The following is a 70,886-nucleotide window of genomic DNA, read 5'->3' as shown; positions in this document are numbered from 1 at the left end:
TTTGGACTGTAATTAGACCATCTTTTCACTTGCTAAGTTGAGTAGGCTAAGTTAGTTTTAATTGACGTGAATGAACGAATACTTCCACACCGGTGATTTCAAAGTAGCAAGAGGGGCTTTGATTTTGGTAGGTTGATGTGTAGGCCTATATTTTAACTGGCTGCAGCCTAAAATTAGAGGAGTGTTGACGCTGCAGTTCAGCACGTGCATGTGTGTTTGTGCGTCTTGGCATACATGCTGGACGTGACATTGGGGGTATGGCTGCATCGTCGATTCTACTTTTAAGTTCGAAGTTCGAGATTGAGATGTAATTTTGATCGATTTCAAAATAAAATCGAAATCGGGACAACGCGTCGACGTAATCGATGACGTCGACGCAAAAAATACGTTGACGCAAAATATGAGCGTCGATTCGTCAAGCATAACGTGTGCTGCTAAATATTTTTAATTTTACACCTTCAGTGTTTTCCATACGTTGACTAATCTGTGGCTGGCCACCACGAAATCAAAACCGGCCACCACACATTGATGTTCTATGTTGTAGGCCTACTATTTAAATTAAAGATAAGATAAAATAATTTAATTGAGCTGCACTTTTTACTCGCCCCGCCCGCTCTCTCTCGTAACGAGCCCGCTGCTCCTCCTCTGCATGTGCATTTAACAAAATATTCACGATTGTTGAAGGATTGTTGTTGCCACATAGAAGCACTGCACACAGTGGGCTACATTGCTATTAAATCCGCTTAGCATCGTGACCATGCAGCGCAAATTTGCAGCATTAAAACTGCTGCATTAAAGTTAAAGTAAACTCTGCTAAGGTCTTATCACAACATAGTACATTGAGGAGACTAAACTAAGTTAAGTTACAGTATGCAATCAAGCAGTATCTCAAAGCTAACTTAGAATACTGTTTGGGTGTCAAGTTTAGCATGCTTACTTGCAGCTGCTTATTCGTTACTCATGCAGGGCTCATTTTATTGACTCTGAATGTTTGCAAAATCCCGATGTAAATGGAAAAGTGTTTTCCAAGACTTAAAAGTGCTTGTCCAAAGGAGAAGTACGAACCGTTATTTGAACTAACTACGTTATGAATTGCATCCACACATCAGCAGCCTTTTAACTGTGTTATTGTTAATTGCAAGGATTCCCACACGAACGTCTTAAAATGACAGGCACTCAATTAGACATATACTAGCCTACTGAACTTTGCATCTTTGCACTAGTATAGTCTTTTATTTTGGAATCTTAAGAGCAATAAACATATTGCAATGTTAAAGAATTCATGTTTTTTTCATTCAGATGTGTAAATAAACATTTATAAGTTGCTATTAGTGAATTAATGGGGAGATAATCGATAATCAAATCGGACTGAAAAAATGAATCGTTAGATTAATCGATGCATCGAAAAAATAATCGCTAGATTAATCGTTTAAAAAATAATCGTTTATCCCAGCCCTACCTTAGTGCCTACACAGTTTAGACACACACATATGCACACACACACACAAATCTACACACACACAAACACGCACACAGGCACGCACACACTCACATACACACGCATGCACGCACACAGGAACACACCAGGGTTTCCGTTGTCTGGTAAATACTGGACATTGGCCGGAAAAAAAATTAAATGTCCGACAAAATTAAATCTCTCCGGTCAAATTGTCCGATTGAAATTGGCTAATAATCCCGTCCCCTAACGCAATCTGAATTTGAGAATAAGCCTTAATATGTAGGCCTAAGCCTATATTATACATCCTCTGGCTATGTTTTTAAATAAACAGGCTCTACCGTTTGAAAGTTATTAAACAACACGCATAACTTATGCTGCATTTCAAATAGGAAGCGCACGCTTAAAACGTCCATGTTAAACAACGAACAAATGAGAGGCGGTTCAAACATGGCCAGGCCCAGGCAGACTAGCCTTAAACGTTTTTTCAGAGGCCAGACATGATGGATGATGATAAATTGGTAACGTCTGAAGCCTCAGATGTCCGGTCAACTCCACCACCACCAGATAAAAAGCAGAAGTGTCGGGCGTATCTGTCGGAATCAGTGACATTGGAAGTGGAGTTGCGGGGGGTGCGGCCACTCCAAGACACTGTCATTCTCCGTGTACATTGGACATGCAAAGTGTTCTTTACCCAAAGCATACAGTAGGTTTCTCTGTCTATGATCTGCAGGGTTAGGGCCTCCTCGACGAGGCGATTACTGGTCCGCGGATAATTTCTGGCACAATTAAACGATATCATTGAACTGCGGCCGAAAGAAATAGGAAACATTTCTTAATTTATTGTTATCAAATAAAGAGGCATAGCATTAGGGGGTAGTGGTGTGAGCGCTCATTCTTGTGTGCATCTGTGCAAGTTAAACAGTCACCACTGAGATAACGTGGGTAGCAGCAACAAACAACGTAGCCTTTTTAAAACAACGAACGAAGCGGACTCTTGTCCATGAAAAGATACTGGCTAGATCTTGTTAGGCACGTTTAAGTTAGGCTAATGAACATGTTGCATTCTATACAGATTATGTAATTATTTAAGCTACATAGCCTGTCTCCAGTTTTCCTCAGTTTGACTAATTAAGAAGGGATAATAGGATATTTGACCGGCATATCATCAAAATGTCCGGAAAACGAAACCTCTGCCGGTCACTTTGACCGGCACCATTTTTTTCTAGCGGAAACTCTGGAACACACGTACGCACGCACACACTCACAGTTTCAAGAGTGAGGGATGGAGTAGGAGATGGAGACAAAGTGTGATTTATTTTTGTGGAATGGATGTACAGGACTGAGCGGCGGCCATATTTTGTACCGCTATGCGGTACATCTAGTTATATTATAGTCCATCGGCCCTAAAGTGCATTTGCCTATGCTAAGAAGCCCTGTATGCCAGATTGCTATGGAGTCAAAACAACGGCATAAAGATTTTGTGCCCGTGAAAAGATATTCACATGTATAATAGTTTTGTCTTCGAGGATATGATTTGCACAAGTGTAGAACCGTTTTGTAACTGTGGAATTAATTTGTCTGTGTGCAAAAAAAATGCGTACCTGCAGAAATATTTTGTGCACTTGTGAAAAACATTTGTTCACAGGGATTTAGTTTGAATGTGTGTGGAACAGCTTTATAGCTACAGGCATGGGAGAAGTGCGACATCTATCTTTCGTGTGCAAACTGGATCTTCGAAGCTACAAAACTTTTTTACAGACAAAAATTTTGGCAGTGTTTTATCGTCATTTCTGAAGAGCCAATCAGCGAATTTTGGCACGGTCTTGACTCATTCAACACATTGCATCGCCTACTACTATCTAGGTACGCATTTTTTTGCACACAGACAAATTAATTCCACAGTTACAAAACAGTTCTACACTTGTGCAAATCATATTCTCGAAGACAAAACTCTATTACACATGTGAATATCTTTTCACGGGCACACAATCTTTATGCCGTTGTTCTGACTCATAGATTGCCAGTCCATCCCTGTCTGGGGGTATGCAGGCGTTTGATGAACTTTCATAAATGTCACCATGGCTTTACATATGATAATGTTACCGGTAGCTAAGTTAACTGTGAAGGTTATATATGGTTATATATCCCTTGTCAACTCCACATGCTAGGACATAATAATCTTTAGCTAATTTAGGCCTTCTTGTCATAATGTTTTGCTTAAATGAACATTTATGTTTGCAGTTCGAGCTTATTTATGTAGATGGAGCACAATTTCTTGAATGGATGTCTCCATATTGTTCTATACAGGATAACAGGTGAGTGAAGAAAGTTTATTGGCTATAATGTTGATGATTAGGGGCTGTATTCACAAAGAACCTTAAGGCTAAAAGTAGTTCCTAACTGGTGTAAACTCCTAAAAATAATGGGCTTGTCTCTTGTAACTTTAGGACTCCTCAATTTTTTGACTAAGAGTAATTCACGAAGCATTTTAGCCCTAAAAGTAGCACCTAAGTGCTTAGAAGTAGTCAAGAGGACTCCTAATTCACTAAGACCTATTCACAAATAGGGTTGGGTATTATTTGGGTTTTATCCGATACCGGTACTTTGTTAGGGTACTTTGTTAGGGAAGCAATGAAACTACAGATATTGATAATAAATTGAATATATAGTTCAATTTCATGTTCAAATTTGTCTTATCAATCAATAAACAATTCATGCTTTCAACCATTGGTTTTGGGCATTTTATTGTACAAAGTATATGGTTGGGTATCGTTTGGGTTTTATCCGATACCGGTGCTAAATCACTTTAAAATGGTGTTGGTGCCAAAACGGTGCCTAAACCGGTACTTTGTTTTTACAATAAAATGGTCTAAAGCCTGAATTGCTTTTTTGATTGATTAGACAAATTTGAACATAAAATTGAACTGTTATATTCAATTTACTATCAATATGCACACACAATGGTAAGCTCTGCTTTCAAGTTTATTAAGTGTAGGCGGCTTGCCATAAGGTATGTTAAAACGGCTTGCCATGGAACTGCCAGGTCATGGACAAGGCATTTGCAAGTAACTTAATCTAATGTCGGGACTCAAGTTCATTCAGTCTGTTCCCAAATGCTTCAAGAAATTTGATGTCTTCCCCCATAACACACAATAGCTTTAAACATGTTACATATGCCCAGTGTTGTGCCTGAACGCGTTCATTGAACGAAAGTGTGCATGAAACTTCACGCCAATAAATCATCAGAAATATTGCTGACAAGCACCCTCTTTGTGTTTGTCCTAATGGCTGTTAGTTGTCTGTGGATTAGTCTATATTTGGCATTGAAAATGGAAATGTTTTTAGAAATGGAAAATCGATTTTACAATTGATTAAATGAACACTTTTTTTTCACAAAAGTGACAGCCCTAACACATAAACACACACACACACGGCACACTGTACACTTATGCATGCACATACACAGGTACGCACACACACTCACGCACGCACGCACACACAGATAAACACACATGCACTCACACACATGCACACACACACAGGCACGCACACGCACGCACGCATACGCACACACACGCACACACACTTAAAAACATGCAGGCACATGCGCACACATACACACACACACCATTACCCAAACAAAGTCAAAAGCGAACACACATACACACAACACATACAAAAGCACACATACACACAAAAACAAACACACGCCAAAATGTTTTAAAGGGTTTATAAAAATGCTACAAATTTTTTGGCTAGTGCTACAAATCTATTCACCTTCGCAGCGCCAGTAGGCTACTTGCTGTGCACACACACACAGGCATGCCAAACAAGCATACACAAAAGTTTCAAGAGTGGGGGTGGAGTAGAAGATGGATACAAATTGATTAGTGTGATTTATGTTCGCGGAACGGATGTACAGGACTGAGCGGCGGTCATATTTTGTACCGCTATGCGGTACATCTAGTTTTTAGGAGTTTCTCCTAAATTCGCCTGTTAGGAAATACTTTTAGCCTTAAGATTCTTTGTGAATATGGCCCCTGGGCTGTCTCCACAATATCCAACACCAACACTGTTTGGATTGTTGTTTCATTTAAATATGTCAGACGCTTTTATGTAGAGCAGCGGTTCCCAAACTTTTTTCCCCGCGGACCACCTTCTACATCCTGACTCGGCTCGCGTACCCCCACCATCCAACACATAAAAAAGTAACTCATTCTATTGACGCATTCCAGGCATCGTTGTTTAATTAGCCGCCCTACATGATAACATAATCAAAATGTGCAACTGGTCTATGAGCTCTCACGTTACAAAAAACAGTGGAGAACCACATTAGTATGGTTAGCTAGCAACTCACTGCAGACCACGCACTGTGGCTTTGGGCAGTCTGTCTCCCAATCCATCATACTTTCGCTTTCTTCGCGCAGTCTTTTCTGTCTCGTTCTTTTATCCCCTGCGCTCCATCTCCACCTTCATTAGTCTGCCCCCCATCCCATTCCATCGTTACCTGTGTCCTGCTCTGTTTCTCTCGCTTCTCCTCTTCGATCGCTTTAATTAGGCCTTTTGGACAGTGTCCCTGTTTTTAGCCAGTTTTCCATGTTTACGCAGCCTTCTACCTAGCCTATACTTCAACGAAACTAACGCGCCAGATATTCTGGCTGCCCGCAGGAAATCACGTGTAGCCTATTGTGTGTAGCTTATTTTTTAAATGAAAACATACCCTATTATAGAGTTTACAAATGATTTCCTTTAATTTCACGTTTCCATATCATTATAACCCGATTCGAAATTATGTATTATGTATTATTTATGAATTAATTAGAGTAAGAATTAATTAATCATTTTTAACTCCTTTCCGCCATTGCCCTTTTCATCTCGCGTACCCCCTAGTGGCAGCTCGCGTACCACAGTTTGGGAATCCCTGATGTAGAGCAACTTACATTATGTTAATTATATTACAAGGGCCATTGGCCTTGGTGCAACTCGGGGTTAAGTGCCTTGCTCAAGGGCACAATGGTGGAAGCCAGGAATTGAACCCACAACTTTTCTGGCTACTGCATGCCGTCCTTAACCACAACTTAGTTGGTTGGCAATGGGAAATTGCATTGCAACCAACAAAGTTGCTAACTTAGCAACTATGGTTTTGGGAAACGCGCCCTTGTTGTGTTACTTCAGTAGAGCTCATTGTCTTTCCTTTTGCTAGGGCCCCTAAGACTCTTATGGTATGCTACGCAGAAGGCTACCACTCTGTGCTGCCAGTCATCAATGTAAGTAGACATTCTGTTTTTATAGTGTTTTTTTTTTTTTAATTTTAAAAAAATAAATAAAATTTTTTTATTGGTATCCAGAGCATTACAGAAAATATTCATCATTAAAGACACCTTGCATCTTGCCCAAAGACTGTACACTCATAAGCATGAAAAACAAAAAAAAAGCAAATCCAGGACATAAGACTTAGATAAGCAATATCACTCACATTAGTACAATCAAAAAACATTTGGCCAATCTCCAGGTTATTACCCGTCACATTTCTCATGTGATTCACATACAAAAAAAGCAAACATATAGTACAAGCAAATAAAGAAGACACTTGACTGTCTTTTGATAACTTGTCCATGGCCTTCAATAAGAGGTCTGTCTGGTACCATAAACAGAACTATATACATTTTAGAACTGGGAGGAATGTGTGTGCTTGAATTAAGTATATACAGTATACGTTATATAAAATCTACTCTTCTGGGAGCAATATAAAAGGTCCACTTAACCCATATGCTGTCAAAATCTTCTTGCCGGAGTTGGAGATAATATGTCAATCTTTCCATTTTATATATATCATAAACTATGTCTATCCAGTCATCAATCAAAGGAGCCTGTTGCTTTAGCCATTTACGAGTTATGGCCTTTCTACATGCAGCTAGTAAGATGGACATAAGTTTCTTGTCCTTAGCATGTATCTCTTTTGGAAAGTTACTCAAGTATAGAATGTCAAATCTAAAGGGAATAGTAACTCGGAAAACCTCTTGTAAAACCTGATGGACACTTATTCAGTAAGGGACTAGCACTGGGCAGGACCAAAATATGTGATAGTGATTTGCATTATCTGTTTGACATAGTCTCCAACAGTCTGAGTCAGTAGTGTAGTGTCGCTTTTGTTGGGGGGTTATGAAGAAACGTTCAAGATTCTTCCAACAGAATTCCCTCCAGCATAGAGAACTAGTGGTTTTCCATTATGTTTGGCAAATAATGTACCAATCCTCCTGAGAGATGACATCATTAATTTCACTATCCCATTTTTCCTTAATATACAGTGACTCTTGTGATTTCATCTGTGAGAAACAGCTGTATATCTTGGATATGATTTTAGAATTAGATTCACAGTTATAAGCAGATATGAAGATTTTCATCAATCCTTTCTCTAAATTTGCCATATCTACGTCTTTCTTAAGTGTATCAAAACAATGTCTCATCTGGAGGAATCTGTAAAAATCTTGCTGTTCAAGACCATAATCTTCCTTCATAATTTGGAAGGTCTTTAATGACCCCTTCTGTATAAGAGTACAGTAAGCAGTAACACCATTCTTTGCCCATGTCTTAAATCTTTCATCACTTAAGTTAGGGGGGAAATCACTATCAAAAGCGCACCATTTTAACAGTTTAGCTATTTTTTGTATTTTGCACCTTTTTTTAGTTTGTTCCCAAATTTGAAGAGATAAACCAATAAATGGATTTGCCTTGTCCAGGAGGTGTTTGGTTAATTTCCCATCAGAGATAATTGCCTGAAGGGGGACCTCTGACATTGCCACTTCAAGGTCCTTCCACCTGGCAGAGTATCCAGGATTGCACCAACATATAAGAGGCCTAATTTGAGCTGCAAAATAGTATTCTAACAAGTACGGAAGCCCCATTCCTCCATATTCCTTCCTAAGCTGCAGAGTTTTGTACTTTATCCTCGTTTTTTTGACATTCCATATGTACCTAGATATGAGTCTGTCCCATTCTGTAAATTGCTGACTTTTCACCTCCACAGGTAATGTTTGAAAGAGGTAAAGCAATCTTGATAAGATATTCATTTTAACTGATTCCACTCTTGAACTTAAATTCAGAAATGGAATAACTTGCCATCTTCTTACATCTGTCTTGTTTTTATAGTGTTAATGTATGTGTTTTCCTGATGTTATTTGAGAGACTGAAATACATTAGCCTGGATATTCCAGAACCAAATCCGAAAGATTAAGGGTCTGGCCAAAAATAATGTAATGGCCCAACTCGAGGAGCGGCACCAAGCATGCATTTGAAAATTTCACTGCACGCAATTGGATAACACTATACGACCAATGTTTACTGAGTGATTCCGGGACATCGAGGATAACACTACGACTGTCATCTGTTTAGCTCGCCTCTGGCCCGCCTATATCAGATACACCGATGTGATTGGTGCCCCACAATACAAGGGACATATTAAGTACTCATTGCCAGTGTCTCTCACTGGCTCGCTGACTCGCTGAGAAAATTCAAATGTGCTCCCGCGAGAACTCTAGATTTCCAGGGTACATAAACATACATATAGGCCTAAATCTTTGTTAAAATATATTTGTGCTCCACAGGCATCTTGGAGTGAAGAGGCAAGATATATTTATATTTCGAAATCTCCTATGACTTTTGTTTGGTATGCTGTCATTCCAGATGAGAGGTAAGCAGGCCATGAAGGTCTACATGTAAAAACATACAGATTAATGCTTTATATCAGTGATCAGTGCATGCAGGTCAACTTCCCCATAGTCCACATAGTCAAGCTCATGGCTGCTCTGAACTATGGACTGTACAATAGGATGCAATTAAAAGGACTGAATTAGAGTTTTTGTGTGTGTAACTTTTAATCTACATCAGTTGTCTCAAACTCCCGGCCCGACCTAATGTCAAAATAATAATGTAATTCGGCCCTTGAGGGTATTTTTAATTGTGACAAACAACAACACTGGTTAAAATAGACGATAGATCCAAGTACGGTGACAAATCCCATTTGTACTCTCCTCTACTAGTTGCTAGACATCCAGAGCTTCGATTCAAGCCCAAATTCGCTGCACAAAGTTGTCAGGAAATACTACGCGAGAAACACGAAGATGTGCATTTGTTTGTAATGAAGCGGAAGCGATGCAGGCCATAATATTGCACAAATTGAAGCAGAAAAAGGCCGACACCAAATGTTGAAAAAACGTTCACGTGTGATGAAGTCTTGGGTAGGCTATGTTATTCACATATTCTGATTCTGAAGGAATATCTGCCTTTTATGATCGACTATTGACAGTGATAGTCACGGTGCGTCTGTGAATGGAGGTTCGTCTTTGCGTGTGTACGACGGTGTCCACTAAGCATGCCATGCTTATTTCGACCCTCTGCCCAACATAGCTGGAGGTGGCAGTGGTAATCGTGATGATAGTGTCCGTAATGGACATGGTACAGACAGCAGGGGTAGTAAAAATAAGGCTCTGAAGAACTACAAAGTCACCCACGATAGGAACTGATTTGACCAGGCTACTTTATTGTAGGCCTATAATAACGGTTTGTGGTTATAGGCTAGTAATAGTTTACTATTGTTGGTTTACATCTTAGGCCTACTGTTTTCCTGTTAATTTGTTATATGGGTAATATGACAAAAAAGAAAGTAAACCTGCTCAAATATGTTCAACATCCAGTATTTACTGAAAGGTGCATAATTTGAGGTGCTTGCCATCCAGTGGCAAATTAGATGGGTAAATTTACCACCTTCATAAACTTTTGTTTATACTCAAAGATTTTTATATTTACAGTAGGACTTTATCTCTGACCACTTTCAAACCTTTTGAAATTTTAAAGTCAAAATGCAATGGTGTTTTCTTAACCCTGGCACCTAAAGTTTGCCAGGTTTAAATAAGTTATGAGGAGAAAATATTTTTATTTGGTGTGAAACACACACATACCTGTTTTATGCTTTTTGTTTGTTTTCATAATTTGTATTAATATTTATTTTATCATTATTTTATTTTTAAGCTAAGGTTGCTAGCCCAGGTGTCTAAAAATAGATGAAAAGACTTGCACTTTCTGTTTGCAGTTTTGTGTAGTATTTGGAAAAAAAACCCATTGCATTTTCAGAAATAGCCGTTCTTTTTTTGTATTATTCTTTAACACTGACGTGGCCCTCCAATCAGATGGCGTTGGCAGAAGTGGCCCCCAGCTCATTTGAGTTTGAGACCCCTGATCTACATAGAACTATGGACCTAATGATACCAAATGTCTTAACTGTAGATCCACCTTTGACCATTGTTCCAAGGCTAATTAGTTTGAACTATTTAAGCAATATGACACAAGTGGGAGTGGGGTTGGTAAAGGATATCGCCACGGCTGTAATTCGGCAGTAGGTACAAGGCCGAGTGCCGAAAGCAATTACAGCCGTGGCGATATCCTTTACCAACCCCACTCCCACTCGTGTCATATTGCTTTTATACAACAGTTCCATTCCCAACTAATTTAGTTTAGAGACACCAGAGTATGTTTTAGAGTATGTTTTAGAGTGTCTGCGCCACAAAAAACAGTTCCAGCTAAAGCTGACAGCCTTTAGTTGCCAGGCAATGAACATTTCACATTGTAGCGGAGTGTGGCTAGGCTACTTGTAGACGTTGATTTGCACATCGATATTTAGATTTCGTTCCCTAAGCCAGGCTTGAAAACAGTTAACGGCCCACAAAGTCTGCTTTGTAGTATTTAGTTTGTGCCTGCTTTTCTCGATACTGTCCAGATCATCGGGACTTAAAGAGACACACCTGGAGATAGGCCTAGATGGACTCTGCTGCCTCTTCTCTGTCTCCCTTTCCTCATCATCGGACTCATAAATCAAATCAAATCAAATGTTATGAATGCCGCCGTCTACCATATTGCTTAATTTAATTAGCTAGTTCGTTAATTTCTCTCGCTGACTCTTTTTATAAATTAATGGAATGTTGGTGTAGTTTTAACGGTTACAATGTATCATTCGTGGAGTGATTACTAGCAGTAAAAAGTCTTGAGTGGCGTTGTGCTGGGATATCGCCACTCGTGATGACTCATAGAATGCCTCTCGTCAAAAAATAATAAATTGCTCGACCGGACCTAACTGTTGTATAAAAGAAGATATGGCATGTACACAAATGATCTCAGTTGTTGATCTAATGATATGATTGATACCAAATATGCCTAAGCAGTATGCCTTTACAGGAATTCTGAGAAGACAAAGGTGAGTAGATCTTATTATTATTATTATTTTATTTTAATATGTCTATACCTTATGCTGCTCACTGTATTGATCACTAACTTGCTTGTTGTTGTTTTTCCTGACATACTACCTGTGAGTTTTAAGCTTGAGTGGGTATGGACTGGGTTAGCTGCAAATGAATTGCCATTCTTGGACTGTATGGTGCATCTTATCTAAATCTTAGCTGATGAATTTACTGTACTTTTCTTATTTACTACAGCATGCATATTGTATAATAGCAGAAAGTGGGTAGTTTCATTAAACATTTGACATTTCCAGCATGTCTATGTATGTACCTCCAAATACAAGATTGAGTTTGATTATTATGTATTACTAATGAATATAATTAACAGCACCAGGGAAAATGGGGGGAGAAAGTAGAAAACTAACATGTCAGCACAAGATACATTTTCACATCATCATCTTCAATTTGATGTTTCATTTTTACACACACCAAGACATATTTAGAATAAAGTTACTTTATTTATGTTTGTTTAAAAATCCTATGTTTTAATAATTGTCCCAATATCAACATTTATTGAATGGGGTCCCTCACACAGGGGTCAACCTATCCTGGGGGACCCTTATACGGCACACATTGGGCACGCTTCTGATGGCCTCGCGGCAGCCATCCCACTTCTGACACCATATGTAGGGAAGGGAGAGACCAGTGACCCGACCCAGTCCACCCAATATTAATAATGTCAATAAGGTTTCTTTTTGAGCCTGAAACAGATTGCTTACTGTGAGAAACTACCCAAGAAGTTTGCTCAGCTCCATTTAGCTCTGTTTTTGCAACCCTGTCTTTTGTGCATGTAAACTAGACAATAAGAATATGGATAATTGATCCTTTTGAGGCCGATTATTTAGAAATATACAAGATGGCTGCAATTCCCTCACCGGTGAGTATGGATGTTGTGGAACACCCCCCACCCCAACCACACACACACACACTATAAAGTGCTTTAGGTATCTAGAAAAACACTACATAAATGTAATGTGTTGTTATTGTGAAGTCAATTACACTTACAAGTTAGGACAAGTTTAATAGACGTGTAAAGTAAACAAGCTTAAACTTCTCTTGGTTTAGCAATCTTACTACCTCAGCAGAAATTTCTACAACCTGGGTCAGTTCCCTAGAGTCACACTGCCATCTTCCACCAAAAAGATTGATGGGCAGTTCACAGAAAATGGGTAGGTTCTATGCTGCACTATCACACTATAACACCCAAAGTCATCTAGAAATTGTTTTGTTTTTGAGTCAGCGACAAAGTGCATCTAATACTTGCAGACCCTCTTATTCTTCAGGACATGTACATAAATGTTATGTTAGATAGTCACTCACAACACTCTGAACAAGCTTGTGTAGCCCAAGCAAATTGGTGCAAAGTGAGCATGAGGGCATATGTTTAAGTTAAACAAACTGCTTACACATGACGTTTATTTTTTGTTTCATTATTGATATGATATTGTATTGACATTATTGTTATTATTAGCATGCTTCATTATGCCATTATTGTTATTATTATTATTTTGCTTAATGTTGGCTTACCAACTTTTGTTTGTACTTACTGTTACTGTTTGTACTTACTGTTACTCTTACTGTTTACTGTTAATTGTAACTATTGTAAAGTCCATATTCTGTAAGTTGCTTTAGACAGAAGTGTCTGCTAAATACAATACCCATAACCATAATATACCACAACGCCAAACAATGGTGCCATTGGACGCTGACCTCAAGTCAGCACTTCAGATGCTTTTGTTTTGTCTTTACAGCTACTGGGAGGTGGTAATGGAGTGGAACCAAACATATCTCACAGTAGAAATAGATGGCCAGTCCATCAGTTTCCAGCATCGATTCGTCTTAGATGGTTTCTTCAACTTTTACTGGGAGCCCATCCATAACTTGTACTATGATACAGCAATTCTCATAAAGTTGGAGGACAATATGGTGCCCATGCTGTCCATTAACCCCTGTGCCACTCATCGGTCTATCTTAATGACTCAGCGGGCCATGCTACAAACCTCAGATGGTTTCCGCCATTACAGCACATTATTTGTGTACACTAGCGACCTCATCCCATGGGGTTTTATTTCGATTCGCAATGCCATCCTGCTAGAAGATGGCATCATCTTACACATTTCAGATGGTCTATATTGGAGGTCACACGAGACAAAGGAATTAGAGACACTCTCAGAACTTTTCCTGCACGATGTGCAGGGGATTGCACAGAGGACCACATGTTTGGACAACAACCTGCAAGTAAGGGCTTCCTAAGAAGCGGAGGAGGAGAACTCTGTCTTCATCAAGTAAAGGCTTCTGTACATACAGTAGGTGCCAACATGAGTGTGGCACATTCCTCTTTCGATGTCCGATTACATTAGATTCCATTGTTTCAATTGTTTGGAAATGTGCATGGCAGGTGACAGTGCACTCATGTTGGCACCTATAGACCTCTGGAGTTTGCTTATAAAGAAGTTGCCGTCTTTGTCCATATAAGAACGGGTCCATGTGATTTTTTTTCCTATATGGGAATTTTTTAATAATCATGCATGTCAAACTCTCCTGGTGACAAAGAAGTCTGAAATGCAGATGTTTGCCCTACACACTTTCGTCATCTGACTTGAGTGCTTTTTGTAAACAGTTTCATATTTAAAATACCCTTGTTCATATTTAAAATACCCTTTCCTTACATGGGCAAAGATTGCAGCTTTTTTGAAGGCGAACTGCAGAGGTCGGCCATTTAAAAGTGCAGGTTGTACCTAGGGGTGGGCGATATACCAAAATATACTTTTTTTTTTTGTATCAATTTATTTGGGCTTTTTATGCCTTCAATGATTGACAGGAAGCGAATGGGGGAGAGAGTGACAGGAAGCGAATGGGAGAGAGAGCAGGGGTGGCATCCGGAAAGGACCATGGGGCGGGAATCGAATCCGGGTCGCCGGCGTACGGTGCAGGTGCCCCAGCCAGTTGCGCCACAGCTGGGGCCATACCGAATATACTTGATACATCTCTATTTGCTCTATGTGAGATACAGTAAAGTGTTATATCGCAAACATCAAGTATTTAACTGACATCTTTTTTTTAAGCGGCAACACTTGCTATGGCGTTTCGTGACCCTATCTCCACTTGCCCTCCCTCTCTCCTTCCCTTTCAGTAACAATGTGAAAAAAACTCCAGTCACATACTCACCGACCAATCTAGAACAGACTTCTCAAAAGAGGGTGTGATGTCTAGGTGTGGAACTAGACCAGAATGAATAAACTTTTGATTCAAAACCGGCAAAGCCCCTGTAGCGTAGGCTAGTCCTGTTTGGAAAATAGTGAGCTAGTTTAATAAAAGATGGAAGTGGTTCCGAAAAGAAGAAGCAAGGGATCACCTGGCAGTTTGGATTTCGCCAGGTGGACGTCGAACAAGCGGCGGCCATCTGCAAAGTATGCAACCTGTTGATATGCCACCCACCACAAAACAAAGTAGGCTAAAATGTCCGAATGTCCACCAACACCTAACAAAACGCTGAAACAATCATTCCAAATGCAAATGACATTGCATCGTTCTACAAAGCCATACGACAAAAAAAATCCCAAATATAAGGAACTCACAGCCTCAATAACTAATTATATCTAATTAAGACACTTGATCCAAAATACAAATTTCCTGCAGTTGCTTTATTGGAATAAATAAGAGTTTTTCTGTGGTTTTCCAGGTAATTTCAGTGGAACTGTAATTGAGTTATTGTTAATTTTATCTTAATATTGAATTTATGAAGTCATTTGGAGGAAATTTCAATATATATAGTGTATAGTGAAATACAGTAAAAATATCGCAATATTATTTCTCAGCCATTTTGCCCAGCCCTAGTTCTACCTAACATTGGTGATTTAACTAATTAGCTGATATACCTAGTTGAGCAGTTGTGATAAGTAGAATCAGCTGGTTTACTCTAAGTAGACCCTGTGCAATTTTGGAATGATTTTAGTCCAGATTCAATTTTTGATTCGCCCGAACAGCTCTGGTTCGGGCATAGTTTCTCCACGACGAAACCCTGTTGTGGGTGGGGCTAAGTTCAGCTGGCTTCCAGGCTACGGTTTTAGTGAATGGCTGTAATATGTGGTAGTTGGAGTGGAGTGGAGTATTCAACCTCTGCTGAGAAGCCGTTTGCATTGATATGCTTTTTTGCAAGCTAAAATGTACTCCTTCTTTATACCTTCTTTCCATACAATGTTACTTTGATATAGAAAAAAACAGTCACAATAAAAGTCAACAAAATAACATTCACAAATGGTCAGGGGACATTTACACAGAAATCCCACAATAATTTTCAAGACCCAGCATTACACCTTGCCTGGGTGAACCCAGACAAATTTGACTGCTCTGCAGGTCCGTCTGGCGATCGTCCCAAAGAAGCCGAGTTCCAAATCACCAAAACCCCAGCAACTAACTGCCTTAAATGATGCCAGAAGAGTACAGTTAGCAGCGCTGTTCAACACGACCAATATCTTCGCTGATGATGTCAGTGCTAAATGATATAGACTTATATTTTCTTTGGAATTCAGTAAACACCTGCATTTAAAAACTGTGTCTCAGTAGGTGTACTTCCATCAGAACACTTAAATGCAGTGCACTCTGTGCTTACTCGTTAACGGCGATCGAAAATGACGATTACCGTAAAACTTCAAATAATAGCCGAGTCCCAAATTGACGCCTGTCTCTTTTAAACACCTGGTGTGGCTACAGGTTTGGGTTAAAGGCCGTGCTCCAATAGAGGCCTGGTCTGTTTTTTAGCTTCGGGTTGTATTTAATCGTCTAAAAAAAAAAAGCCCAATTCACACCAAAGATTTGCAATGACACGAAACCGTTGCAGAAAGGAGTTGAAGCGGTGTGAATTAGATGTTGCACATCGTTGCAAGCCATCGCAAAGCATTCACCATGTCTGGTCACAGTTGCAAGGTTTTAGAATGCATCAAGTTGCTGGTTAATAGAATGTTGCAGCTCATCTCGTCGCAAATCTTTGGTGTGATTTGGGCTTAAAGAAGCCCTATGCAAGTCTGGTTATTAGATTTTGGCTCGCATTTTTCACGACATAGCTCCCCCTGCAGCTTCGGTAGCAAGTGACTGCTACGCTAAACCCCCACTAGCTAGCGAGCTAGCCATCAAGAAACCAAGCTAAACACAGAGCTCACAATAAAACGGTCAAGCAAACACATTGTTCAAGAGACTATCAAACCACATTACAAAAACGAAGTTCACCCAAGGGTAGGCTACTTACAATTTCAGCAGCAACAAAGCCAAGTCGGAGTCTGTTTTGCAGTCTTCTTAGAAACTACAATCTGACTACAATTTTGAGGCCTTCCGCCAAGTCACATCCGGATTTCTTCGGTCCGGGACCAGAAAGTTGCATATTCGTTTTTTCCGCGGAGAAGCACTAGGGGGAGACGAAGCACCCACCAAATGACCCAAAAAGTGTTGTAGAACCATCAGAACGACTCTCAACCTGCATAATAAAGGTCATTTTTGCTAAAATTGTTGCATAAGGCTTCTTTAAGCATGGTGCAGTCTGTGCACGTTATGAGATGCCATTAAAAGACTGCGTTGGGGAAAAGCTAGAGTTCCAAATTGTATAACTTTTTTCAATATGAACTATGCCCATATGTCCGACTTCGTCATCGTTCAATTCATCCCTTGTGTTTAAAATTTGCGGATAGGCCGATGGTAGCCTAAGCTTGTTTTTATGCTGGCAACAAAACAAAAGGGTTCGCGAACATTATTCTTTATTCTAAATGCGTACTGCCATGGCAATAACACGAAAGAAGTCAGAAAAGGAATTTACCTTAGGTTAATGATGTAAAGTCAAGTGCGCTTCTGTGTGTGCGAGCGCAGTTTTTATTGATGAGTCGGAGTGGCAAGTACTGCGTAGTTGCAGTGGAATGTAGCTGCCCAGGGCATTATAAAACTTCTCACTCTTAGGCCTACTCATACACGGCGCTGAAATTGCGTATTTAGCTGTCTAAATTCGAATCATATGCTGGGGGAGAAATCGTCGGACATCCATGATTTTGTTATTCAGCACCCCTGGTCAAAAATATGTTCCCGATTTGGGAAAATAAAAGCCTGGGCTATTATTTGGAGTTTTACGGTAGTCTGAACGAGTTATGGTTGAAGGGGGCAGTAAATAGAGCGAAAGCATGATCACAAACTGTTCAACCTCCTTCCCTCTGGTAGACGATACAGGACACTGTTTGCCAAAACCAGCCGTCAAAAAGACAGCTTCTTCCCCCAAGCAGTCACTCTATTGAACACTCACATTGCACTGAACTGCCTAGCACTATATTTATATGTGACCAACAGGGTGCTTTATGCTCACTAAACCAGATAATCTACACCTTACCAATCTGTATGCAGGCTGCCCAATGAAGGAACAGTCTTGGAGCTGATGTTACAAGAAAATATTGAATCTTGAATTTCCCCTTGGGAATAAATAAAGTATCTATCTATCTATCTATAAATAAAGTATCTATCTATCTATCAATCTATCTATCTATCAAATATACTTTTATTGACAAATGGCAAACAGACACACATTAAACAAATAACAAATGCTGGCACCAGGGCAACAAACTATGTTCCGCATAAATTACAGTAAATAAACCTCAATAAATGAGTGGATACACAACAACACATCACACTATATGGAGGTTACACTAGGTTACACTAGATTTCAGGCACCACACTCAAATAGACACTGCAAACAAATCACTGCTTCTATAGGGAATATTGCACACTGCCAAGCCAAGACACTACTAAGCCAAGACAACATGAGAACAAATGCTGACAGACAGACAGATATTACAAAGATAAAACTACGACTGGCTGGCCTCCACTGATGGCACAGCACAAAACAATCGTGACGCAGACAGGTTAGATTCCGTCACATACACAGGGCGCACAAACAATGAAATATAATTTCAAGCACAGGAAAAACAGTGGCTGGCTGAACAGACGAAGGCAATCAAAAGCATCAATACAATGTAATGCTTTGACAGGTTAAATAGTGACGTGAGCTATAGATATTCACTCTAAAATTGAGGCATACCTCACTTTAGATGGAATGCTGCAGTCAGCTGGTTACACTTGAGCTGCAGATGCTCTACTCGCTAACTATGAGCACAATGGCAGGAGGAAAGTCAGATGTCCGATTTTAAAAACAACAATTTGTATTGCTACGAAAACAGCAAAATACGAGCTGTATGCACTCGTTTTAGTTTCAATGTGATTTAAACCAGTGTGGATGGCAAAAAGCTGTATACACTCTCCGATAGCTTCTGTCTGGACAATGACAAACAGGAAAGAGTCAGACCTATAAGTACTAGGATTCGTATCAACCAGGGAAAAGGGAGCTAGTGACTAACATTCTTAAAACCAGTGTGGATGTACTAGTCGCTGTATACGCACTGTCGTAGCGAAGTTTCTGTGCAGCATGCACCATTTGAGATTCGTAGTCACGCGCCCCAGGCTGAGCTACAAAACAGTTGGCCAAGTCAAGCACTAACACATGAATACAAGAGTTAAGCATATAGGAGCTGAACAGTCTAAAATAAACTTACAATCTCCGCTATGCACCACCGACGCACCAACTTTCTGATTCACTGTTTCAAACAGACCGCTCTCTTGTTCTCTAGTCAGCTGGCTGTACCACCTAGTCTAATCAATTAGCACCTGAAAGCAGGGCACCAAGCTGCATTCCCCGTTTCCCCCATCGTACCCGCTACATATATTTAATCTTAAACCTCAGTCTATACTGATATTGCACTATTCCTACCCTTTTTCAACTGTATATTGCATCTTTCCTGTGCCTGTTGAGGTGTCCATGACTTGGCAACCTTGACAGGGACAACAAGGAGGTGGACATCCCCAGCCGCCCATGTCTCCCACTGGTAAGAGGATCTTTATCAAACTTGGTATACTTACTCATTATAAGGGCTTGATGAACTGATTAGGTATTCCTGGTATTGAGGTCAAGGTCACATGAGGTCGAAATATAGTGTTGCCGTGATATCTCTAAACCAGATTGAAGGATCATCATGAAACCGAATACATTTAATAAAGCCTACATGCTAGGGCTGGGCGATATACGGAATATACTCAATATATCACAGTTTGCTGTATGTGAGATACATTAAGGTGTTATATCGCAAATATCGAGTATTTCACCAGCATAATTTTTTTAAGCGGCAACACTTACTTTGCCGTTTCGTGTCCCTATCTCTTTTCCCCTCCCTCAGTAACAACGTGAACAACGCACATCACACACTCACCAACCAACTATTCAGAGGAGGGTGTGACGTCTAGGTGTAGATGCGAAAAGCTATGCTTTTTACAAATATGTTTCTGATGGAAAAATGGTGTTTAATTAATGCAGCAACAGACCACGAATGTTCGCCTCTGTTCAAGGCAAACTGAAACATGTTTCAAATCGATTGCAAACGTTCGCCTATGTTTGCAAACTGACAAACTGTTTTATGCGTTCACTGAACAAAGATTATGGAAATTAAACACCACTTTTCCATGAGAGACATGCTGCTTGTTAACACTTACAACTTTTAACAAATATGCTTGTAAGTAACTTAAAAGGCTGCTTATTAACACTTACAAGCTGCATGTTAACAGTTAGTTAATGTTATTAAAGGATAACAACAGTTAACTAACTGTTAGTAATGAATTGTTAACTGCTTATTATGCACTGTTAATACCTAATAAGCACATGTTATTCTAAAGCGTTACCGAATTTTCTAATCTGTAAGATTATTTTCAATCTCAACAGGTTTAACCTTTCACTCCAAGGCCCTCTTTTAAACCAGGGTAAATTACAACAATTGTATTAGTCCATGAGCCAGAGGTACCCTGGAAATCCAGAGTTCTCGCGAAAGCACAATTTGAATTGTGTCTGCAAGAGAATCTGGCAATGAGTAATGATGCGCGTTACTTTTGCCCCTTGCATTGCGGGGAACCAATCACATCGGTGTATCTGAAATAGGCGGTCCAGAGGCGAGCTAAACAGATGACGACAGCGCTGCAACGTTGGAGGTCAGTAAACATTGTGTGCGTCGAAGTCCGGAATCATTCAGAGTAAACATTGATCTAGTGTTATCCAATTGCGTGCAGTGTGATTTTCAAATGCATGCTTGGTGCCACCCCTCGTATTGGGCCATTACATTGTTTGTGGCCAGACCATTAATCTTTCTAGATTACCAGGGTCTGGATTTTCCAGGCTAAACCAGAGGCCCATTTTGGGTCAATTGGTGCCAACTGAGGGCACCAAACTTTATTCTTATTTTCTGATAGAGATATGTGTCTATAACACAAAAATGCACCATGGACATCTGGAACTACAGCTAAAGCTTAGTAGAGCACTCAATATACAGGTAGCCATACACCCAATTTACCTATACCCAATGTATTATGCATGGGCAGCAAAGTCATGAGGAGGGTGGGAAATGTCAAACCCCATGTTAGTTCACATGTTGAGGGTATAGTATAGTATAGTATATATATAGTTTAGGGGGTTGAATCAGTTTTCCTTAAATAGGACAGCCCAAAATGTATTAGCCATACATCCAATTTACCAATGTGTTATGCATGGGCAGCAAAATAAAAGGGAGGGTGGGGCATGTCAAAATCCATGTTAGAGGATGGGACATGTATCATGTCATGGTAGATCACATCCTGAGGGTGGTGGCTTTCAGAAAATATGGTTTATATCATTGGTTCCCAAAGACTGGGTCGCGACCCACGGGTGGGTCGCAGGAGATTTTATTTGGGTCGCCAGCACAATTTATGTTGTGTAATAGGCCTAGCTTATACCATTTAACCAGGAAAGCTATCAGTTTTCTATTGGGATATAGTTTGTTTACCAAAGTGACGGCCCTAGAATAGCTCTGAAACTGGGAGCGAACGCGTCGCACAGGGGGCAGCGTGCATCTCACTCGCAAAAGGAAACATTTCTGTGGGGCGCCTGCTATGGACCTCGCAGTTGCAAAATGCAAGGGACATGAATCGGCATGAACATTAACGGACAGGTGCTTCCGTTGACCGATTAAAATCTAGTTACCATGCTGTCAACTAAAGCAGACATCCGTATACTGGGCATGGCTATTCAATTTGCGTCATAGGCTGATAGTTTCGATTGTAGATGCACTCTTTAAAGTTAATAGCAGCCTCCTCACATTCCTTATTATTTCGGATTTAAAATGCACACCAATGCATTATATAAGGCTACAATTTAAATGGACATTTTAAAAGCTATTATTTCCTCTTGTTTTCCACCTCGCAAACTCTATTATCGTTTGGCTATTGCGCAAAAGCCTCTTGTTCTGATATTTATTCATTTCACATTCTTACAACAACATAGCTTGTCACAACATCAATACACAGCCTTAGTGTAAGGCCTACACTGTAAGAAGAACGCCTTCAGAAATTATATATATATATATATATAGCCTCGGAAACATAGAGACGTCGAGCTATATCATCACTTAAAGGAGCTTGTTGTGGACAAGTAGGGTGAAGAGTTAAATGGCGATGATGTTATTACATACTCGTTAATCTGACTCCATTTTGATTAATAATTTGTATCACCAATCCATTACCAAGTAACTAGTTTATCAGCTATGGAGGAGAATGGCATGGCACACTACGAGAATTGAAGTTATCCGATTGGTAGGCAAATGAACAATTTAATAGGCATTAAGTCTTAAAGGTAAATGTAACCAATATCACTTCAGTTGAATGTACAAGTAAACTCACATGGTCTACTGTAACAAAGTAGCAAATGGTAATAAAGGAAACTTAACCAATTCACAGAGGTAAACTTGACAAGTTAGAGATAACTGATACACCAGATAAAACAATACAAACCCAGAGATAGAGAGAGGGGGAGAGAGAAAGAGAGAGAGAGAAAGACAAAGGGAGACAGAGAGAGAGGGGAAGAGGGGGAGAGAGAGGGAGATGAAGAGGGAGAGAGAGGAAGAGCCCCAAGATGGGAAAGAAGACAGAAGAGCAGAGCAGAGCAGAGAGAGCCGAGAGGAAGAGAAGAGAAAACTGGAGGACCAGAGCCTCCACTTTTATCATTCACTTGGGCCACCCCCGACTCATCAGAGCCTTTGTTGTCTGAGGTGGATGGGTGTGGCCCAGGTGGATATCATAACTTTATGCTACAGCTTAATTCTTAATCTACAATTATGAACAGATACATTCAATTGTACCAAAACCATAATCAGACTGTTGCCCACATTACAAGTATTAATTCAAGACCAAACATGAATGTATTATTCACAACACATATTTACAGAGCAATACTGTATGATAATGAGGTTGGCCTATCTCACCACAAGACATCAAGTAGGCCCAGGACTGAGTTATCTCTCAGTAGAGGGGCCAGAACAAGGACCAAATGGTCACTTTAGGCATGAGCGGGTGTTGGGGATCTTTGGCCATGGCCAGCTAAGACAATACAGATCAAACGCAGGCATCCACACATGTAAATTGACTGCAAAAGGCATTCTTTAGAAATGCATAAGGTTTGGGCAAAAGACGGGCCTTACACTACAAACAAGCAAACGTTTAACTTGCGGATTCAATGCGGATTCAACTTTCCAAAGAAACCTCCAGAATAGGCTACAATATAACGACTTGAGTTATTTGCTATGTTTCCGTCGGAATTAACGCTGTTATGGATCCATTTGTCTGCAACGCAACGTAGCCTACAACATCTCTCTTTAGATATACAGGAACAGCTTACTGTGTTGAAGAGTGACGATTGCATAGAATGCAAGAATATCCCCAAACTCTCGGATGCACATTAAAACGTTATCTTTTAGGTAACTTTCCACGCTGATGGTGCTCAAAATGCAACACAACTGTGTTCAAAGCAGGATGAGGAAAACCTGAGGTTGTGTGTTTGTACAAAACTGACCGAGAATTTTATAGCTTTGAAAATATTTAACATTGTTTCATGTGTAATTGAGATTGCAGAGTTGTGGGAAACTGAGTCAGTGCATCACCAATCCCTGTAATAGTAGTGGTAGTAGGCCAGACCTAGGCGCTATTATGTATACATATGGCAGTGTAGAATGATTAGGGGGGGCATATAAAAGTTTGAGAACCTGTGGCCTAAAACAATATTGGTGGTTGCATGTTAGATCTGAAGTGAAATTGAAATAAAAAGGAGAACTTCTGGGTAAGTCTCAGGTTTAAAAATAATATATTTAATAATAATATTTATAAAGGACATTTGTAGGAGTTATAAAGTGTCATAATTACAATCTGCATCTATTACATCAATAAAAACCTAAAACAACAACATTGCACTTCAGTAACATAAGCTTATTCACTAATGAAATTGGACTTGACGTGTAGATTGTCAGCCATAACCTTGTATGACAGGGAAGGAATTAGACCTTAACCTTTGATCATTAGTACCTATCAGTTCATCTAAACTTTATAATGAATAACTGTGGTAGGTTTATTTGTGTGACCCCATGCGACCTTGACCTTTCACCCCAAGACTTTGAGTACCCAATCAGTTCATTGAGCCCTTATAGTGAGTAAGTATAGCAGGTTTGATTTGGATCTTTCCACCGGCATGGAAGATATTAGCTTATATCCAGATGCTAGCATAGGATTTTGGGCAGTAATCATTGTACCATGGTCCCTTCGAAATTCTGTATTTTTTCCCTGTAAGGATTGGTGTTGTAGGCATCTAAAATGATTCACTGCGACCATTCACCCTTTTGTGCGTTAATTCACTTAGACTAGATCACAACATAAAATAATAAATATATAATAAATATAACTTTATTAGTGTCCTCTATTGACAGTGACATGGTCATACTGTGTCAAAACATGAACAGTTTATGTTAAAACTTGATTATACATCTGTAAGGTGTATTTTACACTGCTGCTGCTCCAGATTTCTCAACCGCGATTATCAATCGCGAAGTTTCAAAATGTTCCCTCCACTTCCGCTATGTAGCCAAGATGGCGTCTGTTGAGGCTGAAAAGTGTCCACTGTTACACACTCAACTCTTTCATTGAGTGCACCTTCCGGGCTGTCTTTAAATGCAGTTTCAATACATGCTTGTACACAAGTGGCCCTCCTTACATCGTACAAAGCCTGCGCCATACTTGCGATTGTGTGATTAGTTCCTGTGATTTTGGAAATCATTTTCAATGGGAGTGTTCAGACTCGCCATGCTCTAAGATTTGTCTGGTTACCAAGTTACTTTTTTCACATTCAGTTAATATATCCTCACAATCTCCTAGCTGTCCATTCTGTGTATCTACTGGGGGGGGGGGGCAGTGTTCATACACCTTTGTAAATGGGAAACAAACACAGGGATCCATCCACAAATAAACTACTAATTCCAAACAGGTGATGTTAATGCTGGTGTAAAGGGCGATGGGAAGGGCTGTGAGAGGGCAGAACTATAGAATTGTTTAAATATCAACAATCTTTATCCAGTATTGCTAACCCCACCTGTACTTCAAATGTTATTTTACTTTGTCAGAAAGAAAGATACATTTTTATATTTCTGCTTTCTTTACTTTGTTCAGGAAGGAGTGGATTTTGGACATGTCCTGTTTTGGAAATTGGACACTCTGTATTTGGGGGGTAGTCGGATCACATCCCATCGTGCAGGAGGGACTTACTCAAAAAAGCTATTTACAATACCTGCTGTCAACTTTATGACTGTGGCTTTTGGCTCAGACCCAGCTTTGGTTGCTGTAGTCACTATGGACATATACGGCGATCTCCAACTACTTATGTACAATCTGATGACGAAACGGGGAACCATTAGCACCTTTCTAACAAAATTCCCTTACCCTCAAGACATCCCCTCAGGTGTCTTACACATGCGCTTCTTTCAATCAGCCAAGGAGTCGCTGTTGCTGTGGAATGGCACTGCGCTTTGGTACAGTTTCTATGATGACAACCGATGGGGAACACTGAAGTTGCCCAATTTTGGTGACCGCACAGCTGCTTCAGGTAGCTGGATACAGGAAATAGTGCTTGGTGAGTCTCCAGGTTTTGTCTGATTATGGTCTCCTGAATCTGCTGCCGTTATGTGTTTTCATACAATATGTATAAATCAATTTATGGATAAGATAGATACTATATATTTTATGGAGATAATATTAAGTTATTAATATTTTGAACCAGATAAGTAATTCTTTACCAAAGTCAAAAGGTTGTTAATACAGTATATTTATTGATTCACAATAAATATTCGCAGTTAAGACAAAATATTTTTTTGCAGAATAAAAGTCATCCAACCTTTTTAAGGTAATAAACAAACTTTCCTATATCTAGATCAAAAGTGGAACCTTGTGGTAAAGATGGCAAACAACCAGATGTTCTTCTGCAAGTTCGGTGTGTCTAAGCTGATCTCTCTGCCACACTGGGTTCCGTACTATCAAGAAGGCACTCTCTATGTGAACCAGAATAATGAGCACATATATGTGAATTTGGTCTCAAATGGCATAGAGTTACTTCGTTACCCTTTGCAGATGGAGGTTCTAAGCGCCATGAAGGGCGTGACCCTTCACGATTGTCCCTATGTCACATTTGAACACAGCATGAACAAACAGAGCTACTACATGGACAAAGGGCAGGAGGAGGTCTTCTGGGCACAGGTGGTCTATCCTGAAGGGAAAGGCGTGAATGTGAAAGTGCTGAAGAGCAATGTGGGACTGCTGGACTTCCACTTCTCTAATGACTTTGACTTTGTCCACACCATTTTCACAGTTAACGTGGTGAGAGCATAAACGAAACCATTGAAATTATACAAATAGAGGGCTTGAATATATACATTCTTGTATTTGAAATGTATGTAGTTGGCTGTGGAATTAACAAAAGTTGAAATGGGATGAGTAGGTTAATGGACCTTTCCGACCTGTCAATCATGTAATACTAATAATCATATTTTGGCCCATAAACAATTGAAGTTGCTATGCTATTAGTAGTGGCTCTGGTGGTACATAGATATCAGTCACAGATGGGCTATAGGTCAGGGATAACGGCCGCTGAGGTGTCCTGTTATACGGAATTAATGGACGAGGGCGAGGGGCAAAAACTCCCCGACGCGCAGCGGAGGGCCTCCGCCCAAGTCCATTAATTAAAGTTGTACAACTTTAGCATGGACAGTTAGCTTGTTTACAGTTGATTCCATTGTTGGGAAGCCTGCAACCAAAAGATTCTAGAGCGCTGCAACCGTCGTCCTACTATGGTTGTTATAGTTACCATTCATAAGCATTGATATGGAACGGTGTCCTGTTATTCAGAATTAAAGGCCACCCGCCAGCCAATCAGAAAAGAGTATTTCTTCTCTCCGGGTGATAATTATAGATAACAACCTACAGCAGAATAAGTTAAGTCGTTAAGAAGTTTATTTATATAGCGCATTTCATACACAGGTCATTCAATGTGCTTTACATAAACAAAAGCAAACAGTAATAGTAAATAAAAGCATACAAGGGCAATAGTAAAAGAATAGTTTAAAAAGTAAATATCATAATAATAAAGAAAACATAAAAGGTAAAATTATTTAAAAATAAAGAATAATTTAAAAGACGCAAGGTAGAATAATGAAAAGACATATTCAGAATTTGTAACTCAATGCAGTTAGCAGAAGGCATCTGAGAACAGTTTTGCTGCCCTTTTCCTGACCATGGACCGGTACAGGTCCTGGATGGAGGGAAGGTCAGCTCCAATGATCCTCTCTGCAGCCCTAATTGTTCGTAGAAAGTGGTCAGCAGCTCCTTAGGCAGATTAAGGGCTAGTCCACACGTACCAAACCGATCTTTTTTTCCTCTGTCTTCCCTGGAACCGTATCAAGAATATTTGCATCCAAACGGATCCATCTCAACACGACTCAACACGTTACTTCATATCCCAGGCCTATAGGTGGCACTGTTTGTTAAAGAAATTGACCAAAGCTTGCGCGCTGTAGGCTATACAAACAGACAGAGTAGGCTACGACATAAATGGCTAGTGCAAGGAAACCAGAATTGTTTGTGTGGACTGATGGTGAACTGTCAACTGTAAAACTAATAAACTTCATTTTTACGGTTTGTGAAGGGTGCAGTCCCTTCCTTTATTTGGCTAACGCAGGTACAAATAATCTCCTTTAGTTTCCTTGGTTGTAGGATAGTCCGCGATTCACATAAGTTTTGGCTATCACCACAAGTGCATAGGCTACTAAACGCTAGGCCTACCCAAGTTCTAGACTATTCCGTCGCCACATTATAATAATATTGCTATAATACCTTCGTTACAAGTCGATAACAGTCGATACTTTTGCCTGCATCAAATCGCGCATTCACATTTAGTGCGCATCTACCATAGGCTTAACATGAGTTCTTTGTATGCTCATATCTGACTTCACTAGACTATGAATGCATTTATTTATGTTGTAAGACATGTAAAATAAATGAATGACACCGGCACTACGCACAAATTAATTTAAACTTACACCGCACTTCCCTAATAACTTCTGACTAGTTCTCTCGAGTCAATGACAGTAGCTAGAATGCATCAAAAAAACACTGTTCAGTCCACCAGTCATAAGCTATTGGCGCTGCGCAGCACCAGTTGTGATAATTATCCTACTGAGTGTAATCGTAGGTAATGTCATGTATGAAAACTATTGTTAGGCAATAAAAAGTGTCAAGTCCAGGGCAGCTGAGGTGTGGCGATGACATCATCAATACGCAAGTATGCGGTTTCGCCGTCCAAATGAACTCACAAGGGCTAAGGGCCCTGGGACCAGGTTTCAAAAAAGTGCGGTTTCGGGTGGTGCGTTTACAGGATTCGTTTGGACGATCGGCCAAGACGAAGCAAAACCGGTGCGTTTAACCCAAAAAGCGTCTCCGTGTGGACGGGGCCTAAACTTCCTTAGCTGTCTCAGGAAGTATAACCTCTTCTGGGCCTTTTTCTGGATAGCGTCAATGTGGAGAGACCATTTTAGGTCCTGTGAAATGGTTGATCCCAGGAACCTAAAGGAATTCACACTGTGTTGTTGTGAATGGCAAGGGGGGGAGTGGGGGGGGGGACTTCTCCTAAAGTCCACTGTCATCTCCACAGTCTTCTTGGGGTTGAGCTCTAGGTGGTTCTGACTGTACCACTGGACCAGCTGTTCCACCTCCTGCCTATAAGCAGACTCATCACCATCCTGGATCATGGTGGTGTTAACTGCACAGTATACCTTTAAGTTTAACCTTACCACTGCAAAAGCTTGTGGGACCTTAGCAACAGCAACCAAAGGGGCTGAGTTGGAAAGGTGTATTTGGCTGTTGAACTCAAGCATCCACAGCCTTTAGCCAGAATCACAGATTTCAGCCAGTCAACTGTAATCATAATAAGTAATTCCTCAGTCACATATCCTTTTTGTGTTTTCCCCATTTAGACCTTCAAAGTGAAGCAAGCGAAGGACTACACATACAACTATTTGAAACAAATGTGAGTGCATCCTTGCCTTTGATAATTGATAGTTGTAGCATTGAGGTACGGAACTGTTGTAATATTGAAAGTATAGGCTTTGTTTGGATATGTTGCTGATCATATGGTGTTATTTATAAGTATTGAATTTTGTTTACAAAGTCTTATTTTAGGTCTTATTTTTTCCTTTGGTAGAATTAATGGATACCATAACGTCAATTAATTTTCGTACAGACCATGATATTTTAGAGCCCAAGAGGAAAATATGTGTCTCTTCAGAAAATAAACAAACTATCCCTTTTATTTTGAAACTTGTGGTCACGGTTCATCCCTCAGTCATTCACGCCATTCTAAAGTGAAAGTGGGTGTAAGCGCAGACATCTGAAATGTCAGCTGGAAAGATAGGGAAAGATTGAAAATTAAATATTCAAAACTAGTAAATTCAAAGTAAATTCAACGGAAGCCACAATAGCATCACGTCTGCCAATGGCAGACCGAGTCAGGATAACACCGCCCACCCTATATAATCCCGCACCTGACTCGTATCCAACATTGTTGTTCTCTTTCCGTGAACAACGCAAAGCTCAACTGCGCAGCTCACGGCACCAATAGGCTACTACACCAGCTTCTGGGCTGCATCGACTCTTGTTCACAGCGAACCGCGAGGCCCTCGCGCTGAATGTTGAACAGTGCCGGAATTCTGAGGGGACAGTGCTACAAGCTGAGTGCGGTATCACTTCCAAGTTGATTGACTTGTGGTTATCACATTGTCAATAGAAGGTCCAGTTGATTCGCTCACGCGAACAAACTGGATATATCTCCACTTCTACCGAAGTTTCGGCTTACGCGTAAAGGCGAGCTCTTTCCCACTTCAGCGGTCACTTGCGAAGCGGGTTTATTCCTTCCGATGGAAAAGCCATCTACCTTATCCTCGTGCGGTTTCATGATATCGGCAAGAGATTCTCACTCTTTCTACATATTGTGCCTGGGCGTACAGCACGCGCTGGAGGGATTGAACTCTCCGGAGGGCTGTGGACATTGCACGAAGCAGAGTGGACCCTCCGAAGGCGCCTACGCGTCGCCGCGTCGTCCGACCTAGACCCGAAGCTTAGTGACTCACATGGACGTTGCCCCCACGCAGAGGAGTCTCAGAATACAGACGGGGCGACTAGGGACATCTATGACGGTAAACGTCTACCTCCCCATCAGGCTCCCACTAATCCCAGGCCTTGGCCGAAGCAGTCTTGCACCGCGGTAGCAGAGCCGATAGCCTAGAGCCGTTTATTGGGCGCTACGAATGTCTATCAAATGCGTCTGTACGTAGCTCATAGCCACTTCAGTGTGTCGCATAGGCGTCGTCATCGTCTTGCTGTCCCCCCTCCGTTCTGTGATTGGTTCCTTCGTTGAGGTGAAAATCGCAGAAGGCAGCATGGGGAAACCCAGGCTAGAGAACCATGGCCTGGACTGCTTATTTTACTGATGTGGTGTGTATCATATAGGCTAAAAAACACCATATGAAGGGGCTTAAAGTTCTCTGGCACTGTGCTTGATTGCAGATGTGGGCCAGGCTGTTAAAAACAATTATGCATAGTGGCTTCAAAAATGTCTGATAATAGTAATAATAATTTATAGTATTGAAAGCATTGGACCCAGAGTGCCTAGACTCTTTTATTCACCACACAGGATCAACTCAGTGGGGATGATGAGAGTGGAGATTGTCCCCAACCTGATCGAAAACAGATGCAACCTGCCAAAGGAGAGGGTGAGTGTATTTCTCAGTGAACACAAGATAATCTGTGTTAAATTCTAAATTCACATTTTAAATAATATAATTATATCAGTGTTGCTAGTGCGAGCAAATAGTTAGTGATTAGAGTTCTCTGACGGGCATCAACACAGGGCATCAATATTAATGCTTCTTGCTGACTATAAATGGATTATGTAGGTTTAGGCAAGGGTTAGGGTTAGGGTTAAGGTTACTTTCCTAGTATCAGGGAGGCTTGGCGAGATAGCTGAAGTTTGTCTCTTTAGGGGCAGCCGTGGCCTACTGGTTAGCGCTTTAGACTTGTAACCGGAGGGTTGCCGGTTCGAACCCCGACTGGTAGGCCACGGCTGAAGTGCCCTTGAGCAAGGCACCTAACCCCCTCACTGCTCCCCGAGCGCCGCTGTTGTTGCAGGCAGCTCACTGCGCCGGGATTAGTGTGTGCTTCACCTCGCTGTGTATTCACTGTGTGCAGTGTTTCACTAATTCACGGATTGGGATAAATTCAGAGACCAAATTTCCCTCATGGGATCAAAAGAGTATATATACTTATACTATACTTATACTTATAAAATATATGATATTTTACATTGCATTTTTATATTTTAATGCACTGATAATTCCTTGGAATTACATTTCTAGTTAAATTTAGTTCCCATCCTTTGTTTCTTCACTCTTTTCAAACTTGCATTGCTTTAAATGTAAATGAAAATCAGGTTTATAGGCCAAGTATACTTCCATACAAGGAATTTGTGTTCTGCATTTTACCCATCCAGGAGTAGTGTACAACACACACCCACACACAGTGTACACCCATTCAAACACACACACACACACACACACTCTTAGAGCAGTGAGCACATTAGGAGCACACATACACATCCGGAGCAGTGGGCAGCCTTAATCCGGGAGCAGTTTGGGGTTAGGTGCCTTGCTCAAGGGCACCTCACCCGTGGATGTGGGAGAGCACTGTTCAATCACTCCCCCCACCCACATTTTTCCTACCAGTCAGGGATCGAACCTGCCATCCTTCGGACACAAGTCAGATTTCCTAACCAGTTGGCCAAGGATGCCCACAATAGCTTTACTCTATTACATACCAATGTACATGGAAGAAATTAAGCATTCTTTCAATAATCTGGGAGGGTACCAACAAATGTTGCTGAAGACCTGTATACAGTATATCATTCAGCATTACTTGTGTCTTTCCCGATGTGTAAACTGGCATGCCGTTGTTTATCCAACCTGGTTTTAACTTTTCTGCCCTTTGATTGGTTTAGAGGCTATCACGTGACTCATGGGAGCCATGTTGTAACCTAACCTACATCCATGTCCAGTATCCATAACATGAAAGTGCTGGCTAGCTTCATCAATTAGTAATTTATTTGTATTTAATTTAACTTTTAATCTGTTTAATCTTGGTTCTCTGAATGAGAACAAAAGAACACTTAATGTCTGATTCTGTTTTTTTACAGGTGTCTTATTTTAGAGTTGGCTGCCCACCAAATCGACACATTCGTGTTGCCAGGTAAGAACTTGAGTAATGCGTTGCCTATGGCTGTGATGCTCAGTTGTTGCTGTTGTTGTTAATAGTAGTAGTTGTAGTTGTAGTCCCAGGTTTGCAGTCACATCTCAGGTTTTGCTTTCATCATCTCTGTTTTGTGTTGCAGGCCATGGGATATGGAGTGCGAAATGAACACATTCCATAACTACACCATCCCTTGGTAATGTGCCACTGTCACAAAAACAGAATTTAATTAAATAAAGCATGTAGAAATGCAATCTCCCTTCATGTTGCATGTGATATGACAAGTAGTTTAAAGGCTCATTCATGCTCAATGTTGAATATGGATATTGACCATCCATTTTCTCTGTATTTTTGCATAAATCAGGTTTTAGGTCAACTTTATGTACCATGTAAAATTTGATTTGTTCATGTTATTAACCTTTTGGGGGATTGATGCAGGTCTGTGTTAAGGACTCCACAAGCTGATGATGTGGTGAGTTGTGTGGAAGAGTAACAACATATAAATATATTTATGAAAAAGAAAAAAATGGAGATGTTTAGGCTTAAACAAAAAATAGAGGATAAACTAAACAATGACCTCATATTCAAAAGTAAGTATGAAAAGCACTAAAAAGCTGAGTAGTCAATTCTAGTTTTCCTGTTAAATTATGAAGAATAAATATAAAATTAAATGTCTGCATTAGAAATTTCATAGAGCGGTGGAGTTGAGAATTGGTGTCCATCAATCAAATTGTGTTATATACACTGTTTGGCCAAAGGAATTTATTGAAGTGGTATTTCGGAACTATTGAAAACTAATTTGTCCCTAATAAATTTCAATGTCATATCAGAAACAATAATACAACTTAAACAGCTTAATTGCAATATAATTTATCGTAAACCTGCTAAATACCAACCATTTCGTTCGAAAATTCTAAAACAACAATGTTTTTTAATACTTCAAAATAACATTTGCTAAATTAACCTTACATATTTCAGTAGCCATAGGTGTGTAGATTTGAACAAAATCTAGTTTGGTTCTTACCGGGGCTTTTACTGCCTGAAATATCCAATTTTGTTTACCACGCTCGGAGTTTAGTGCTGGGCTGGTGGGTGCTTATTCCCAACCATTCTCACAGCACATCAACGGTTAGTCCGAGAATTCTCGTCAGCAATTCAAAATTCCACTGGAGCTCCAAGCGGATTTGTACACGCAGCCTTACAACACTGTTTACAGATCTTCGAATCACGATAAAATGTAATTTTTGGTACATAGCTAATTTAGATAAACGCATGGTGTGGGTGTTTGCGTTTCTTTAGGAATCCACCGTCTTGGTTTGTATAGAAATGAATATTAAGTGACATACACGTAAGAGGTTGGACATACGTGACGGTTGGTAATATGTCACGTTCCTATACTTAATAACAACATTATTTACTTACAATTTGTCTCCCTGTGATAGGTTGTGGAATATGACTGGAATAATTATGGCTGTGTGTTCAAAATGCACTACCAGTCTGTGTTCAAACCTGTTTTGGAGCTGTAAGTTGATGGCATTAATAAATCAAGTATCAATTTTGGGACTTACTGTATGGCGTCAATTTAATGTCTAATGTATTGAGAATCGAAACTCAGAATCTGAGAATGTAAACTCAGAATCTGTAACTAAGACATAACATTCTATAAACTTGGTTTTGATCCTCAATACATTAGACATGAAATTGACACCATATTACTGTATATGTTTTGAAGTATTGACAATATGACATGAGAACAAATGAAGAGTTTGGTTCCAAAACGCTATATCCAGCATTTTAATGAATTTTCATAAATGTTTTTTTTTTTTCACATTTTGTTTTCCAAGTCATTTTAGTAAAACTGTAATTGGGTATTGTTATTTGATTTATCTTTACTCAATCAAAACAATATGTAATTGTGTATTTCAGGCAATATCAATCAAATTAAGTATAAGTATAAGTATTTATACTCTTTTGATCCCGTGAGGGAAATTTGGTCTCTGCATTTATCCCAATCCGTGAATTAGTGAAACACACTCAGCACACAGTGAACACACAGTGAGGTGAAGCACACACTAATCTCGGTGCAGTGAGCTGCCTGCAACAACAGCGGCGCTCGGGGAGCAGTGAGGGGTTAGGTACCTTGCTCAAGGGCACTTCAGCCGTGCCTACTGGTCGAACCGGCAACCCTCCGGTTACAAGTCCGAAGCGCTAACCAGTAGGCCACGGCTGCCCCTACTGCCCAGTTGTGCAATTTGATTGATATTGCCTGAAATACATAATTAAACTATTTAATGTTTTTAAAAACGGAGATATAGCATTTTGGACGCAACCTTCCAAATATAAATGGAGTTTGTTGTCTTTTTCTCTAAAGGTATGATGGAGACACATTTGTCAAAACCGTCGATGCTAACTTCATTGTCTGGGAGACATTTGGTCGTAACGACTATTCTTATAATACCACCATGCGTCAGGTTAAGAACATTTTGTGTGTACTTGTTTGAAAAAACGGAGTATACTGTAATGGATACAATAGTATACTTGCAGTACACAATATTTTGATCTCCTTTATATCTATATGTGAATATATCTATGTGTTTTGTTTTTTGCACTGTGTGTATGTGTCAGTGGTGCTTGCTGCTCTTTGGAATAGGGGAAGCTCTGATAAAAATTATTGTAATTGTAATGTAATGTAGCCAGGCTACACAGTTATAGCGAGCTATCTGGCTACAACTTAGCCTAAATACAAAACAAACAAAAGCAAGTCACAAACTCTGTAATTCCACATTACGGTTTTATTTACAGTAGGATATGTACAAAGACAAATAGAAACCAACTATATTGTTCACAAATGGGGCGTGCCACGGCAAAATGAGTCCTATGTCACTAAAATGAATTCGGAGATATAGCAATTTGAAAGGAGAGAGGGTCAAAACAATCCTAAAATATTATTTTTGTATTATAATTTGACTACAAATACATTCCTTAACCTCTAATGCATCTCTCAGCGAAATATTACACTGACTGAAAAACAACCTCGAAATATGACTTTAAAGGCAAAATAAATGCTTAGATGAAACTTTTGTCACAAAGTCTGCCGTGGTTCGGTCCTACATAGCCTACAGACACTCGGTTTAATTTCCTAACCAAAGCTACTGGGCCCTATCATGACAGTCAAAAGCGTATCGTCACTCGTCAAAAGCTTATTCAAATTTAGTAGGATGTCTAGTCCAACATTTATCCTGCAGAGGAGTTGCTTATATCTCGTGACAGTGCGTCTTCAGCTGTGCTCCATACGTGTCTCTCGCCTCTCTAATTGCAAATGATGGTGAATAACTACTCATCATGAGATGTACAGTATTTCGTAATATCTTTATTCTAATTATGTTTCCCATTGTAATCGTGCAATTTGTAATGTTTTGCCTGGACGTGCGCTGGTGTGTGTTCATGGATGATAGAAGGATGGTGCGTTGTGCACCCGCCAATATGACTGTTGACAATGCGCTCTTAAAATAACATATAAACAACTCGCATAGACTTCTGACCAGGTGTACAATAGCGATTTTTAGACAATGCGCCAGGCCACTCCCTAGGTTGTTAATTACCACACCCCTGGGCGCATTGTTTAAAAAATAAACGTGCAAAATACCGAGTTTTACGCCAAGCGCCAGAGTGCAAAATACAGCCCACTATCTTCCTTGGTTTGACTCATTTCTAGTAGGCTATAGCTATAACCTCTTCAAGAGCTAGACTAGTCTTGGATATTCACTCCAAATAGCCTATAAAATGTGTCACGACACTCGTCGAAGGTTGATTTTACGGTTCACGGATTATTTTCAATCAATTTTGACAGGCAGTGGTGCTAAAGTCGTCAGAGTTAAAAACAGCCGGTTATCCCAGATATGACAGATAATGAGGTTGTCACTTTCATTTATCTATTAATGCAAAGATTGATGGTGATTTATTTACACAATATATCAGAAGGCGATGCATCTACTCATTATGTAGCCTACAACAAACAGCTGATTTTTTTTATGTGTACTGTAAGTGTAAGCCACATGCATAGTTTAGTTACGCTATAGTTTAAACGGAAAACCATATGTGTGAGGGTATTAGCTGCATAGATTAAATGCAGATACATGAATCTAGCTAGTTGTATGTTTGCGAGACTGAATTAAGCGTCACACGTAGGCTTCATGAAAGCGTAGAGGCAGTTTCTTGAGAGCAGCAGCTAAGCTACTATGATTTAGGGGAAACTGTGTAATTAAGTAGTATTGGTGGGTGGTATCGGGGAATTTTAACGGGTACATGAGCCCAGTATTGGCCAGGTGCCAGTATCGGTATCGGGCCATCCCTAGTGTGTACTGTATGCTAAATTGTGGTAGCTGATGTGATTTGATTTGTTTGGCTCTACAGGCTGGTTGTCTTCGAGAGGCACTGACCTGGGATGCGGTTATGCAGCTATACCCAAATAAACCGATAGGCGACCTCCGGGGGCCTGAGGTAGGTAACACAATTTCTTTCTTTTTTTTACATTTCTTTTTTTTGGGGGGGGAGGGGGGGGTTATGCCTTTAATGCGACAGGACAGTGAAGAGAGTGACAGAAAGCAAGGGAGGGAGAGATGAGGTGGGATCGGGAAATGTCCTGGGTCAGTCTCAAACCTGGGTCCCCGTGAGCACATAGTCCCAAATGTGGTATGGGCGCTGTAGCCAGTTGCACTACAGCGACAGCGTAAACCAATTTCAAACGTTGGGAGAGAAAACTCCCCATGATGATAGTATGCTACTGGTAATGAAGATTATAGTGATTATAACTAGATGTACCACATAGCGGTACGAAATATGACCGCCGCTCAGTCCTGCACTGCAAAAACTGCTTATCTAACAAAATCTAACCAAGTGTTATTAATCTTATATCAAGATAAAAAAAACTAGTTGGTATTGATTTCAGTATAAAGAGACTTACCTAGCGCTTTCTTGTCAAATCATTTGACTTAATTAAAAAAAAAAATTGACTTATTTTAAGACATCTCATCTTGAAAACAAGCAAATTTGTCTGCCAGTGCACTACCACTACTATGATACAATGTTACCATTCTTCCATAATGCTTTACAAAGTCCATATTTTCACATTTGTTTGTTTTTCTTTGCCGGTAAGTCTGTGAAATAGGCCGTGAAATAGGTATTAAGTTTTTATATAAATGGTCTTAAAAAGACTTGAATTTGACTTGAAGAAACCTGTAGGAACCCTGTATATATTGTCCTGTCCTGAATCTGGCAATATCATTGCCATGGTGGAAGGATTCTCTGGGGCTGAGCAAAAGTGAAAAATATGTGGTGTGTGCCTTACGGAAATAAACGCAATTTTTTATTTAGCCCTATGAGCCCTACTCTATTTTTGGCCATTCTCACTACCTTTATAAGTTATAAACATTTATCCATTGTAAGTGCCATTTACACATGCTATATTTTTTCAGCACAGTCTAGGCTACCCAGATCTGTCACCATTTCATATATTAGTACTTGCATTGATTTGACTTTGAAATAATACAAAGACAAAAGGCGTATTATACAATTCTTACATTTTAAAATGTATTTCACCACAGCAAGCTGCCAGCTGGACATGACTTTCATGTATGTTTAGGCCAGACTGTCCTGAATCTGGAAATATAACAACCATGGTGGAGGACTTTGGGGCTGAGCAATTTACAGACGTGGTGTACACCTTACAGAAATCATTTTTTTATTTAGTGATGAAAAATGACCTTTCTGTGCTCCATATCTGTGACACGAACTGATCTTACCTGACTTGGCCTGAGTGTTAGCCTGTGTGTGCACTCATGATGATTCTCTACTACATCGCCATGAACAAAGTAAAGGCAAAAAAGTGTTTCTGTGTCAAACAAATTGGGATACAATGTGTGCCTTGAATTGAATGCCATGCAGGAATGGGCATTTGGAGGCTGTGTTCTTTCCATGCATCAATGTAGACAATTTCTTACTATCGCGAACTCTTGTCAGGGGAGGTCATTCATTTTGGGTGTCACCTATGACTTGAACAAATAGCCTGCTATGCCACCCGATGTACTATTATTGTTACAGTTTTTAATCAATGCAACTAACATTATGTGTAAAGTGACGCAATATAAACCGTAGCCTATGCCTCCCGTCTGTTATGACATGTACAACAATGTTTTTCCCAATTTCCGACGGAAGGTTTTGACTGAGCGTGTTCAGTTCAGAGCGTGAACAGTTCGCGACATTATTATTTTATGTTAAGCAAGGGGGTCAGTCGTGTTTATGACGTACAGACAGCCTTATAGCCCATTTTGCTTAGGCCTCACTTTTAACGACAGTAGGTTGTGAGCGTATGTTGACAAAAAATAACCATGCAATTAAAATAGTCAACTTAAAACTTTGCTATTATTAATGTATAGCACAAAACCATAACCAGTAGGCCTACCAGAACCTCGCATATTAGCGTCATGATTTGTGTACGTTTATCTATGGCTGACCGTTTTTGCGCTACGCATGTTCTTTCATAGCGCAACACGACCTGTCCCTCACCATATCGCAACCTCTTGTCAACCTTATACAATCTGTTGCTGAAGACAAAAGCGCCCTCTCCAGATTGTCGTTATCAGATGCGCAAACCTCCTGCATGAGCACACACAGTATTGCTGCTCATTGGAAAACTGAGTTGTCTGTAAAACTCAAAATTACCATGTTTTCATTAAATGCGGATGAGGCAACAAATGGAAATATGAACAGTATCTAGACTGTTCTGATTCATTACTTTGATGAGGAAATGTGAAGTCTTGCAAACTTGATTTTATAGATTTTACTTGGTGTTGAATTGCATATTAAGAAAAAAAATCTCCCCTTTAAATACTTTTGGCCTGACGTAATTAAATAAGAGTGTAAGTTAAAGCCTTGCTACAATATTGCTGCAGTAGAAAAGAACAGCAATGGCTAATCAGCAATGGTCAGGGATGGTATTGAAATATTGTTTTGTTCATCAGGAAAACTCAATCTCAATCAAGAACACTCTTAATTCGCCTTATTCACATGGCTGCCAATGGCGGCTAAAACGAGGCTACAGGGTACACAAACCATAGGATTGTTATGTTCTATGCCTTCACCTGTAGGTGGCATTAATTATATAGTAACTTAAGAGTACCCTGTAGCCTCGTTTTGGTGTTTATTTGGTGCTTTACTTTGCTGTTTGCATCTTTTTGTACATTAAAAACCAATAGGTCGTGACTGCAAAAGGGGTGCTATCTCTATAGGTTGATATGAACAACTTACAGTATGGCCTGAAAAAAGTTTTTTTTTTCACTTTAATCCCTGAAATCAACTAGGTTCTATTCTGTGTAAATTTGTCCATGAAGCAGGACATTCCGTCACGTTACTACCACGACAAATCTTTGCGTTGCCACTGCACTGCTGTCATGTTCATCTTGGCATGTTCAAACACTTGTAAATAGTAATTATTTGAGGTTTAATCTTACCTTTAATATTATTTATTCTATCCGAATGGGTGCGATGTAGGTATTAAATTTCATCTGAAGTGGTATTAAAAAGGTCTTAAAAAGTCTTAAATTTAGGTCTGACAATTCTGGGGGTACCCTGTATATGAAGTGATTATTTTGCTGTCACTTCATCTGTTTTATAACCCAGAAGGATGTAAATGATATCAAATGATAGCTCCGTGTCCTCTTTCATCTGACATGTGTGGCATATCTATCAGATCACGATTTCATGAGCTATATGAAGTGATTATTTTGCTGTCACTTCATCTGTTTTATAACCCAGAAGGATGTAAATGATATCAAATGATAGCTCCGTGTCCTCTTTCATCTGACATGTGTGGCATATCTATCAGATCACGATTTCATGAGTAATTCAAACGAGCATTGTTGGTTGTTCAACATGACGTAATTATTTTGCAGTCACTTCGTCTGTTTTTATAACCCAGAAGGATCGATATACTAGCAATCATGGCTCCAAACGGGAGAGAGGAGTAGGCTACAACGAATATGTTGAGCAGTAGGGAAAATGAAGGTAGGCCTAGAGACAATGAGCCCAGCACTAGTACTAGTGATTTTGGTAGTAACATTAATATCAGTGGCGACGTAAGCAGTGCTTACGTTAGTGCAGCTGCCCCTGTCAGCAATAAATGTCGCAAAACTGTAAGAAAATATGACTCTAATTACCTCAAATATGGATTCTTTTGGAGTGGAACAGAGGATGAGCCCAGGCCGTAATGTGTGGTGTACGGTGATGTTCTTAGTAATGAATGTATGAAACCAACACATCTCAAACGGCATCTTACAACCAAGCACATAGTGCTAAAAGACAAACCAGTTGATTATTTTTTCCTGAGAAAACACGAGGAACTAAAGCAGTCTAAAATCAAAATTACAGTTCTGTGCTACACCCATAGTCAAAGCACAAGAACCTTCATATCGTGAATGGCGCTATAATCTACAAGCTAAACACAGTTTACACTCCACTTTCACACGATTTCAACTGAACGAGTAAACTGAACATAGTTAATGGATATGGACTAGGCTATTTGTTTGTTTTGCACTTAATTGAAATGTGCTGTAGGCCTAGGCTACATTTTCACATGCACTTGTGCATATTTCTCAATGTAAAAAGTTACTTATTTCCAACTGAACTGCTATATGGAGTATTTTTTGTTTGTTAAAGTTAAAACATTTAGGAGCACTGCAGCCAACAGTTAAACATGACAGTGCATTAATTGCAAAGATTAATCTGAATGACTGACAAAATTTACAGAAAACAAGATTTTAAAGAATATCAGTGCCTACTTTATTTTCAGCCCGTTCTATCCACCTCCACACTGTCATGACCCCAACCCTAATCCTAACCCTAACCCAACCCTAACTTATGACAAAAAACGAATGACGCTTAATAACAGAAGTGTTATGTCATGAACGTGTCATAAACAAGTCATAAACGTTTATGACATAACACTTCTGTTATTAAGCGTCATTCGTTTTTTGTGTCATGTCACTCTTATTCTGCCGATACTGTCAAGTAAAGTGTAACCATAGCTACTTACAGGAATTCGGTGCTCTCTTTCTGCAGACTGCGGCCGTTGCATTCCCTCTATACTGTATCACAGTTGTGTTTATAGTTTGCTGCAAAAACACACACTTGGTTAATTTATTATTGAGCTTCTCAACTGTAGGGGGACCCTAAGAGCAAATCTTCTTTAGTGCTGCTTTAAGTTACTTGTGTACACATGTCATGTCTTTTCCCCTACAGTTCTACCAGTCCTGTTTTATATTGGAGGAGGGCCGTATAGGAAATTTGACACAGCCATACGATATCTTAAACCAAAGCTCTAGCAACCACATAACCTTCTCTCAGGACGACAGTGCTGTTTATGTCTTTAAAGCCAGGATTGTGGACCCAAATTACAGGTGATAACAGACGACACACTTGAATTCTTACTTAAATCTACATTGGGCAAAGCACACACATTAAGCCAACACTATACCAACATACCTTTTCCATCTATATTTGCATTTTATAGTTATATAAATCCTGGAGGCCTAGTAACTGATGTGATTATAGAACATAGTTTAAACAAACACATACCTCTCTGATATCCTCTGGTGATATTGATAATGACTAGATGGAAGCAAATTCATACCGTCTGTTTCCTTTCATGATTTTCCTTACTCAGCTTCTGCGATCTGACAACCACCTTTGCTGCCCAGACCTATGGAATCACTAAAACGTAAGAGACACGATTTAACCATTGTCATGATGACACATGAAATACTGTTTGGTTTCCCTCAAACTGATCCAATTGAAATTTAACAACATGCTTGTTTTCCATCTCACTGTATTTGTTTTTGTGTATGTCTTCACAGGAAGTATGAATATCTCATCCCTTATGTCACACTCATCTTTACATTCATAACACTTTGTATCTTAGCTTACAGTTACTACAGATATGTTTACATATTCCGTGAATTACAAATGAGGAAAAAATGCTATTGAAAACACTTGAAAATAGACATTCTGTCGTACAGTGGTTCTTTTGAACCCAAATGTTGGTATGTAGCCTACATATGCTGTTGTGTGTTAGATGAGTGGCATTGCAATAAGTATAGTATGTAGATCAGTATGTTGCATAACTAGAGGATGTATTTCTTTAACGTTTCTTAGTCAATGGAAGTATATACATTTTATCTAACTTTGTAGAAATATGTATTATTGGCATATAGGTTAATGCTGTTGCTGTTGCATTAGCAGTCATTTACTGTAAATTACATATTGTTAATGTAAACAATGTTTAATTATTTCTAATCCTGTACCTTTACTGAAGAGCTTTAAGAATAATTTTAACATTTAAGTTATGTTGGTTTTCTGAGACACTGGTATAAACTGTGCTTTCTGTATTTTTAATGAACAAAGGTTTCCCCTAATAAAATGTCTTGCAAATGTATTGGCAGTCAGTGTAGAAACTTATATTTTTTTTACTAAATAACATCTGTAAGAAGAAGGGCCCTATCGTGCACCCGATGTAAGACTTGCATAACCCCTTGTCAGTCAATACTGAAAGTAAATCATTTATATCTGTTTTGTCATTGCCTATAAGACCTGTGAAGTTAGTTTCAGTTCAGTTTGCCTATGAGTTCAACTAATAGGCAAGTGCAGAATGCATGTAGGATATACTCTGCTAATCACACACAGGTTTTAATAAAGCAAGTACTAATGGAATTGTGCAAGCAGATCCCTTCAGATGAGTTGACTGTCAAAATACCGATGGGCTGTTTGGTGTTGCACTGATGCCTCTTAAAGGGAATGACAGAAAACATACAGTTATGTGCAGAATAACAGCAGTGTGTTTTTAAAAAAATAATAACGCTCAGAATCCTTAGAATAACTGTTAATTCCATAATATTAATGCATTGGGAACACTGCACATTCAATTTCAAATCAAAACATGACCAAAATTGATCAAGTTTGTTATACCTTTACAGAAAGTGAAGAAAAAGGAATGTTAGGCCGTTCAAAAAAATAGCAGTGTTTGCATTTTTCTTTACAAACTCAGACATTTAAACTGAAAAATGTCTCAAGATTTTGGTTTACTTTGAATCACTGCACTAATATCTAGTTGCATTACCATTATTTCTGAGAATTGCTTCACATCTGTGTTGCATGGAGTCGACCAAACTACTGGCACCTGTGAACAGGTATTCCAGCCCAGGACGATTGAACTACATTCCACAATTCCTCTGCATTTCTGGGTTTTGCCTCAGAAACAGCATTTTTGAAGTCACCCCACAGGTTTTCTATAGTATTGAGGTCTGGGGAAAGAAGAACAACTTTCATGTACTGTACACTGCATTAGCCATGTGGAACAGGAAGTGAGGTACAGTGTTAAGCATAAGTGAATACACCCATGCTAAAGTTGACTAAAAAGAGGAAATCGATATTAATGCCTTAATTAAAAAAAATGGAAAAATTCAACCTGTGAATGAATGATGTGTCGCAAATAAATAGATGTTCTTCCTTAAAATACAGGGGGCATATGCAAATACCCCTATGTTAAATTCCCATAGAGGCAGGCAGATTTTTTTTTAAAGGCCAGTTCTTTCATGGATCCAGGATACTATGCATCCTGATAAAGTTACCTTGGCCTTTCGATTTAAAATTTATTTTCATGGCCTATGCTTTATTAGGTAGCCCTACATTTCCCGCGAAACGCGTTTTTGCCGCAGGCTTGTCAGTATAGTCTACCATACTGTATAAGTAAGGGTCTGTATAAGTAAGTAGGCCTACATTCAGGATTTTCTTTATGTCGAATAGATCTTTCGCCTTTTACGAAAGATTTCCTTTGAGGACCAACAAGTGAATTGTTACAAACTTGTGTGCTTCAATGTGGGCTCCTCTGTTGAATGTAAAAGTGGGTGAATTAGTGCTGTTTAGTTTCAACCCACGTGCGTCAACTAGGCTACGTCGATTCCACGAGAATTTGATGCATAACCATTATCGACATTGCATTCTTCTTAACTAGGCGTTTGGTAACTTAAATGCAAATGTAGGCTACTATTTCGTGAAATCTTTGCACAGGACACGTGAGCAAAGCATGGCACATCTTCCGTGTACCGTTTTCGAAGAAAAGAAGGGGGCATTCCTAGCCTGGCGGGCCATCCTAGGGCATTCCATTAGACTCGAGCGCCTCCCCGTGAGCACACAATGCAATGTCTTGAGTCTTATGATTATCATAAGTATTTCAAGGGAACAGTTTTCTGTTGAAAGCACCTTTGCATGAAACTGATTTGCATGAATCTTATTATTGTGTCTTCCAACATTGTGTAATACGTGTGTGTATTGTGTCAAATTGTCGCTAGTGCATTCTAGCCCAACAAGTCTGCTTGTCTGTTCGTTCGTACCCTGAGTTCGATTTTTCAAGATGGCTGCGCCCATAAACAATACATGTGGACCTATGTATAGTGATGGCGAGATGAAGCTTCTTGAAACCTTGAAGCTTTCCAGCCAAATGTGTTGAAAAGTGGTTCATTTCTAGAGGCTTCGAATGCACCCTAGGACACCTACTGGTCAATAAAAATACAACACATAAAAATTCCACACACAAGAGCAATACAAAAAGCGTAATTTGGTCTGCAAATGCTTGATACATTCGTAAGTACAGGCATTGGGGAATACAAGCGATTCCCATGTTGAAATATTTCCTCTCTTTGTAGCCTAACAGTATATAGGCGATCTGTGAAAATCGTGAAAATTCATGAATAACCTAACGCCTTGCCCAGTGTCCCAAAGAGAAACTTCCTTGCAGTGAAATATTTTCTCTCTTTGTAACAAATGAAGTAGAAGGTGATCCGCGAAAATATATTATCTCGAGGAGGTCGCACGATTTCTAGTCCAACTAGACTAGTATCATATCCTACAATCAGCCTTCTTTCAGAGAAAAAAAAAACTATATTAAATTGTAGGCTGACGTTGGGTAAAATGACACAGAAGAGAGCAAAGTGCTTTTGTAACTGAGTATGAACAGAGGGCAGTGAAAGTGCTTTGGTTACTGGGTAGTATAAATGAACAGAGAGCAGTGAAATATATGCCTACAACCAACCAACGACTGACAACTAACCGCGAGTAGGCTACGTATCCGAGTATGGGGCATCTTAATAGTCGAAGCGTCCTGCCTAAAGTGAACCACAACTCGAAGCAGTGGAGCCAAACGTCACGTCTGACGTCAAATTACCAATACAACTCAAGCCTCGATACGGGGCTTTGACGTTCTCGACACACGCTTCGGAGCCTCGGTATCAACCGTAACATCACTAAATGTGTACACACTGTTTATTTGCATTTTGTCATATTTGTGTCATCAAATCAGTCTTAGAAACAATAGTGTCCAACCTCCATCTAGCTATGTTACTACAAAGTGTATTTGTGTAAAATACGGTGTAATGTTTCGTTGCGAATTGGTATTGCTACATAACTGGTAACTATCGCTAACAGACATTTAATAACAAGCGGTAGCATTTTCATTTTGTTCCTAGGCCTACTTGTTCATCGGGATGTGACCAATTCGATTTCTCGCGCGGACGGCATCAATGCAGCGAATTGCACCCACCAGTCGACGAATCCAGACTACCTTAGCGCCCTCGATGACAAAAATCAATCTTGAATTTGTTTTTGACAATATGAGGGAGCCCTGTCAATGACAGGGCATCAAAAAATTATTTAAAACTCATAATGGTCCTCTCCACGGAAATCTTTAGTAAAAGGCGAAAGATTTATACGATCTGAAGAGAACCCAGAGTGTACTGATTGTTAAAATGAGCCTGTTCCGGTATTAGTGAATGGAGCCTACAACTCACAGTCAGGGTTGCAACATGATTGAAATTAATTTGAGCATATATAATACACATTCATATATTGTGTTCAGTCTTTTTAGTATAAACATGCTAAGAGTATAAATATTTTGCAAACATAACATTTAAACGTTGCAGTGGGAGAAATCCGCAGTGCATGCTGGGAATCATCTACCCCGCCCTCAAGTTTCTGTGCGACATGTGAGTACACTGAAAGTAGCTTGTGTTTTTCTTCCAGATCTGTATTCTCCGTAATACCCTACCTTTGATTTATGAGTGGTTTGTGGGACTTTCATTTAGTAGGCCTACTGCTTTTTGTAAAGGAGGTGAGTCCTCCACTCATTTTCAACAAACATATAAAAGATATAGCCCACTGTAGATAGGCTCACAAGTGTTCCAGCAATGTTAAAATAGTCCATGATCAATATTCCTAATTTCTGGAAAACTATGTCCATATTCCTGAATGTCTTTATTGGCTGAAATGAGTTATGGCTTAGTCCAAGCTAGTATGTCCGTTTCCCACACACCCATGACTATATAGCTCTATTAGTTGTTCCTTTGTCTTTATACCAATAGCCTACTAATTTGGCATACAAAACACACTGCATTGGATCAACTAATTGAAGATCCATTAATTAAAACTGTGGCCACCCCTCACCCCCCAATCTTCCCCTCCCTTGCCATGATCAACCACTAACACCTCTGGACAATATGCATTCTGTGCTCTTATGCACTATGGCACTTTTCTTGCTATTAGGCTGCGGCTATTTTACTCATGTGTGCTGGAGGGTGTTCTGTCTGGGAGGGTTTGGAGGGTATTTCTGTGTGTAAATGTTGTGCTGCGTTTGGGGCTGGGGGGATGAGAGTGTGTGTGAGAGTAAGAGAGAGGGCGGAGCGTATAGGGCAGGGATGTCAAACTCAGGCCCCGCGGGCTGCTTATTTGTGGCCCGCGAGGTCATTACTCAATCTGTATTAGAAGTGGCCCGCCGCGTAGTTTATACAGCGCATCCATATCTGAGCTGGCCCGACAGTGGCCAGCACGCTATTCTATTCAGCGCATGAGCGCAGCCCAGGGCAACGCAGCCCATCAAGTTGCTACATACTGTACAGTGTATCATACACCGATAACACTTCAAATCCCAAAATGCGTTGCATCGTTAATGCCGCCTTTTCTGTTCATAAACAAAACATGTATCCATGCAACCAGACAAACTATCAACGTAAAAATGGCGAAGCGAAAGATTGATAATCGGAGCTTTCAAGATAGGTGGGAAAACGATTATATGTTCATATTATTCAAGGACAAACCCGTTTGCTTGGTATGTGGATTCACCGTAGCTGTCACTAAAGAGTACAACATAAAACGGCACTACGTTGAACGTGAACTGTCATGAGTTGTTAATAGTTACAATTACAATTTTGATAGTTGTTAAATGTTATTTACAATTTTTATAGTTCACCTGCAAAAATAGGCCAATATATTTTTTCTATTCAGATATTCAATATATTTTTTCTATTAGGCTATATTCAGAAATGCCTGCATTCTATTTTTTCTTGTGTGTGTATAGAGTTTTAATTCAATAAAAACATCGGTTATTCAATAAATGTTGAGCTTGGCCCGCGACATACTCCCAGTTCTTAATTTTGGCCCCCTGTGAATTTGAGTTTGACACCCCTGATATAGGGGATGTTTGTCTGTATGTTTACCTATTTATTTATGAATTATTTATTGCTCTTTTTTTTTTTAAAAAAAACAAAGCACTGACCAAGAGTGGCAACTTGAATTTCATTGTGTTGATACTCTGTATTTTATGAAATGACAAATAAAGCTTCTATTCTATTCTATAACACTGCATTGGATCAACTGATTGAAGATCCATTACTAATGTTATTAATGCAACCATTTAAAAGATTAGGCCTGACGGTTATGAATTTGGTATATATTTGTAACAAGCAGCTTATAAACTTGGCCAAGGAACAGTAGTAAGGATACAAATGACTATTCAGCTCCAAATCAACTTGATACAAGTACAATTGACAGGGCAAAAAGCAGAGGAATGAACACAGGGTGTGTACTAGACATACAGTGCTGTGAAAAAGTATATGTCCCTTCCTGATTTCTTGTATTTTTGCTTATTTGGCACATTTAAACGCTGTAGCTTCCTAGCAGCTCTAGCTGGTAACTGCAGCAACTTGGGCTAGAACCGATTGTTTTCAGGTTTTTTTTTCTTTGTATGGATAGCACTCGGTGACCTCGAGAAATGGAGATCTATGTGAAAAAACGCCCGGAGTTCTCTTGCAAGTGAGGCCTGCAGTTCTTTTAATGTTAGTCTGGGTTCTTTGTGACCTCCTGGATGATACGTCAATGTGCTCTTGGGGGAATTTTGGTAGGCCAGCCATATCTGGGAAGGTTCCATTATTACATTTGTAGATAATCTCAGTGTCCCAGAGCCTTAGAAAAGGCTTTGTAACCCTTTCAAGACTGATAGATGTCAATGACTTTGTTTCTCATCTGTTCTTGCATTTCTTTAGATCACGGCATCATGTGCTACTTTTTGAGACCTTTTAGCCTACCTCACATTGCCAGACATGTTCTATTTAAGTGATGTTTAGATTACACAGGGCTGACAGTAATCATGCCTGGGTCTTTCTATCAAATGTGATTAATTGGTTAATTTAGTGAGTTCATTTTTGTATTTAAAAACTGCATTTCGTACCTACTCAGGTTATTTTAATATTTAAATAAGTTTGATTATCTGAAACATTTACGCAGAAATGTTTCAGATAATCAAAGGGAAGGAGGCACATTTTTCACAGCACTGTGGCAGTGGATTCAGCTGCAGATGCAATTTGTCTGAAAGCATTAAATACCCCATTCACATCTGGTAGGCAGGATCCGATCTTGACCACTTTACACCTTTAAGCAGTTACGTAAACACCTTAGATGTGTAGGCTGATACACTATTATTTTGATACCTCATTCTTATGGTAGGCTACAATAGGTTTCCATTATGACCCAGGGACATAAGACTGGCGAAATAAATTCTAAGCGTGATATTTCACGTAGGCCTATATTCCAAAGTACTACTACTATTGACTGATGCAGTGGTAATTCTTAGTCTCCTCTGCAGTGCAGCCTACAGTAAATGTTATATTATTGCTGTAGCTGTAGCCCTGTAGCTTAAATGTTACAATTATTAACTGTTAATAGCTTGAATGTTATATTGCTTTAAGTCACAGTGTCTTTAAAATGAATAAATGTAAATAAATGTATTGTTTCTTTTAGGATATGTTTTGGCTGGTATAGTCTCGTCTAGCCTGTATTGTTTGCCGGTTTGTCAGGATTCAAGCTATATATTTTTGTGATTGTTTTCTCTGAAGAATGTCCAGTGGCCTAAACCGAGCCCTTTATTGATAACGTCATACTTTACTTTATCTTTGTCATGTATTGTTAGCATCTGTTCTGACCAGTCATAAAGCAAACAGGTGCGTGCTCTGCAACACCCTGCTCAACACGGCCACAACTCTAAATATGTGAGGCCCTGCTTTCAGAGGATAACCTCTATCCCTTGGTGGTGTATATATGACAAAAAAGTTGGCCTTAAATAGCTTATATTCATATAGCTTATATTCATATATGAATAGCTTATATTCATATTCACATTCATATTCAATATTACCTTTCTATTGCAGAGCTGGAAATATCAACAACAACAACAACAACATGTTACATAGCGCTTTCCACGGCACTCAAAACGCTTCACAGGGAAGGTGGAACCTCACTAACCACCACCAATGTGTAGCACCCACCTGGGTGATGCACGGCAGCCATTATGCGCCAGAACACTCACCACACACCAGCTTGAGGTGGAGAGTGAGAGAGTGAATGAACCAATTGCACTGGGGGATGATTAGGAGGCCAGATTGAATGAGCCAGGTTGGGAATTTAGCCAGGACACCGGGGAACCTCCTACTCTTTGTGACATGGGGTCTTTAATGACCACAGTGAGTCAGGACCTCGGTTTAACGTCTCATCCGAAGGACGGAACGGACGCATATCATGAGAGCAAATGTAATTTTCCTCTCCTAGATGACTCCTTGGACATTTTATGGTCAATGTTTAGACCAAAATATTTTGTAAATATGGGGACATTAAATATTAGATCACCTAAGGATTTTCAATCAATCCACTTTATGGGCTTAGTATTTTTTTTAAAGATATTATAAAATAAGTAGCCTAAGCTATAGGCCCACATTTGGCCTATATGTTCCCATTGCCAGTTTCATGTAATACTATGAAAGCTGCATGCAGACTTTAAGAAGTACTTCAAAAACCTGTGCTGATATTGATCATACATATGGCAAAGAAAGATATGAGCTTATCACAAGAAAATTATTGTACGCCAAGTTGGAACTTGAAACATTTTCCCACGTCAAAGTGTGTAAGAACATTTTATAAATGAGGCCCCTGGTTTGATGGGTCAAAATCCGAGAACTGACTAGCTATCAGCCAACTATAGGCTATACCATCACCAACAACTGCCGAGCTGGATCTGACAAAGCTGGGGAATTTACAACCTGATATTTTGCCTAATCATGTTTGCCAAGCTGTTCTTGCAGGTTTCTCAACACCTGACAACAGACTATAAGAGAGCAGCTGGTGGGGTATGATGGGTGTGTTGTTTTTCTTTCACCTTGTATCATGAAAAAAGAATATGAATATAAACAGACTAGCTAAGTCCAAAAAGCACACCTTATTATAATACTGCTGCTGAATGCACATTGTTTAGTGTGTGTGTCTCTCAAGGCAGACACACACTTCCCTGAGGGAATTTCTTTAACCTGTATTTTCCTGTTAGAGACACACACACACACCCTGGAAAATTATGCAATTACTCTGTGCTGCCCTCGTTACAAGTAAAATAAACAAACAAAATACTTTCCCTGTCTCTGCTTTGTTTGTGTCAGAATTCCTGCAACAGTGTTGCTCTTACAGATGTCATTCAAGCATTACACATATTCTAAAAGACAATATTTTAAATTCAAGATAATGTACTTTTTGGTGCAACATTAAGACATGTACTACCATTGTACTTACATGCACTGTTATGTGCAGGAATGATTTGTCTACTGTGATGATGATAGCTAGTTATAAACTGAGTGATACAGTGTTTGAATTAGGCGTTGTCTGTATGGTTGTTATGGATTATTAATTTTGACCCATGGAACAGTAAGAAGGCAGCTTTTAAGACGCTCCCACATCGCCTCCAGGGGGCGTAATGGAGCCATTAAAACATCCACAGCCTACTACATCTGACCCTCATGGGCTGTCCTGTGTGTTGTGTCCTGTGTCGCCTAGGGACCTTTGACACATTTACATCATATATTTGCAATATTTATCAACACCTGACACCATCATCTATTAATTTGCTAAATCAATATAATTTATGAGATTTATATTTAACTGATTAACTTATATTATTTACTGCATTTTATTGACTTAACTTATTTTGCACATTTCCATGTCGCCATATGTTGTACTTGCTGTGTAGTCTTGTTTGTGCTTGCTATATGTCGTATCTGCTGTATAGTCTTTGTCTGTGTTTGAATTATGTTGTTATTGTTGTACCTGCTGTGTAGTCTTTGTTTGTGTCTGCTTTATGTTGTACCTGTTGTGTAGTCTTGCTTGTGTGTGTTACATGTTTGGTGGGGCCAAAGACGAATTTCCACAGTAGTGGACAATAAAGACCTCTAATCTAATCTAATATAATTAACAAAATGCTATCATTTGAGAGGTGCATGGGCGTAGGCTATTACACATGTCGTTTCTCCCTATAATCTTGGACTAACATGGTGAACTGGCCTTTCCTGTTAATGCCTGAATTAATTGTAGCTAACCTATGTGTAGCAAGATTTATTAAAATGCCTCTTAGATGATCAGTTAACATACAATTCCAGACTTGCACTTTAGATTAGGGACTGGCAGAAGTAGGTCTGGGCTATAGAAATCCTTCACTCTCTCATAATTCATCGTGGAAATATACCCCACTGGGTAATTGTTGAAAGGCTGACTCAGCTGGCATACAGTAGGATAGTGTACCGCATACACCTTGTCGGCAACAGTGGGGTCCTTGTGCTTATTGAGCGGCAATTCACAGGGGGGAGGGGACACGGGAGAGCGCTACCAATGCACCACGTGATATGTTGTCTGACCGAATTCAGTTAGGAAGAGTGGCACATTGCCTTATTGAAGGCTGCGCAGCGCACTGGGAATAATTGAATTCTAAGTTTTTCTGGGGATATTTTTCTGCTTCAAAACAGCGTGATGAAAATTAAGAATAGAATTTTACCAACCCGCAAACAGTCCTTTATAACTTTTACTCGGACATCCCTATGGATGTAGCCTATAGTGTTAGGCTATATCTTGTTTACATTGGGGCTATTATATGGACAACGTTACGTCCTTTGTTGTTTGCGCTCAAGAAGAGTCTAAGCCTATTGTCGTTAAAAAGTAATGGCAGATCATGTTAGTTAAAGTATACGCAATGGTTTAGCAGACGTAGTAGAAACTTTTGGATTATCAGAAGTGCAGCAAGCGTGCTTTTTTTTCTATTTGCCGATTTAGACCATGCAGGATGCGTCGGGACCTGCTGTAAGCCATTGAGCGATGCGACTACCAATGGTAAAGTAGCACTTGTTTTGTACGTTCATGATCACTGTCTCCAATAGATTTCGTTTATAGCCTACCTAAGAATATTCATTTGAGGGATTCTACTGTTAGCTACGTATAAGTTAGCTACTGCAAATCCAAGTAGCCTATAATGTCACTGAATGCAAGGGTAGGCTAATTGAGGTGAATGCAATCTGCAAGCTATAGCTTAGCCTATAGAAACGCTATATGCCGAGAACGAACCTCAGATAAAAGGCGGTTGACTGCATATACTCATTTATAAGGTGTTAAATGAGTAATTTCTGCCATCAAATTATTATTTGCAGAGATGATTCAGTGTCATGCAAGAGGCACCCTGCGCGTAAATGCGCTGTTTTAAACCATTACCGGATGATGCAAGCCGGTTTGAGCAACCCTTGGTATGTCTGCTTCAAGCTCACTGTCATCTTCGCCTGGGGGATTTGAGTGCAATGTCTGATGGCGGTCGTGAAAGCGTTTAATGAAATTAGGGTAAGAGTAAAAAAAAACACATCTGGGTTTGCGCTGCTTGTCTGTCACTCACACCTGTAATGACTGATGGGACAGGCATGGAGTCAGTCATGTAGGCTATTGAGTGTTTGAGGAAGGAATGTCACATAAATCTCGAAAGGGTTCCTTATAATAAAGTAGGCCTGACACTACACGTTGTGTGGAGCATTAATCATTCCTGATATTGACAAATGTGCGTGTGTCCCTTTCACTCAAACAAAGTAGTCATAAGGCTACATACCTTGATATATAATTGCCGCCTCACAAAACATAATTTCTAAGATCGCAGCCATGCTATTTTTAAGATCTGAAGGTATGAGCACCCTCTAGGCTCAACATGTTTACCAACCCAACATACTTTGAGGTTTGACAAGTTGGTACTTTCCAGAACTACAACCACAAATCAGAAAAAATTGGGATGTTGTGTAAAATGCAAATAAAAACAAGATGTGATAATCAGCAAATCTCGTAAAACGGAAAAAAGGACATAGACAGCATATCAAATGTTGAAAATAACACATTTGACTGTTTCATGGAAAATATATGTTGGTTTTGAATTTGATGCCAACAGCATGTTTCAAAAAAAGTTGTGACGGGCATGTTTACTACTGTGCTGCTTCACTTCTTCATTTAACAAAATATTCTGTAAATATTTAGGGAACTGAGCTGCTAGAGTATTGATAATGAAATGTCCTATTGTTGCCCGATATAGGATTTCAGCTGCTCAACAGTCGGGGATCTTCTTAATCATGTTTTTCATTCCATGATGCACCTAATTTGACAGGTCTGTACTACAGACAGGCCATTTTAGCACCTGCACTCTTCTTCTATGGAGCTGTTTAAATATGTGCGGAATTAATTTTGCCATTGTTTTCCTGACATATTCAAGGTTTTCCCTGAAAAGACTTGGCCTGGATGGCAGTATATGTTGCTCAAAACCTGTGTACATCATTCAGAATGGAATGTGCCTTGCCAGATGTGGAAATGGCAAATGACATTGGCACTAATGCATCTCCACACCATCATGCTGGGTATGGAACTGTGCACTATAACAAGTTGGATAGTTTGTTAGAACCACAGGACCATTTTCCACTTTACCTCAGTCCTTTTTGAACGAGCCCAGGTCCAGATAAGACGGTGGCATTCCGGTATAATGTCTAAATACAATTTCTTCTTTTGCATGGTAAAGTTTACACTGGCATTTGTGGATTGAGTATCAAACTTAGACAATGGTTATCGGAAGTTTTCCTATGCACATACAATGATTTTCTTTACAGAAACAAGTTTGGTTTTATTGCAGTGCATCTGAAGTCCAAAAGACCATGGCCATCCAATATTTCTCTGGATTCTCAGTATATTTTAATGATACTATGTACTGCAGAAGATGAAATCCCCTTATTATTGGCAATTTCATGTTAAGAAGCATTATTCTTATAGTTTCATCATTTACCCATAGTGATGAATACCTCCACAACTTTACTTCTGAGAGCCTCTCTGTGATGCTCTTTTTATACTCAATCATGGTGCCAGTTAGCCTAATTAGTTGTGAAATACTCCTCATTTTGTTTTCTGCAAGCATTTTGTTGCCCCCGTTCCGCCCTGTTAAATGTGTTGCTGGCATCACATTCAAAATTAACATGCATTTTCCATGAAATAGTCAAATTTGTCATTTTCAACATTTGATGTGTTGTCTATGTCCTTTTTGAATTAAAATAAGGGTTTACGAGATTTGCAGATGATCATATTCTGCTTTTATTTGCATTTTACACATCAGAGTTTTGGTATTAGGGAGTAGGCTACTTTTCAAACTATGTTACTGTCTGAGGTTTCGTCCTAAAGTTCGTCCCATCATTGCTTCATTGTAAGTAAGACCACCACTGTGGTAACACCACAACAAACGCACCATAGCACTTCTAATATATTAGCATTGACTTTAACTAATAATTTAACTAAATAGGTCAGTTGACTCCACTGCTTAATAGTAATCAGTTCCATTTATTCTGATTGGATGATCATGACGATTTGCCTACTGATGATAAAAGATGATGATAAAAAGTAATTGTTGCCTAATATCAATGGGAACCTGCCAGAACCACAATGAGGAACAATCAGCAACAGTTGCCACATGTATCATCAGCTAGTATCTACATCTTCAAAATAAGGACCTTAAGGACGTTAAAGTAGTCAGACATGAAAGAATTTCCCATTTGCCGTCTCACATGACAACAAAATAACTCCTCTCCGTAAGATTGATAAAGTGGGTTTGCTTCCCTTCTTCTCTGATTGTATCTCTGGCAAACACTTCATTTTTGGCCTTCCAAGCAGCATGGCTCTTCTGTGTCACCTCTCCCTACGCCCATACTCCTAAGGGAAGTTATAGCAGGAAGTGATAACAGGAAATGAGTTATCTGTTAGGAGGGAAGGAAGGAGTTAAGCATCCTGATCTATTTGGGCTTGAGATGGGACTATAAATAAAAATAGTTAGTCAGTTAGTATTGTCTCATGACAAGCCAAGACTGTAACTCCATAGCAGTGGTGGATCTAAAAGAAGCTTGTGGGGTACAACCCTCAGCCTTGTCCTCAGTTGGACTCAGACCACACCAGAATGAGGCTGGTGAGGGTTGTACTTTTACAGTGTAGGATATATAGTATATTTAGACTCGTGGTGGTTAAGGGTTTGTGGTTATTAACGGGCACAATTGCTAGCATGAGTAATGGGTAGAAGATCGAAAACCTAATAGTGCCAAGTACTGCCACGGTTTCAGGGTGTCTTAATCACCTTTTGGAAGCCCCCCCCTCCCGTCCCCCAACATTGTCAGCAAATCACTAAAGTTGTTTTGTTTATCAAAAACAATAATCAAGTTCTTTATGGATAATTGTTTATACATATATGCCTTGTTGAATTCTTCGCTTTATGAATATTCTGATGCATTAGTTTCACAACTGGGATGCAAACAGCTAAGTTGTACTTGTTAAAAGTTTTGTGGTGATCCCTTTTGGACAAATGGGGGGTGGGGTCAAAAGGCAAATGAAGGAAAAGTCATGCATGAAGTCGTACCTATAGTTTTGGGACAGACACCAAGAACTTGAAGGTATCTTAGACGGACCCACATGTAATTATACTAAGTACAGAGCCTGGCAGCTGAGTCGTCTCGGAAACATGCATGTGATATATTGTAAATGCTTTGATTTGAGTAGGGGAATAATAAAGTCATGTGCTTCATTAGTTTAATTCAGCCAGAAGTCTTTTCTGGATTACTCACGTAGCCTCGTGCTGTTTGTGTGGGGTCTCCCTGCTATGCAAAATACATTGTGTCAAAGGGTTTCCTATTTGAAGTTTTTCCAAGTATTTTCATCCTGGCTTTTCCTTGAGATTATGGCTTTGTTGAAACCTTATGAAAGAGGACATTAGAAACAAATATGATGTATATTATGCACAGCAGGAGGATGCAATGAAGAGATCACAATTTATTTAGTCTGATCTGATGAGCTGTTTCTGAGAAGCTCTGTTGCAGAAAACAGAATTACATCCAGTCTGTTAGTGAGAGAATGTTCTTCGCCTGTCTGACTCTTAAACATTTGTGTTCTTGGTACACTGTGTTCTCGTTATTTCAATTTTGTTCCGCACTCTAGAACAACTGATATCTTCTAGAGGTATAGTACATCCCTTATATGTTGTTATGACTTTAACACCTCTGACCATATCCTTTTTTGGGATGTGCGAGGTTTCTAGTCATGTGTTTATGTGATGTATGATCATTTATGATCATTTATTTCCTTCTGCATATAGAATACTCAAAATATTCCAGATCCATGATGGTGTATCATCTCTCACTATTAACTGGAAAGGAGGAGGGAAAGGCGGAATACAATTATCAAAATAAGAAGTTGACCTTATATGCCATTATGAGTTTTCTGCCCTGAAACAGTAAGCCTCTTTCTTTAGAGAGGACTTCTAATTTGTTAATTTTTGGAAAATGTAGTTAACTACTGAACAAGAAGATGTGTCTCCAGTTTAAGCTAATGACAAATGTGGATAGAAATTCAAAGCGTATAAATGAATGGCATTCTACCTTCACCTGTGTTTTCACCTAATGGGTCCCATTCCGCCAGATCTTAGCTGAATCACACGTTTCATATTGCACCAGCAGGCTGTGATTTGCAGGCTCTAAGCAGACAGGTCCGGTTGCTGTTAAGCGATGTCTGTATTCACTCTTGGCTGGCCTCCTTAAGAGCTTACTGTCCTCATTCTTCAAGCAGTCGTCCCTTTCTAGGCAAAAAGGGAACGAGGAAACCTGTTGCTGTATGTCACAAGAGAATGCTTGTTTTTGTTTTCATCCAAATGTCTCAGCACTAGTCACTCATTTAAGGACTCCTGTGGAAACCTAAACATAAACAAAGTGTGCCAGTCTTAATGTATTACAAACTTTCAGTTATTCAATTTCAAAAATATCCTGTGCTAGTGTGATTTGTACTTTGGATAATTGTGATTTTGGATAAACCTGCCATATAAATGCATATTATCAGGGTCTTATTAATTAGCCTTGGGTGCTTTGTCTGTATTTTTGGAGGACAGTAGAATCTTGGATCACCAATGTAAGGATAAGCTTCATTAACCCACTTCTTAATGACTTTGAGTATGAGAGACAAGGCAAAAGTGAATGGGTGGCTACGAACCAAAAATGCCTGAGGGATTGAAGTGTAGTCGCTTTCGAGTTTCCCAGACAGTTTGCCTCCAGATTGGGGGGTTTGGGATTGGAGTGTTTGGAAAGGGGTTGAATCTCACCTCCTCAGTCACAGCTGAGATTGCCGAGCAGATGGCACATGTCCTGCTCACACTCGAAAGGCCGCTCTTTAACACGCTGACAGGTGTCGGGTTTCCAGCTGTCCAGCTGCGTCTCTTTGCCTCCTCTCAGTCGCCAGGCCAGAGGATGGAGAGCCTCTTTTCCTTAACTAAAACATTCTTTTACGCCATTAGTCATTTGTCTCCTCGCACCTTGTGGAGGGCCACAAGTATTTTATGTAGGCTAACAAACACACTAATCTCTAAGCTATGTAGTGTAATTATACAGGCTACATTTTATGTAGGTGAATTCTATGGGACTGAGAAGCCAACACAAACGCCACACTCTTGCCAGGATCACATGTAACTCTTTCACCCCTCAAAACAGAGTATTATAGATACAGGCTACACATTGTTTAAAGTTAAAGTTGACTGATATTTAGCAGACGCTTTTTTTCAACGGGAATGGAACCCGGGTCGACCGATTGTCATTTGGGGACATTAGTGCTGCTCCGCCATGCCACATTGTATAGATGGAATTCTGTGGAATTTCTCCCAACACTTGTTCAGCAGAACAGGAGCCACTCAGTGGTGGTTGATAGTGTTTCTTTTTATGACGGGCTTAACTTCACTCTTCAGTGTTATCTGTAGTACTGTGTGCTATTCTGTCTTTTTTTATCAACGTTAGCTTAGCGAGAGGAGGGCAAACATGGAGGGTGAATGGCCCGGCTCTCTCCAGGGGGGCTTAATGGGTGGGCTTCCCCCTTAACCACTGCGGAGGCTCGGCAGATAGAAGGGGCCCTGGAGCGATCCATCAGATAGCACTGACATTCATCCGGCCCCTGTGCTGTTGACTCAGACACTGACCTGTTGAGACCTCTGGTATGTAGTGCACCTTGGCTGTCTCCCACAGGGTGTCTTGAAATATAGCTTGAGCACATAAAGATGTGAGAATTGAAGGAAAAAGGTTAAACTTCTCTGAATAAGGTGGTGTCCGAGGCCGGATGGAAGGGGGGAACAGTGAGTTGCAATTTCACTGGTATTTCCACTTTGACACTTTTCACTGAGACTGATTACAGGCTGGCATAGTTATGTGAAGGGTGGATGACAACTGCTTAGGTGGGCTTGCTTAATGACAAAGTCTTAGAAAGCTATGCACTGTCAGGTTGACATTTCTGGCCCTCCTTTTCAATTGTTGGCTTCTATATTTTCAGAAAACACACCACTGGTAGGGGAAAGAAAACCTTCAGAAATTTTCAAATTCTTTACACTGCCTTAAAGGTTGTATCAGCAATAACGGGGATACGTCACTTCTGTTGATGTTCAAACAAAACAGAGAGCTAGCTCGCTACTCCCTCCCGTGCAATTAAAACTCTCCTAAACGAGCATCTTGTCGGTTATTGGTTGAAACACTTTATTTTGCCTTTGAGTGGGTTGCCAACCCTTGTTGGTAGCAATTGTTTTTGTGTACAGATCTTGGAGCCTAGGCTGCCTAGTGCCTACAGAGACACGTTTTTTTGACAGCCTGCTTATGGGGCAGACAGCTAGTGGATTGTTAGGAAAGATTAGATGAATGTGATAATTTATGTTTGGGCCTTTTTTGGGCCTGAAATTGATGATACAACAGAAATGGGCCAAATGATATACATACTGTACATATATCACATGATCATACCAATGTAACTCACAAGGGACATCATCATTAGCCTAATATGTTATCACTATAGGTTAACTTTGTAGTCTTGATCTATCAGCACAACAGATGGAAAAGCAGACATGATAACCAATGTCCATATGGAGGCTCTACAGCCAGACTTGGCACAATATGGCCATGACAAGAATCAGCCTGATTGGGGAAATCTGTCTGGTGCCGGCTGCATGTCTCAGCATTTTAGTGCTGCTGATGCCACCTTTGGTCACATTTGACTTGGATAGTTCTCTTTAGACTATCTACTATCTCTTTAGACTACTACTGTGTGGTTAAGGTTAAGGCTAGGGGATGGTTTTGGTTAAGGTAATGTTCAGTAGTTATTCAACAACAATTTTATATACTGAATTTCAATTTAATCTGATAATCTCAGACTATCCAAGTAAAGTGTTATCCAGCCTTTTGCCTCATTTGCCCCCTCTGCTTTTGTCTTGCAGATTGAGGCATTTGTGATGGGTAGAAGGATGAACCAGTGAACCCCTGGAACAGTCAGGCCACTGCAGAGTCTGGCTGTTTCAGTGCACGTCTGCTCCCAGGTGGCATGTGGAAACGTATCCAAGTGTGTCCGAGAATGAGGATCAAATACACCATATTTCTTGTGTTTGTTGTGGCCCTCGTCATCATCGAGAAGGAGAACAACATCATATCCCGGTAAGCCTACCCATTATGGTTGAAGCCTTCGGAATGTCACTCTGCCAGAGGATTGCACAATTCTTGGTTTTAGTGATGCAAGATGGTTTCATTGGTTAATTATGTCTAGACTAACAGCCCAACAACAAGACAAGTCAAATCAAGTTTATTTATATAGCGCACAGGGGTCATTCAATGTGCTTTACATAAACAAAAGCTAACAGTAATAGCAAATAAAAGCATATAAGGGCAATAGTCAGGTTAAGTCAGGTTCTGCTCAAGGGTTCTTTCTGGAATATGGGAGTTTTTCCTTGCCACAGTTTCCATACGATGTGCTTGTAGGGGGTTAAGGGTTAAGGCTGCCAGTCTTCTGGTCGTTGTGTTCCATAAACATTTGTATATAAAGTCATATAATCACAACACATACTTAGAACATACTAAGGCAAACCGCTTAGAGTCCACATCTAAGCATTTGCCTAAGCATTTGTTAGCAAAGCCTATATATATACTGTATGTCTTCCGAAAGTTGGTTCCAGAGCTGAACCGCACAGCAGCTAAAAGTTGCTTCACCAGGTTTAGTTCTAACAGCAGGTTTTTCCCCTTGAGACCTGAGAGGTCGAGAAGGTGTGTATTGCTGAAGCATGTCTGATAGTTATTTAGGTCCTGCTCCATTTACTGAGATATGAGTCTGATTTTGTCAATTTCACCTTTGAAAAAAGATGCAAAGTCATTGCTTTGAGAGAAGTTCAGGCGCTAATTGTGAGGGGGAATTTGTTAATTTGTCTTTTTGACGGTTGAATATAGTACATGAGTGTTATTTGAACTTCTACTGATGACGTTAGAGAAGAAAGACTATCTTGCTTTGCATATTTCAGAGTTATATGTGCGGAGCATCTCTTTATGGATTTTCATAGTGGATCTGAAGCTTGTATATACACCATTTTCTTTCGGTCTTCCTACACTCTCTTTTTAGTAGTTTAACTGCTGGATTTTGCTTTCATGGTGCTTTCTGTTTATCCTCCAATGTCATCCATAATATTTATATAACATGGCCATGAGTGTTAAAAGCTCTTGTTGAATCCACTATTGTAGCAGGATTGATATCGTTTGAGGTAGTGATAGTCAGCCAAGCAAAAAACTGTAGATTTGGTTGATCTGAAGTGTTATGCTCATGTTAACTGGCTAACAACAGATTGGTTCTCAATTCATCTGGGTAACATGTTACTGAGCCATTTACTGACTAACCGTTATCAACACGCACATTTAAGGCTCTGCTGTTATGCTCCAACGCAGTCATAACATTCTCTTCTGTGTTCTGTAGGGTATCGGACAAGCTCACCCCCCGACAGACCCCCCAGACTCCCCTCCAGGCCAGCGTTGTCGCCCTAGTGGGAGCAACGCCACAAAATGAGTCCAGGATCTCACTTGCTCGTCTGGACCCCGGCCTACCCAGGCACATGAAGCGGCGCCTGGAGAACTTCACAGAGCAGCCAGAGCCCGAGCGTCTCTCGTCGTGGGGCAAGAAGCACATCCTGCTACTGGCCACCACGCGCACAGGCTCCTCGTTCGTGGGCGAGTTCTTCAACCAGCAGGGGGGCAACATGTTCTACCTGTTCGAGCCACTGTGGCACGTCGAGAGGGCTCTTACCCTGGAGACGGGGGGCACCAATGCCACGGCGGCCGCGCCCGCCTATCGCGACGTGCTCCAGGGGCTCTTCCTGTGCGACTTCACAGCACTGGAGGGCTTCATTGAGCCGCCACCGGTCGACCACGTCACACCGTCGCTCTTCCGGCGCGAGTCGAGCAGCTCGCTGTGCGAGGAGCCTGTCTGCGGGCCCGTGGTGAAGGGCGTGTTCGAGCGCTACCGGTGCCGCACGCGCCGCTGTGGGCCCCTCAACCTCACCATGGCGTCCGAGTCGTGCCGCCAGAAGGAGCACCGCGCCATCAAGTCGGTGCGCGTCCGGCAGCTGGAGACCCTGCGGCCCCTCGCCGAGGACCCCAGGCTGGACGTCAAGTTCATCCAGCTGGTGCGGGACCCACGTGCCGTGCTCGCCTCCCGGATGGTGGCGTTCTCCGCCAAGTACAAGAACTGGAAGCGCTGGGCGGTGGACGGGGAGGTGCCCGTGGATGACGACGAGGTCCGCAAACTAAAGGGCAACTGCGACAACATCCGCGTGTCCGCCGAGGTGGGCCTGAAGCAGCCGGAGTGGCTGCGCGACCGCTACATGCTAGTGCGTTACGAGGACATCGCACGCTTCCCCATGAGGAAGGCCACAGAGATGTACCAGTTCGCCGGCATCCCCTTCACATCCAAAGTCAAAGAGTGGATACTGAAGAACACTCAGGCATCCAAGGAGGTCAGTGGGGTATACTCCACCCAGAAGAACTCCTCTGAGCAGGTGGAGAAATGGAGATTTAGCATACCGTTCAAACTAGCCCAAGTTGTACAGAAGGTCTGTGGGCCCACAATGAAACTGTTTGGGTATAAATTTGCAGAGAGCAAAGAGATGCTAATGGACAAGTCCATCAGTTTAATTGCGGAAAAGAATTTTTCATAAAACTTTTTTTATTTTTCTTCAAGGAGTTAAAGCTATCCTAGATGGGGTTATTTAACAATTGTTTGGTATTTATTGAGGGCAACACATGCTTGATGCAGCGTTGTGTAGTTACATATCTGAAAACTGTAAGGAGGTAGATTTTGGGATATGGCTTGATGTTTTTTATTATTTTATCAAGTAACTGTGTCTAAAGAAGAATTATGAAATTAGAATCGCTGAACACTAGAGTACTGGGTATTTGGTATTTTAAGAAAGAGGGAAACAGAACTTTATTTAAGTGATATTTTTTTTACAGAGTAGTCTAAGAATATTGATATTGACTATGTGGTGTGTGGTAACTGGTATCTTTCAGTGATCTCATTATCATATCAGAAAAACAAAGAACAAAGTGATGCATATATCTTTTTTGGATATAAGCATTTGAGGGCCAAAGTGTTCTTAAGTGACATGGAGATTTGGCGAAGACAAGCTACTTTTAGGCCGAAAGCAACGTGCAAAAGTGCAACATTTATACAAAAGTGCCATTTTTTCAAAGATGAATAAGGGATATCAGGATTTATCCTTCCATCTTGCCATATATGTCTGGAATTGCCTTGCCGCTGTTTGACACTTACACACGGACATGAACTTTCTCTGCTTCTCTCTCTCTCACACACACACACACACAAACACAATCACAAGCACGCCTAAACACACAGATTCACAGACCCTCAGGAATGGTTCATGTGTAGTTCATTAAGACCCTCTAGGAAAGAGGTGTGTGTGTGTGTGTGTGTGTGTGTGTGTGTGTGTGTGTGTGTCTGTGTGTGTGTGTGTGTGTTCTACGACTGAGGTGGCTTGTGAGAGCCACAGATCCATATGGGGGTCTCTCCTCCCCTGTAACAACAGATGTTTACAACTCCACCGAGTGCTTCTCTGACATTCTTTCTGCAGCTGGCTTGCAGAAGCGTGTGACATTTATCTCCTGTTTGTCCCTGTTGACAGATGTCTCCTGGCAAACGATTAGAGGAGACTGGAGACTGTTTTTCTTTTTTTGTCTGTCTGCTGCGTAGCGCTACTGTTTCTATTCTCTACATACATCAATTTACACACTCTGCCTTCATTTTGTTTTTTTACGAGGTCACAGTTTTGACGCATCTGGATTTCATTGCTTATGAAATTAAATATTGCTGATGTCTACTTGTGATTAAATTGAGTGAGTCATTTTATGGATGCCAAAAGGCTGTAATATTTGCCACTGCCCTGCTCAAAAAATCAGTTTCCAGAGTGATGGATGGATGTCTTACTATATACTGTACACCGTTCAAAAGTTTGGGGTCACTTAGAAATATCCATGTTTTCATCATTAATGTTGAAATGGCTGATCTTTAAAGCGTGACTTTCGTTTAAAAGCATAATTACGTCGGAAGCGCCACTTTTAAGCTTGTCCGTGTTGTCGTTTTTGGGTCAAATGGAGTTTTGAATGGGAATCGTAGGGGCACTACTATTTTTAGGGGCACTACTATTAAGTGAGTTGTTCAAAACCTTTCTTTTAGTAAATGCTGTGTACACAGCGTTACACTAATAACTAGTAATGTAATATACAGAGGCCCATTCATCCAATGTTCCAAAGGCACATTCTGTTTCTAATCTGATAAAATTTTAAAAGGCTAACTGAGAAAACATTGGAGAACCCTTTTACAATTATGTAAGCACATAATACAATCTGAAAACTGCTGCCCTGATTAAAAGAACAATTCAACTGATCTCAGCTGGTATTCTGTTTCTGTCTATAACGGAGAACGGCGTGGACCCCAAACTTTTGAACGGCAGTGTATATATATATGTAGGTATGTGTGTGTGTAATTTTGTGAGCAAGAGTCTGTGTGTGTGTGTGTGTGTATTTGTGTATGTGTGTGCAGTAGAGCGAATGAGTGAGTGTGTGGGTGGTTAGGGAATAGGAGAGTAATATGTAACATTTTAATGGACAATTGCCTTTTCATGACTGTGTTTTAATATGCTAAGGGGTATGATACTGGGCACTGGTTTGCTTAGCCCAAAAATATACCACTCTAACCATTGTATAAAGAAGAAGCTTAACTGCTTTAATTTGAGGAAAGAATGTTCTTTTTCAGTGCCCATTTAGTAATCTATGTTCTTAGTGTTTTCAGAGGCTGGCAATTTTAATGTCACATCTTCGCTTCGTAGAAAACCAAGAATGGCAGTTTGATTGGGATGCTTCCTTGCCAGCTTGGTCTAGTGGTGCAATTCGACAACAATCCTCCGCTGTTGTTTTTTCCCCCTTTTGTCTAAATCAGAGTGTCTTTTTCCGCCCTTGTGCCTAGTCTCAGCACCATGTGCTTGTGGTCCGCCACCGGCGGCCCTTGTGCCTTTCGAGGAAGAGGGCTACTGCGGCGACAGCTGCTTCATGACCAATCGTGTTTACTGCAGCATGGACGCAACTATTTAAAACTCTCAACAAAGCTCCAGAGTAGCAATTTCACCCCATGCCCCACCCCCACCATCACCACCCCACTTTACATTTGCGTCCATGGTCCCAAAGTCATCCTGCCCCACGCAACCACAACCTCTCTTAGCCAGCCTGCTAGGGTATAATCTCAGAGCAATGGAGACAAACAAACACACACACACACATACCACACACACACATACTTAAACGAGTGTGTTCACATGCAAATCTGCACTTAACACCTCCACATCAACAGGGCAGGGCTACCTGCTGTTTAGCCTTAGGGGTCTGAAGACTTCTTGCCCACTCACAGAAGTGCTGCTATGATATTGCCTTTTGGAGGAGAGGCAGTTCGACTAAAGAGCTTCAGAGGTTCTACACGTTGAATTTAACATTGTATAAGGTCAAATTACTTCTTGGAAGTGCGCATTTTACCTACATGCCCATGTGGCTGTGTGTTTGGTGACGTATCAGGCTAATGAGCAGAGCCAGGGAATTCATGATTGCTGTGGGAGAGAGAGAGGAGGTGGGGGTTTTACTGAGAGGGAATCCGTAAATTCATGAATGCTTTGGGAGAGAGACAGTGAAAGAGAGAAAGAGAGTTTTACTGAGAGTGAATTCATATATGCTCTGGTAGAGAGAGGCTGAGAGGAGGGTAGAGAGAGAGAGAAGCTGAGAGGAGATGAAGGTTTTACTGAGTGACTATAGTCGAGGGTGGAGCTTTCTGTACGGTCGGGGCAAATATAGAATACACAAACCACTCACCACTGCGCCAAAAACTCCTCTTCCCCACAGCGGCAGCCAAAACCGGGGCAGCTGGTTCTACTCAGAGGCCTTCCCTACCACATCGGAACCAGGATGCATGAGGTCAAGGGGGGCCTGTGTCAAGTCTGATTTCATGCGGTCCCTGCACAAATTGGATTGGCCATTAATGTGTGTGTGTGTGTGTACATGTGTGTGTGCTATGCTAATCGGTGTCCATGTCCACGGACACATGAGTGATACAATGCAACAGATTGTCTGTTTCTTTGGGCATGAGTCATCACACAGTTGAGCTAGTCAGTTTTGGAAATGTGGCGTCGTCCCCCCAAAATACCTTCATCCAATCATCATCATCAGAAATATATAAACAGAAATATATAAATCCCCATTGGTAGTCATCAGCAACACCATCAAAGCCAGAGAAAGCATTTGTGGTAAGTTTGAGCTCAGGCCTGTGGCTTTGCTGACAGCATGTAATTTACTCTCAATATAGCTAATATGTGGCACAGCATAGCACAGAGCAACAAGTGGTTGGAATTGATTCGGCCAAAGGAAAAGCTGGGTGGAAGTGGCTTCCGTTTGTCGTCACAGGAACGGATTTGGCTATAGCTCACTAGGGTTTCTGGTTCAAGGTTACCATCCAGCGGAAATTGCTTTGATAATTTCACCTACAAATAGAGTTGTGACAGGGTTCACGTGGCCAAAACGGCCTGCTCTCTTCACTACTGTTTTTGATCACAGCAACTGTGTCAGTCTAACCAAATGACTCGTGTCGAAAACATGTTTTGTATTAGCGTTTTATGACTCAGGATCAAGCAGTTTGGGAGCTACCGACTGGCCTTAACATATTACGAGATGAGAGAATGTCAATTAGACTTGGAAAGGAAAAGACTGCATGGTGTTTTATATTTCAGGCTGCAATACTGTGTGTTGTTACGAAATGCTGTTATGTTGAGTCATTTTCCCTATCACACTGAACAAAACTAATAATCTCAAATACCTTACTGAGTTAAAGTCCATACAATGAAATCAGGCAATTTATTAGGGAGTAAGGTTTAGATTCCATGACTATGACTACACAGAGGAATTTGTGTGTGGTGTTTGGGAGAAACTAACTTTTTGTGCACACAGAGAATCAAATAAATTAAATCTTTTAATTTAATTCATGAAACCAAAACTCAATATGGTGATATTTATGTATTTGCTCCGCATTCATAGTAGCAAGAGTGTACCCCAAACATGGAAAAAACTACAGTGAAGAGCTCTGCTTACATTTGGAGCACCCTTCAGTGAGAGAAGTCAAGGCGCTCACAAACAGCTGACTCTGAACATCTTTTCAAGTCGTTCAGGAAATGAAGACTCTGTCTGGACATGCAGTTATCAGCCACTGGGTTTGCAGGATTATGAGATGAACAATAATGGGAAAAGACTTGAGGCTGTCATCAAACCTAAAACTATTTCATGAAGTTGAAATATGACCATCTCAGATATGTGATGTTATTGCATATGGCCCTGAATTAAAAACAACAAAATAAGCAATTTTAAGAGCAAGTCATTCACATATTACAATATAAAATAGTGTAGATGATGTTACCGATTCTTAGTCATCTATTATTGCAAGATCAATTCTGAAAGAGGGGATAGGAGTTCAACTAAAACAAGGAGGCAACGGTAGCCTGGAAAATCCAGACCCTGGTAATCTAGAAAGACTAAGGGTCTGGCCATGACATAATGTAATGGCCCAACTTGAGGGACGGCACCAAGCATGCATTTGAAAATTTCACTGCACACAATTGGATAACACTACGACCAATGTTTACTGACTGATTCCGGACTTCGACGCAATTGGATAACACTACAACCAATGTTTACTGACTAATTTATTGCAGCGCTGTCGTCATCTGTTTAGCTTGCTTCTGGGCCGTTTATATCAGATACACCGATGTGATTGGTTCCTCGCGATGCAAGGGGTAAAAGTAACGTGCATAATTACTCATTGCCAGAGTGTAATTCAAATTGTGCTCTCGCGAGAACTCTAGATTTCCAGGGTAAGGCAATGGCACCTTGCTAACGCGACAGACATAGAGCAAACATCCTTGTTTACTTAACCTTCCCATGGGATTGAACAGATTTTTATGTCCCTGGACCACACATTCCCGGATCCTGTCCATGCCGCTGAGGCGACCAAAACCCTGTGGCGGCCAAAAGAAATGGCGGAGGTCAAGTCGTCGGACGACCACAAGCGCTTGCTTTGCGCGTCCCAAAGTAGGCACATCAACAGGGTTTCTCCCCTGTTTAAAATACGAGTTCTTTCTCCACCCTCTTATGACAAACCTAAGCTTTTTATAGAGACCTTTCTCTAGCTCTCTCTTTTCAGACCATAAGAAGGCATTTTCAGAGCATAGTAGACCTCTGTCTGCCACTGGAAATAGAGTTCACTAAAGACAAATAGAGCTCAGTGAACGTGCAAAGGATCAGTAGCTCTTGCAGTGACTAATCCACGAGAGGAATAATTCATTGTAAGGCATAAGACCATAAGGCAAAATGTTTTCCTTGACTAACTACCATTTCCCCCTCAGAGGCAAACAAGCAATTGCATTTTTTTTGGGGGGGGGGGGGGTTAGATTCAAACATTTAAGTGCATTCCTAGCTAAAAATGTATCTGTACTTACATTTGTCTAATTATATGTTGACTGCCTTGCTGCAAGTCACCACCGCCACACACACATTCAACTGCTCAAATATACGCACGAGCACACAATCCCACAAATCCACACACTTGTGTAGGTTATACACACACACATAAATGCAGAATGCACCCGCCAAAAACAAACAAATACACAACATTCATTCAATGCACTCACACAGAACAGGAGTCAAGCATACTGTTCACCTACAATATGGGGAGAATATTCACCAAAGCAATCCTGTCATTTTTGGGATGGGGCTTTCTCACGGCTTTTATGTACACAACGGTATTTAACTGAGCACTTGAAAAAATCCTTACAAAGACAAACTATGCTGACATTGTATTTACTATAAAGGGGGGGGGGGCAAGCACAATGAATCTCTGTTATTGTATCATACAATGTTCAATCCATGGGGGATCTCATGATAGACCTGGCTAATAGTGTTGGCCATATTCAGTACATGGGCTGGTACTGTGAATGGTCCCATTTTCTAAAAACATCTCTCAAAGAAGGCTATGTCTGAACCACACAGCTAAGACTCATAGCCTTCCCCAGTGTGCCACTTCTCAGAGCGAAAGAATGAATGAACAACTGAATGGCTGAATAGGGCTGGTTCCATGGAAACAGCCTCACCATGCTAAACCCAGGTTCTTGAGAACAAGTGAGTAATCCCTTGTGCTTAAAGGAGTGGCATCATTCTCTCCCTCATTCTCCATGGGGTTACAGCTGCAACTCTTTTCAGACACTGTCTTCTTTCTCTGGCCATAGAAATACAGTGAAGATGGATAGATAGATAGAGAGAGAGAGAGAGAGGAACTCTTCATCAGTGGCTTCACTTAAAGGTGCTCTAAGCGATGTTGGGTAATGTCACTTCTGTTGACGTTCAAACAAAACAGAGAGCTAGCTCTCGCCCCTCCCTCCCCCTTGCAATTGAAACTCTCCTGAAAGCAGATCTCGTCGGTGAATAGCTGGAAAAGTTTGTTATGTTTCATGGTCTAGGCTGTACTAGGTTGTTTTTGGAGCCTGGGCTGTCTACAGAGACACATTTTTTACAGTGTATTCAGGGGGACAGGCAGCTAGCGGATTGTGAGGAGATGTTTGGTGTACTGTATGTGACAAAAAATGTTTTAGCTTAGAAACTGCGTGACATCACTTAGAGCACCTTTAAAGGTGCAGTCAGCGATCAAACTCTTTCAGACGATTTCAAGCCCACATTCAGCGAACATCGCCTCATGATCCGCTCGCTGCCCAGTGTACACTGTGAAAACACCTGGTCTCTGTAGGCAGAAACTGAAACTAAAAATTGGAAACATATATATTAGGGGCTGCCTGTCCCATAAACAAAAATGAAACACTGTGTGGAGTTTCTCTGGGAATACTGAAGGGAGGGATGAGCTACCTCTCTGGTGTGTTTTGTTTGGTCCTTGATTAAAATATGATGCAAGTTTTTTGGACAAAAGCATCTGCCAAGAAATGTAAATAAAATCAAAAACAAACACTATGTTGTGCCCAATTGCTGACTGCACCATTAACACAACTTCACAACAGTGGTTTGTGTCCACAGCAGATCCCATGTGAGAAAGATTGGGTGAAAATTAGAAAAAAAAGGAAGAACCTCTCTTCTTTCAGGATTATCAACAACAGCTACACCCTGGGTGGCAAAAAAACAGATACAGTATGGAGAAAGAAAATGTCATGTACATCATTTTGGCAA

The 70,886-nt window shown here is 40.4% G+C and overlaps 2 protein-coding genes and 2 non-coding genes across 5 annotated transcripts; 3 read left to right on the top strand and 1 right to left on the bottom strand.

Moving 5' to 3' along the window:
• The first annotated feature begins 10,794 nt into the window (after nucleotides 1-10,794).
• Nucleotides 10,795-42,546, top strand: LOC143138254 (cation channel sperm-associated auxiliary subunit epsilon-like). Its single transcript, XM_076298752.1, has 17 exons — nucleotides 10,795-10,803; nucleotides 12,548-12,625; nucleotides 12,814-12,917; nucleotides 13,500-13,699; nucleotides 25,625-25,795; nucleotides 26,093-26,535; nucleotides 29,187-29,239; nucleotides 30,902-30,980; nucleotides 32,456-32,508; nucleotides 32,651-32,704; nucleotides 32,947-32,980; nucleotides 33,951-34,030; nucleotides 34,880-34,979; nucleotides 36,922-37,008; nucleotides 41,803-41,960; nucleotides 42,227-42,280; nucleotides 42,417-42,546. Exons 1-17 carry the CDS (start codon nucleotides 10,795-10,797, stop codon nucleotides 42,544-42,546), a joined length of 1,887 nt encoding a protein of 628 aa, XP_076154867.1.
• Nucleotides 42,547-44,333: 1,787 nt separating this feature from the next.
• On the top strand, nucleotides 44,334-44,452 carry LOC143138739 (U5 spliceosomal RNA). Its single transcript, XR_012990283.1, has one exon. It is a non-coding gene; the product is annotated as a U5 spliceosomal RNA (small nuclear RNA).
• A 1,778-nt stretch (nucleotides 44,453-46,230) lies between these two features.
• Nucleotides 46,231-46,345, bottom strand: LOC143138738 (U5 spliceosomal RNA). Its single transcript, XR_012990282.1, has one exon. It is a non-coding gene; the product is annotated as a U5 spliceosomal RNA (small nuclear RNA).
• A 6,293-nt stretch (nucleotides 46,346-52,638) lies between these two features.
• Nucleotides 52,639-64,450, top strand: LOC143137813 (carbohydrate sulfotransferase 3-like). 2 transcript variants are annotated; one of them, XM_076298142.1, is made up of 4 exons: nucleotides 52,639-53,076; nucleotides 53,391-53,574; nucleotides 60,521-60,734; nucleotides 62,035-64,450. In XM_076298142.1, the coding sequence occupies exons 3-4, from the start codon at nucleotides 60,625-60,627 to the stop codon at nucleotides 63,269-63,271; spliced, it is 1,347 nt and encodes a 448-aa protein (XP_076154257.1). In that variant the 5' UTR covers nucleotides 52,639-53,076; nucleotides 53,391-53,574; nucleotides 60,521-60,624; the 3' UTR covers nucleotides 63,272-64,450. The 2 variants fall into 2 exon arrangements, with proteins under 2 accessions (XP_076154257.1, XP_076154258.1); XM_076298143.1 differs by lacking the exon at nucleotides 53,391-53,574.
• Nucleotides 64,451-70,886: the final 6,436 nt, after the last annotated feature.

The sequence above is a fragment of the Alosa pseudoharengus genome, unplaced genomic scaffold (assembly GCF_046254945.1).
Source record: "Alosa pseudoharengus isolate Yale_2024_CS ecotype anadromous, Long Island Sound unplaced genomic scaffold, YU_APseudo_1.1 YU_APseudo_1.1_scf_21, whole genome shotgun sequence".
Taxonomy (NCBI): Eukaryota; Metazoa; Chordata; class Actinopteri; order Clupeiformes; family Clupeidae; genus Alosa; species Alosa pseudoharengus.
Note: the sequence above shows the minus strand (reverse complement) of the source record. Positions and strands in the feature narration are given on the sequence as shown.

What these genes read in the sequence shown, in the direction of transcription:
- LOC143138254 (XM_076298752.1), top strand. An exon ending in GCAACCTGCCAAAGGAGAGG is followed by an intron (nt 30,981 to 32,455) that starts GTGAGTGTATTT and finishes GTTTTTTTACAG; the next exon opens with GTGTCTTATTTTAGAGTTGG. An exon ending in ATAATACCACCATGCGTCAG is followed by an intron (nt 34,980 to 36,921) that starts GTTAAGAACATT and finishes TTGGCTCTACAG; the next exon opens with GCTGGTTGTCTTCGAGAGGC.
- LOC143137813 (XM_076298143.1), top strand. Translation starts at nt 60,625, where the DNA reads ATGTGGAAACGTATCCAAGTGTGTCCGAGAATGAGGATCAAATACACC. An exon ending in GAGAACAACATCATATCCCG is followed by an intron (nt 60,735 to 62,034) that starts GTAAGCCTACCC and finishes TGTGTTCTGTAG; the next exon opens with GGTATCGGACAAGCTCACCC.